At 37.4% G+C, this 71658-nt stretch overlaps 4 protein-coding genes, 1 long non-coding RNA gene and 1 pseudogene across 12 annotated transcripts in view; 4 read left to right on the forward strand and 2 right to left on the reverse strand.

Annotated features, from left to right (window-relative positions):
* Positions 1–6232: 6232 nt before the first annotated feature.
* On the forward strand, positions 6233–7148 carry LOC131015929 (non-specific lipid-transfer protein 8-like). The gene is made up of 2 exons (XM_057944444.1): positions 6233–6788; positions 6889–7148. The coding sequence occupies exons 1-2, from the start codon at positions 6391–6393 to the stop codon at positions 6896–6898; spliced, it is 408 nt and encodes a 135-aa protein (XP_057800427.1). The 5' UTR covers positions 6233–6390; the 3' UTR covers positions 6899–7148.
* Positions 7149–16257: 9109 nt separating this feature from the next.
* LOC131015930 (uncharacterized) lies at positions 16258–17822 on the forward strand. The gene is made up of 3 exons (XR_009098780.1): positions 16258–16669; positions 16947–17093; positions 17492–17822. It is a non-coding gene; the product is annotated as an uncharacterized LOC131015930 (long non-coding RNA).
* A 2454-nt stretch (positions 17823–20276) lies between these two features.
* On the forward strand, positions 20277–42566 carry LOC131018849 (probable bifunctional methylthioribulose-1-phosphate dehydratase/enolase-phosphatase E1 1; annotated as a pseudogene).
* A 2293-nt stretch (positions 42567–44859) lies between these two features.
* LOC131015931 (chromo domain protein LHP1) lies at positions 44860–48737 on the reverse strand. Of its 2 annotated transcripts, XM_057944446.1 has the most exons (6): positions 48334–48737; positions 48194–48219; positions 48024–48110; positions 46996–47826; positions 45269–45329; positions 44860–45131 (listed from the first exon to the last, which is right to left on the reverse strand). In XM_057944446.1, the coding sequence occupies exons 1-6, from the start codon at positions 48637–48639 to the stop codon at positions 45087–45089; spliced, it is 1356 nt and encodes a 451-aa protein (XP_057800429.1). In that variant the 5' UTR covers positions 48640–48737; the 3' UTR covers positions 44860–45086. The 2 variants fall into 2 exon arrangements, with proteins under 2 accessions (XP_057800429.1, XP_057800428.1); XM_057944445.1 differs by having other exon boundaries at positions 44860–45329.
* A 4588-nt stretch (positions 48738–53325) lies between these two features.
* On the forward strand, positions 53326–56422 carry LOC131015932 (uncharacterized). Of its 2 annotated transcripts, none has more exons than XM_057944448.1 (9): positions 53326–53631; positions 53779–53835; positions 53988–54063; positions 54394–54473; positions 54600–54649; positions 54721–54805; positions 54946–55044; positions 55613–55833; positions 55941–56422. In XM_057944448.1, the coding sequence occupies exons 1-9, from the start codon at positions 53434–53436 to the stop codon at positions 55957–55959; spliced, it is 885 nt and encodes a 294-aa protein (XP_057800431.1). In that variant the 5' UTR covers positions 53326–53433; the 3' UTR covers positions 55960–56422. The 2 variants fall into 2 exon arrangements, with proteins under 2 accessions (XP_057800431.1, XP_057800430.1); XM_057944447.1 differs by having other exon boundaries at positions 55968–56422.
* Positions 56423–58251: 1829 nt separating this feature from the next.
* The window catches only part of LOC131015933 (uncharacterized), an 18264-nt gene continuing 4857 nt past the window's right edge, over positions 58252–71658 (reverse strand). For 4 of the 6 annotated variants that reach the window (XM_057944449.1, XM_057944452.1, XM_057944453.1 and 1 more), the window contains 19 exons: positions 71463–71594; positions 71101–71364; positions 70923–71001; positions 69500–69588; positions 69331–69414; positions 68750–68824; positions 68608–68655; positions 67785–67880; positions 67415–67644; positions 62796–66328; positions 62619–62698; positions 62341–62421; positions 61728–61799; positions 61549–61654; positions 61290–61344; positions 60597–60725; positions 60387–60504; positions 59204–59286; positions 58252–58913 (listed from right to left, as the gene is read on the reverse strand). In XM_057944449.1, the coding sequence (XP_057800432.1) occupies positions 58529–58913; positions 59204–59286; positions 60387–60504; positions 60597–60725; positions 61290–61344; positions 61549–61654; positions 61728–61799; positions 62341–62421; positions 62619–62698; positions 62796–66328; positions 67415–67644; positions 67785–67880; positions 68608–68655; positions 68750–68824; positions 69331–69414; positions 69500–69588; positions 70923–71001; positions 71101–71364; positions 71463–71594 (5739 nt within the window). In that variant the 3' untranslated portion in view covers positions 58252–58528. The remainder of the gene's footprint in view (positions 58914–59203; positions 59287–60386; positions 60505–60596; positions 60726–61289; positions 61345–61548; positions 61655–61727; positions 61800–62340; positions 62422–62618; positions 62699–62795; positions 66329–67414; positions 67645–67784; positions 67881–68607; positions 68656–68749; positions 68825–69330; positions 69415–69499; positions 69589–70922; positions 71002–71100; positions 71365–71462; positions 71595–71658) is intronic. The other 2 variants (XM_057944451.1, XM_057944450.1) reach the window with 2 other exon arrangements.

Consider the following 71658-nt stretch of genomic DNA (forward strand, 5'->3'; position numbering starts at 1 on the left):
TCAACGGTCCTGATTAGTTATCAGCTTAGAACTTAAACTGCTACTAAATCCCTCCGCATTTCCAAAATTGCAGATGAGTCCTTCCGCATAAAAGTGCGATTCCCTTTTAAATGCTCAAACACGATTTTTCTTTCCTTTAAACAAAACAAATAACAACAGAATTTGTTGTCATGTGTGGACTAGGAGGTGTGTTATTTTAACTCAAGCAAAAGTCGCATTTTTCAGCATGGTTTTTTTGGTTACGTTTATAACTGAGGATTGATGTGCAAATAGTTTGACACGGAGGGGTTTATTTGTGCAATTAAGTTTCTGTTATATCGCAGCCGTCGGATTGGATCTAACGGTCTTGATCTATGCGGAGATGATTTGGTTAGTTCTAACTAATTTTCACTATTCATCATCTTCCCAAGAAAAGATAGAGCAACTTAGATCAGTTCAGAGATGAGGAGAGTTTAGCTGTTTATTGATTCGTCTTTCAAAGTTTGATTTTGGGCGTTTTTCATTTCTTAGTTAATCTCTGAGGTCTCTTGTAATCAAAGTCAGTTTTGGATTAATAAAGTGATTCTTGTTTTCTGTCCCGTGGATGTAGGCATATTTTGCCGAACCACGTAAATCCTCTCTTGTCGATTGCTTTCTTGTTTTTGTTTGACTTCGTCGATTTACCCAACAAGTGGCGCCGTCTGTGGGAATCGCTTGGCGCGTGCAACAATTTCTTTTTCGAAGATTGGTGTGAGATTGATTGCTCCGATTGCGATGGGATCGACTAAAGTGGAAACTGAGAAATTCACAGGAAAAAATGACTTCGGCTTGTGGAGGATTAAGATGAAGGCCTTGTTAACGCAACAAGGGCTCGCTTCTGCTTTGAAGGAAGGGGGTGACATTGCAGCGGATGATAAGAAAGATACCCTTCAAGTTTGCAGAAATACAGGAGAAGGCGTACAACTTGATAATCTTGTGTCTTGGAGATAAGGTCTTGAGGGAAGTTGCAAAGGAGAAGACAGCTGCTGCTATATGGGCAAAGTTGGAGTCTCTATACATGGCAAAATCCCTTGCAAATCGATTGTATATCAAACAGAAATTGTATTCTTTCAAGATCACAGATGATAAGTCACTGGAAGATCAACTGGAAGCTTTCAATAAGATCATTGATGATCTTGAAAATGTAGATGTCAAGGTGGAAGATGAGGATCGGGCTATAATTCTTTTGAATGCCCTGCCAAAATCCTATGACGATTTAAATGATGCAATGCTCTATGGAAGGGAGAAAGATATATCCGTAGAAGAGGTGCAATCTGCATTGAAGGCTAAAGAGTTGCAGAAAACTTCCACCATCAAACAAGATTCTGTGGGGGAAGGTTTGATGGAAAAGCCGAAGAAGCCATGGCACGTATCAGGAAAAGGAAAGCCCAAGAAGGGAAAGAAGGATTCCAAGAAGCCATGGCAGAAAAAGGAAAATGAACCAGAGAAGGAAGATAACAACAAATGTTATCACTGCAAGAAAGTTGGACACTAGAAAAGGGACTGCCCAACATGGAAAAAGAAGAATCCACAAGGTTCAACGAGACAATCTGGAAAGGATGTAGCTGAGCAGTGCGATGTGGCGGAAGCACTGAATGTAGTTGATCAACACATTGAAAATCAGTGGGTTCTTGACTCGGGGTGCTCTTTTCACATGTGTCCCATCAACTCCTGGTTTTCTGAATTGGAGTTCTTTGATGGAGGAACTGTTCTGTTAGGAAATGATCATGCTTGTGGAGTAAAGGGTATGGGCAGTATCAAATTAAGATTGCATGATGGAACAGTGAGAATACTTCAAGAAGTGAGGTATATGAATAGTTCTGAACAGTGAGAATACTTCAACATGAAAAAAAAAGAATCCACAAGGTTCAACGAGACAATCTGGAAAGGATGTAGCTGAGCAGTGCGATGTGGCGGAAGCACTGAATGTAGTTGATCAACACATTGAAAATCAGTGGGTTCTTGACTCGGGGTGCTCTTTTCACATGTGTCCCATCAACTCCTGGTTTTCTGAATTGGAGTTCTTTGATGGAGGAACTGTTCTGTTAGGAAATGATCATGCTTGTGGAGTAAAGGGTATGGGCAGTATCAAATTAAGATTGCATGATGGAACAGTGAGAATACTTCAAGAAGTGAGGTATATCCCAAGCCTAAAGAGAAATCTGATCTCTTTGGGGCTTCTGAAAAACAAGGGTTATGAATGGAGATCCTCAAATGCTGGCATGGAAATAATGAAGGATTCAAAGGTCATTATGAAAGGAGTCAGAAACAATGACTTGTATTATCTACAAGCTAGCACTGTGACAGGAGAGTCATCTGTCATAAAGGATGCTGGAGTGGATCTGTGGCACAGAAGATTGGGCCACATTGGAGAAAAAGGTTTGATACAACTGTTGAAGAGAAATCTGATACAAAGCTCAGCCTCATTCAAACTGAAGTCTTGTGAGCATTGTATCATGGCAAAATGAAAGAAGCTACCCTACAAAACAGGTATACATAACTCTAAATCACCTCTGGATTATGTATATTGTGATTTGTGGGGGCCCTCTAGAACAGACAGTCTAGGAAAAGGGAAATATTTTCTATCCATTATGGATGATCATTCAAGAAAATTGTGGGTGTTTATCCTGAAAGATAAAAGTAAAGCTTTTGGAAAGTTCAAAAGTTGGTGCAATGAGGTGGAGAATGAAAATGATACTAAATTGAAGTGCCTAAGGACATATAATGGACTAGAGTTCATTTTCAACAGAGTTCAACAACTTCTGTGCAGAAAAGGGGATAAAAAGGCACAGAACAGTGCCCAACAACCCACAACAGAATGGTGTAATAGAGAGGATGAACCGTACTATTCTAGAAAGAGTGAGGTGCATGCTGTTTGATTCTGGAATGCCAAAGAAATTCTGAGCTAAGGCTGCCACCACTGCAAGCCATCTCATAAATTGCTCACCATCATCCGCAATTGATTTCAAAACACCTGCTGAAGTCTGGCATGGTAAAGCTCCAAACTATGAAGCACTAAAGGTCTTTGGATGTAGAGCATACATTCACATAAGACAAGATAAGCTAGAGCCCAGAGCTTTGAGATGTATCATGTTGGGTTATCCAAAGGGTGTTAAAGGTTATAAACTTTGGTGTACTGAGCCAAACATGAACAAAGTGATGATAAGCAGAGATGTTGTTTTTGATGAACAACAGATTCCATATTTGTTAAAAAGGGATTCATCCAAAAACAAATCAGAAGGTGCAGACTCTACAACAGATTTGTTTCAGGTGGAGCAGATGTTTGATCAAGAGCTTGCCACAGATGATGCAGAGACAGAGGAAAATCAAGATACTGAGCAATATCTTGAAGGAAATGAAGAAGAATCTGACATGTTGAGAAATTATAATCTAGCAAGAGACAGGGTCAGAAGAGTTATTACACCACCTATCAGATATGCTCATGCTGATATGGTGTACTATGCATTGAGTGTGGCAGAAAAGTTAGAGTACCAGGAGCCTAGGACTTTCAAAGAAGCAATGAGGGGAAATGAAATGGAACATTGGTTGCTAGCAATGAAGGAAGAGATGGAGTCACTTGAGAGAAATGGAACCTGGGTTTTAGTTACTAAGCCTGTTGGTAAGAAGCTGGTGTCTTGTAAATGGATATTCAAGAAAAAGGTGGAGCATATAGGAAAGGAACAAATAAGATACAAGGCAAGGCTTGTGGCAAGGGGCTTCACTCAAAAGGAAGGCATTGATTACAATGAGGTTTTTTCACATGTTGTAAAGCATACCTCCATAAGAATATTGTTAGCTACTGTTGTTCAATTTGACATGGAGTTAGAACAAATGGATGTAAAGACTGTTTTTCTTCATGGTGATTTGGAAGAAAGTATACATATGGTCCAACCAGAGGGTTTTATACATCCAGGATCTCAAAAGAAGGTATGCCTTTTAAGAAAATCTTTGTATGGGTTAAAGCAAAGTTCTAGGCAGTGGTATAGAAAGTTTGATGAGCATATGTCATTAATTGGTTTCATAAAGTCTGATTTTGATAATTGTGTGTATTTAAAGAAGATTAAAGATACCACAGTTGCATATCTCTTACTCTATGTTGATGACATGCTAATAGCTAGTAAAGATAAAAGTGAGATAAGCAGGATTAAGAAAGACTTGGGAAAATCTTTTGAAATGAAAGATTTGGGAGCAGCAAAAAGGATATTGGGTATGGATATTACCAGGGATAGATCTAAAGGAAGGTTGTGGCTTAGTCAGAAGGACTATATAGCCAAATTACTACAGAAGTTTAGTATGCATGAAGCTAAATCCACATCTACACCTTTAGCTATGCATATTAAGTTGTCTGATAAACAAAAACCAAGTTCTGCTGAGGAAATGAAGGATATGGAAGTAATTCCATATTCTAATTTGGTTGGTAGCTTGATGTACACGATGGTGTGTAAAAGGCCAGATATAGCACATGCTATAAGTGTGTGTAGCAGATACATGGCAGACCCGGGCAAGGATCATTGGGAAGTTTTAAAGAAAGTACTCAGATACTTGAAAGGCAGTGCAGATAGAGCTTTGTTGTTTGAGAGAAATGCTGAATATTCTTGGGATCCTATTGTTGGTTTCACCGACTCAGATTATGCAGCCAATCTAGACAACAGAAGGTCTCAGTCTGGCTATATCTTCACTTTATATGGATCTGCAGTAAGTTGGAAATCTTCATTGCAGCATGTAGTAGCTTTGTCAACAACCGAAGCTGAGTATATGGCTGTTACTGAGGCAGTCAAGGAAGCTTTGTGGCTTAAGGGGATAGTCTCTGATTTTGGGATAAAGCAAAATTCAGTAAGTATCAAGTGTGATTCTCAAAGTGCTTTGTGTCTGGTAAAGCATCAAACCTTTCATGAAAGGTCTAAACACATTGATATTAAGCTGCATTTTGTTCGTGATATTGTTGATAAAGGCTATGTTAGAATGGAGAAGGTGTCTACTGATGATAATGCATCAGATATGTTAACAAAGGCAATACCAGCTGCAAAGTTTGATTATTGCCTGAAGTTAGTAAGTTTGGTTCCACAATGTTGAGCAGGCTGGATGCAGCCTGATCCCTTTGTTGAAAGGGATGTTTGTAAGGTTGCTGCTGGTAAAGTAAGGATGGTGTTTGTCGGAGTTTGATCATGGGAGTCACTGGTTATGCTGATGTTCTGTTTGCTAGAGTTAAAGGTGGAGATTTGTTATTTTAACTCAAGCAAAAGTCGCATTTTTCAGCATGGTTTTTTGGTTACGTTTATAACTGAGGATTGATGTGCAAATAGTTTGACACGGAGGGGTTTATTTGTGCAATTAATTTTCTGTTATATCGCAGCCGTCGGATTGGATCTAACGGTCTTGATCTATGCGGAGATGATTTGGTTAGTTCTAACTAATTTTCACCATTCATCATCTTCCCAAGAAGAGAGAGAGCAGCTTAGATCAGTTCAGAGAGGAGGAGAGTTTAGCTGTTGATTGATTCGTCTTTCAAAGTTTGATTTTGGGCGTTTTTCGTTTCTTAGTTAATCTCTGAGGTCTCTTGTAATCAAAGTCAGTTTTGGATTAATAAAGTGATTCTTGTTTTCTGTCTCGTGGATGTAGGCATATTTTGCCGAACCACGTAAATCCTCTCTTGTCGATTGCTTTCTTGTTTTTGTTTGACTTAGTCGATTTACCCAACAAGGTGAAATTCGAAAAGTTATTCAAAATTTATTGATTACGGATTTTGTTTCTGTTTCGTTGCCCAAAATTCAAATAAGAATATTAGTTTGTAAATATATACCAACTTTAGATCTTTTTTGAAACTGCATATAATTATGTGTTTTAGCTTCAAAATAAACGAGTTTTTTAATACTTGTTCCATTTTACACACAAAATTGAATTCCCTCAAATTAAAATTGACGCGCGAAATAGAATGGGATGGCAATCAAAACGATGTGAACGATGTCGTGTTGATTATATAAAACTTCAAAAAAAAAAATTAAGTTGGTGACTAATATTTGATTTCCAGTATCTTAGCACCATTAACTCTTTAGTTTATTAAAATATATGTGCACACTCCAAGAAAAATGTATAGACGTTAAGTAGTCTAGCAAAATTATGATCAGTATCTCACTCTAATCTCCACACCGACTAATTTGCGCATGTGATTGATGCCAGCATATATACACTGATGATTTTTTGTTGAATGTGGTTTAGGTGTATACTTAGTTGTGCAAGTTAAGTGGCACAGCTGCATTAACTTAAGCTTATGAGTTTCCCTCTTTGTCCTCAACTTGACTTTTGATCATTTGCTCCCACATCAAATCTCTTGCACGCTACCCCTCTTCTTTACATTATTTTATTAAAATTTTCATGCTTATAAATGAAGCAGCAATACACAACATCTCAACTTGCCTAGCAACCATGGCTTCTTTGAGTCAAGCAACTGCGTTTGTGGCTATGGTTATACTCTTAGCAGCAGCGGCTGCACCGTCGTCGGCTGCCATCACATGCAGCGACGTGATAAAGGACTTGAGGCCGTGCCTCAACTATCTCAAGAGTGGGAGCGGGGCGCCGCCGACTCCCTGCTGTGACGGTGCGTCCAGCTTGGCGGCGGCGGCCACCACCACGGCCGACAAGCAGGCCGCCTGCAACTGCCTCAAGAATGCCGCGAAGAGCATCACTCTCAAGCCTGAGCTCGCCAAAGCTCTTCCCGCCAACTGTGGGATCTCCATGCCCTTTCAAATCTCGCCTAACGTTGATTGCTCCAAGTAACTACTCATTCATATTCCTTTTTGGTTGAAACTAGTGTATGCATGTTTTTTGGTGACTAATTCTGGAATTTATTGCGATTTCTGTTTTGTTATGCAGGATCAGTTAAGATCGATGGGAAATGGATTGGTGATGCATGGGCGTATAATAATGTTGAGTTGTTGGAGTTGGAAGTAATTTAATTGATATATGATGTTAGTAGTGTTATATGCGGAATAAGGTGCATTTTTTCTCTTCTCGGAGAGAAATTGCATCTCTTATTTGTATTTCTTATTTGCATATCTTATTGTATTTCTCGTATGTTCTTTTTCGGTTTTTCCAGGGACTTAAGAGTAAACTTGCATAAGTATTTATATTTATATTTGTGTGGTTTTTCTTCAATCCTAAGTTTATAATTAATGTGGATTATTATAGAAATCAGATATGCAAGTATTTACTCTATATTTGTAAGGTTTTTCTTCAATCCAATTAAATTTTATAATTAATGTGGATTATTGTAGAAATTAGATTTATCGTATAAAATAAGTACTCACTTTGTCCCAATTTAATAGACCACATTTCCTAATTAGGACATTTATTTTAATATATAAGTCACTTCCTAAAATAAAAAATCAATACATAACAAACACCCTTACATCACTTATTATTTACAGCAAATGTTATTGTGGCTTACACATAATAATCTCTCATTTCAATTTTAAAAAAGGAGTTATTGCCGTAAAAACATCAAGTTTGTCAATTTTTTGGTTTATATCATCACCTTTTTTTTTGGCAAAAAAATACATAAATTTATACTTTGTTCTCAATTGTATCACCATTTACAATTTCACCTAAATTAACCTGCGGTGGCAGTCGGAATTGCCAGATCACACATACACACACTCCTTACTCTTTCTCTCTCCCTCACTCTCTCTCTCTCTCTCTCATAGACACACACACACACACAAACACACACACAAACACACGCACACACCCACTGCGCACAGCCCCTCCCCCTTCTTCCTTCTCCGGCGACGGCAGCGTCGCCGCCACCCTCTCATTCCTTAACTACCCTCTCTCTCTCTCTCTCCTCTGCACACACATACACCACCTCCCCCTTCCCCCAACCCACCCCACCGCCACCACTTCTCCAGCCTGTTGGAGCCTCCCATTTACCCCAACCCCGCCGCCATCACTTCTCCAACCCGGCGGAGCCTCCCCCTTCTCCCAACCCCGCCACCATCACTTCTGCAGTCCGACGGAGCCTCCCCCTTCTCCCAAAGTCGAGCCCTAGTCCTCTTTCGATCTCTGCAGCGGCGGGTGCTGCTGCCTGCTGGAGTTGAACAGAGGAGAGGAGCTATGTCGTCGCTGGCCTTGTCGACGGAGGTGGCGTCGTGTATGGCAGAGTTTTCACTGGAAATTTTGGGGAAATGGGTGGCTGGAAATAGGGATCCAGGGTTTGGGAGCCTAGGGCTCGGCGGCGGCGGCTCTGCCGTCGTTCCCACCGAAGTAGTGGAGAGATGAGCGAGGAAAAAAGAGATGTGTAGCGACGGTCGTCGCTTCGCCGGCTGTTGCGGTTGTGGTTGTGTATGTGCGTGCAGAGGAGAGAGAGAGAGAAGCGAGGTTGGGGGAAGGGGGAGGCGGCCGGTGTATGTGTGTGCAGAGGAGAGAGAGACAGGGGGTGGTTAAGGGATGAGAGAGCGGCAGTGGCGGCGACGCTATCGTCGCCGGAGAAGGAAGAAGGGAGGGGTTATGCGCAGTGGGTGTGTGCGTGTGTCTATGAGAAAGAGCGAGAGAGAAGTGTGTGTATGTGTGATTTGACAATTTCGGCAGCCACGTTGGCAATTCCGGCTGTCACGTTGGCAATCCGACTGCCACCTCAAATTAATTTGGGGAAAATTGTAAATGGTAGGACAATTGAGAACAAAGTACAAATTCATGTATTTTCTAATTAAAAAAAAAGGTGATGATATAAACTAGAAAATTGACAAACTTGATGTATTTTACGGCAATAACCCCTTTAAAAAATATCTATATCTCCTACTTTTTGGACAAATATACTCTAAAAAATATGCTTTCTCTCTTCTATTTTATTATAAAATATTTATTTCTTAACATTCGTGCTTAGACGATGTGTCCTATTAAATTGGAACGGATTGAGTAATTTGATATCAACACAACACAAAATTGAATTTTTACTGTATAAAATTATGAATTTTAAAAAGTAAAACTTTTGCCACCAATATGATTCAAACCATATAGATCAAAAATTCATTTAGCAAGGTCATGAATCAACAATAGATCTTTACAACTTAAGGTTTAAATCACACGTAATTGATCATATGTAATAATTCATAATTTATATTGTAATCGGTGCTTGTAGGGGTTGATTCTCGTGATAACATGAGAAGTTGAGAATCTAAGTAACTGTATTCATCGTGAAATTAATTGCGTATTGATTTTTTTTTCTTTACAGTTTATAGGACTTGAATACAAGTGATGCATTCATCTTTCAAGATGAATTCTTATGTTCTCGATCACACATCTTCGCTATTGAATGTGTAAAAAAATTCTCACGTTCTCAATTTAAATAAGTGTTCTCATTTTAACCTTATGTGTAATGAGGAGTAAAGTATACGCCAATACTGATAACTTATTTATTTATTTAATCAGCCCTTCATTTATTATAATTTATGAAATATAAAGATGAACGAGGGTCAAAGATGATACGACCCGGGAAAATATATCACACTGTGACAAAGCTAACGAAGCGGAAGAAATCAAGGAGAAGATTAAGTGAAAGCTGTTCAAATAAAGAGTAGGTGAGAAGATACCACATAGACTTAAGGATGAATGTGTTGTATCAAATATGTTTTATTTTAGTCTTAATATGCACAAGTACCCAAAAAAATACTTTATCCATATCCCAACAATTTTCGCTTGTTTTTCTTTTTGAATTGTTCTAGTAATATTGACCTATTTCCATTTTAGGACGTAATTAGTCTCTAATTAAAACGCACTAAATATGTAGGCCACCACCTTTACTAAAAAGTCAAACTACTTTAATAAAGGACCGTTCACTTACAATTACTTTTTCTTAAACATGTAGGTCACCACGTTTACTCCACTAATTTAACTCTCCTTAATACCCGTGCCTAAAAGAAATAGGTCAAGATTAATGGGACGGAGGGAGTGAGAAACAATTCTTATATTGCCCTAGTTATAAAATCATAACAAAAGTAGTGATTTTTAAGTAAAAGGACATAAGTACCATTCTTTAAAGTGACGTAAAGTAATATCAAATAAAAAGAAATGGAAAAACAAAAGACGTATATTTTGCATGTCATTTTCGGCTGACATAAGTAAATAAAACCTTTGTTTTTTGCTTTTGCAAGTCATTTTTGGCATTTTTTTTATAGATCGAAGAAAACATATGTTCTTGAGTATATGAAACTAGACACGATATTATACATGAATACATTTTAATGCTACGAACATAGTATTTTAGTTTACTATATGAGAATGCATAATTTAATATTTCGGGCTAGATATTGAATGTATATATAGTACATTATTTTTATTTATAGTAGGACACAAAAATCTTAAGTACACGGAATTGATGACACGAAATTGTGCACAAAGTGTACATGTTTGAGTTTTCGACCTGAAATATGGTTTTATCGTTGATTTTATGTTTAGGACAACATATATTGTATAAATAATAGATTAGTTAGAAATTAAACTCAGACACAGAACTATCCAAGGCTAAAATTTATACGTACACGAAATTGAACACGACTAGGGTTTATTTGTGCACATAATTGTAAATATTATTATATACGTTCCCGACATTGTTCTTCTGCATGATTAGGGTTTTGGAGACATTATTCTTTAATACACGGATTGGTACACGATCTTGTACACGATTAGGATTATGCTGTCACGGTTTATAATGTCCGTACACTGTTGTGATTTCACTATATATAATTTATTGTGTTATGTATATGTTGTTGCAACAGATGACACATCAACATATCATTATATGTCATGGTGGTCATTAGAATAGAGCCGAGTACATGGGTGAAGACGAGGATCAGTTAAGCACCACACGTTTGGGGTTCGTTTGCAATATTGTTGTGGGCTCGGTGTCTACCAGTTTGATCATCGGTTAAGTCTTTTCGGGCTATCGTGGAGAAATGATTTGACTAATAACAAACCATTGTTGTTACAAGGTCGCATGAGTTGACTAAGAAGGTGTCATCAAATGTGCATGTGTTTGTGGAACAGGGGCATCGCTTAATGATTATAAAACAACCACTCATATATTTATAATCGAAGAATAGAAAACATCCTTCATGGTCGACATTGAAAACCGGACATGCGAGTATTGTGACTTCGAATTGGACGAGATACATTGTCTCGACGCTTGTGCATGTCTTATGCGGGTTGATCTTTGATACACTTTTAAGTGATTTAATTTCACTTGGATGTTTATTTATGATTAAATAGATATGTTCAAAGGTCTGGTGCATGGCTTCATGTCATGTTTCGTGCATAAATTTGTGCATATCTTTTTTCCATATATCTAGCAGCACAAGAAACTAGAAATACTCAACGACTAAGAAGAATCAAGCTTTATACAGTTATCACTTGAAACCCTCTAGTTGCTTCTCGTAATAATCTAGGTTGATCTTCTTGTTCATCCTAAAACCTAGAATCGAGTAATCTGGTCCTCATATATTATTCTTTATTTTAATAGATTACTCATCATTGGAACTCACCTTTAAAAGTTAAAAGTTTGTTGCAACTTTGTTGTTAGAAATAGATACAAATAAGTTGCGAAGTGTTTAACATTCTGAAAGCAAAGTTAGATTCGGTCACAACCATTGAACTCGTGGATCAGTTCGAGGTTACAAACTTGATAAACTAACTTGCAACTATTAAACAAGGAATCATAAATTAAGTGGATTCACCTGTTTTCAAGGATGGACGTAGGAGCGTTTCTATCAAACCACGTCACCGTGTGCATTTACTCTCTACTTTTTAATTAAGTGTTATAGAATTGTCATCACTCAGCATACTTATACACCTTTCGACTACATTAGCTAATCAGTATCTAATCAGCATCTCTCATCAGTTGACCATATCAACTGATCTACCTTAAAGTGATTAATCTACAAGTTGAATACTCCCTCTGTCCCATTGATCTTGTCATATTTTTCTTTTTGGGTTGTCCCATTAATTAATCTTGTCCCGTTTCTATATTTGGTAATAATTTTACACTACAAACAATATGGCCTCACACTTTTACACATTTTTACTACACTAATTTAACTCTCCTTAATAACCGTGCTCAAAAGAAATAGGACAAGCCTAATGGGACAGATGGAGTAATTAGGTAAAGATTTTCAAGTAATGCGAGTAATTTAACCACCATATCTCGCACAATATCAGTTATTTGTTTAACAAATAGGTTTTCAAGCTGTTAGTAGGTTAGTTAACTTATTACACTCTTAACGAAACTTCTCATTTTGACAAAGTCATCTCAGTCACAGTGTGTTGATTGAATCACTTGAAAGCTAATACTTGAGTTAATTAATTATTCTTATCAATGAGCAAAAGACAATGCAACTAAGACTCTTTTCTTAAGAGCTAAAAATAGTACTCCCTCCGTCCCACTTACCTTTGCACACTTTTCTTTTTAATTTGTCCCATTTATAATGGCACTATCTAAAAATAGCATGTGGTTTCTATCTTCTCTACACATATAAAATAAGTGGGTCCTACTCATTTTACACTCTTAACTCTTTATTCTTAATTTTCGTACCTAAAGCAAATGTGCCAAAATAGGTGGGATAGAGGAAATAATTTTTATTAAAAAAAACTATTTATTTATACATAAATGAGATTTTGTTAAATTTAATTATTTTTATATGGACTGACCCGACCTGTGCGCCCGACCCAGCCCGTACACCCCTGCCGCATAGCCAGTTCGGATCCCCTGTCCCCAATACCCTGTCCCACTCCTTGTCCCAAGACAATACTGTGTCGTTTTGCCCAGAGTTTAAGCGCCTCTTTTAATTAAATAAAATAAGCTGATACTCAATTAACAATCCAACTTAAAATCTGTGAATTATCAGCTCGGCTCAAGCTGATAATTTCATATATCTGTGATCTTCATCTTAATTTTTCTTTTATCTCTCCTATACCAGATCGAATTTTTCTCTTTCCTTTAACAGATTGAACTCATATCCGATTTCTTTGGAAATTTTGTATCTCCACCGAAAAATGAGGATTTCATCGGCATCACATGATTTGGCTAAGGATATTCACCATCAATCAATCTCTTCGTCCATCGTTTGTTGTTATTCTTCTTCACAAAATTTCATAATAAATTTTCAGTGCTTTTATTCTGCCATAAGAGTCAATTTACTGTGGGGAATATCACGACGTCCATCTTCGGCACAATCGAACTGTATACTTTGAAGACTAGTTTTTTTGTTTTGCGTTGATGAATTTACAATCAATTTATTATGAGGACAATACTTTCAAATAGCAAGCAATTGGAATTATGTAAGTCTTAATTAAGTTATTAAGGTATCTGTTATTGCAGATGGGAATGCCGTCAAACCAAAGTTTGTCTCTTTCTGTGAATCAATTCTCATGACAGAATCAGTATTGAATGACCTTTACTACCTGCATTCATATGAAATTTTTGATGATTTGAAGCATGTCACTCATATTCTTGTTGTTGATGTCACTTCGAAGAAAGGGATGAAGTTGTTGCATGAAGGAATATATGTTGTCTGCTGGAGTTACTGAAAACTATCTGCCACTTACTGATAAGGTGTTACAGTTATCGGATGCAAATTGGTTGCCAGCAAAGGGCTATAAATCCTCATGCTCAGGATTTTCTACTGATAAGGAGTTTGAATTTTCAGAAGATTTTTGGCAAGAAAGCAATAATAAAAGACAATGAAGAAAAGAGACTGTAATGATTTTCCCATTAAGATTTGTGAATTCACATGTTAAGAACAAAGACAAAAGCATCAAAGAACTAACACCAACATCAAAAGCAAGCTCATGATCCTTTTCTTTATTTTAATAGAATTCCTCCCCATTCACTCATGGTGTAGCAGAGGAAACAACTTGTCTGGATAAATTGAACAAGCGTTTCTCTTCAAATGACGAAGTCCATTCCCAAGCGGCAGAAACAATCGGGGTCATTAGGACTTATCCCATCCGTTGCTGCAGCATTCCCATTGGATATACCGAGCCTCGTAGCGGCAGCTGGTTCCCTGCCTTGTTTTGACTGCGGGTGATCACACGACATTTCTTCTGCCAACTGAAGCCGAGCATCATTGAGTCTGTCCTCAAAGTGTGTTGGTGTTGTAGCTAATTCAAAAAAGAACCCTTTTTCCCCTTCTACAGAAATCACAACAATATTTTTCCAGATGAAATGAATGTTGAATCGCTGATTAGTCATACTTTACAAGAATGATACGATTGAGATACATGAAATGGCAGAGAAGTGAAGGCATATTATCAGTTGGAAATGAATGACATAAATTCTCAACTAAACTCGATCCCATTGAACTATGATTTGACTACAAACACACAACTCAAGTGCCATTGCATAACAACCAAAAGTCTTCCAGCTAGCCAGCAATTTCAAAGGCATCGTAATAGAAATGGGAAACAACAGCTTCACATATGCACATGATCTTAATTAACAATGCTTTATGCTTTATAGGTACTAATCTTTGTGTGTGGCTTGCTCGTAATTAACTATATAAACATAAATAATATACTACTGTCTGTTTGTTAAATTACAATATAGTATCAAAAAGCAGAGGGCTAGACCAGCTGCAGTTCAAAAAAGGGAAAAAAATAAAATAGTCTACGTCCTAATAAAATAAACCTTCAAAGCAAGCAAAGGATTTAGGAAGCATAGAGCGTGTTCATTGTTTCCAGAAATGAGACGGGATCGCCACGTTGGGCTCATGAAGCTCTGATCAGCAGCATCTTGGGCAAGGTTAAGCTACGTGCTCTCAAAGCCAAATATTCGAAAAACACCTTCATCGGTCTGGTATTTGTTATTGTCATCTCCAGCATATGCAATGCGAAAATCAGGGTTAATTTTAGAGATAATATAGCTTCATTCAAATATCACTTCAAGCTAGTTTTTACCAAAAAAAAGTGTTTTCTTAAAGGGAAAAGGTGCAGATTGGCCCCCGAAGTAGTAGCCCCTATAGCGTATAACCCTTCTTACTCATTGTGTGTGCAACTAAACCCCTGAACTCCGAGAAAAGGGTGCAAATTCCCCCCTCTGACCTAACGTCGTTAAGTGTCCGTTAACGTTTGGGTTTAATTGCACTCTCTACTTCAGGGGTGGATCTGCACCTTAATTTTTTATTTTTATTTTTATAATTTCAGCAACCCACCTCCGGCATCAACTTAACCGCCCCCGTACTCATCGATTCTGACTTGCACCTTGTCAGCTCGCACATGCCCAATCTCTTGGTTGTCGACTGCCCACCGCTTACATGCAGCAACGCCACCAGCTTCTTCACCGCCCCGCACAACAGCATCTCCTCCAACACCTTAACCTTTTAGGCTTATCTTATGATATGAATTGTGTATATATTTATCTATATAATATATATTTAAATTTTATTAATTTATTTTTGAATAATTATTAAAACTCTAGATAATAATTATAATTTTATTTTTGGTTAATTTAATATTTGTAAATTTATTTTAAAAGAGAAAAAAGAATATATGGATCCAGGTCAGGACTCGAGACCCTGTGAATCTAATGGATCTGGACATGAATCTCATTTTTTTTGGACCTAATGGATTTGGACCGGATCCTGACCTAAGTAAAAAAATACGGATATGGATTTGGACCAAGCAGGATTCGATCTAGGTCCACATCTGGAGTTGGTGATGCTGCTGCATGTCCGCGGTAAGCAATCGACAATCAAGAGATTGAGCGCGTGCGAGCTGACAAAGTGTAAGTTGGAGCCGATGAGTACGTGGGGCGGTTAAGTTGATGCCGGAGGTGAGTAGCTGAAATTATTAAAAAAAAAAAAAAATTAAGGTGCAGATCCACCCCTGAAGTAGAGGGTGCAATTAAACCCAAATGTTAACGGACACTTAACGGCGTTAGGTCAGAGAGGGGAATTTGCACCCTTTTCTCGGAGTTCAGGGGTTTAGTTGCACACACAGTGAGTAAGAGAGGTTATACGCTATAGGGGCTACTACTTCGGGGGCCAATCTGCACCTTTTCCCTTTCTTAAAAGAAGATAAATACATAGTTAACCCAATCTGCAAAAAGAACCCATTTTCCCTTTTTGTAAAAATTGAAGTAAATCATGTGTGGAAGATGAAATTCTCTCGATTTTGTGGAGATAGAAAAAAATCTATCTATTATACTAAAGGAAAGTAGTCTCTCCAAATTTTCCCGCCTAAACATACTTGGACAAAATTGTCTTTTCCTATTTCTTTCTAAAGTTGATGGTTAAGTCTTTTCATTTGTCCTGATTTTTTTGGTTTTCACGCAAGTTATTCTTCTTTTCTTCCTTCTCCATCTTCTCAGCCGCCTCCTCTACTCAGTCTGCGGTTTCTCCATCTTCCGATTCAACCTCCGTCACCTCCCCTCTTTCTTTTCTTCCGATTCAGTCTGCATAGGGAAATAGCTCCATAGGTGACATGATTTCTCCTTCTTCGATGAAAAATAGAAAATCGCGACTCCTATCAGACATCAAAAAAATTACTCCGGCGAATTTACTAAAGTCGACGTCTTCACCACCCACCTGATGGATGAGAGGAGATGACTTCTCCTTCGCCGAAGAAAAAATAAAAAACGCCAACGGCGACTCCTCTGGGCAAATAAAAGGTCTGAAAAATGGCCAATAATGGCTTCTCTCCTTGCTTTGCTGGTGTTCTTTATTGTAATGTGCAGTTTTTGTTTATTGATAAATGATATTTGAACCGAAGAAATCCACAATTTATCCAACAAAAATAAAAATTTGCAGTAGATGATGTCTTCTTCTCTCCTTTTGCTTTTTATGGTGTTGTTGATTTTGATATAAGTAGACACCCAAACATAGCTTGTGTAGTTCAGGATGTGGTTTTCTTGAAAAAAATTTTATTATATTTGCAAATTCTGAAAGCCCCTTTAGATGAAAGGCGGAGGAGTGACGACGGAAAATAAGACGGAGATCGACACGAGCGCCCCTTTCCGGTCGGTTGAAGAGGCGGTGATGTTGTTCGGAGAGAGAGTTCTTGCTTCTGAGGTTTATGCTAACAAGCTCAAAGAGGTGACCCTCCTTCATTAATTTTGCCAAATTTTTAATTTTAAATTCATATCTCATTTTATATTTCACTGGAATATATGCAATTGCTGAAAGATATTGCAAGGCCAAATCTGAATTTTGTTTTTGCATGTTTTGCATTAAGCATCAGTTAGTCTTGCTCTTAACTTTAACTTAAAAGAAGAAGAAGAAAAAAATGTATGCAATGTTATGAAATGGAAGGTAGAAACACTGTTGAAGAATATTACTTGTAATGAATTTTTTTATAGCTGACTAGGTCTCCCATGACATGTTTGAAAAAAAAAGTTCATGAAAATGGAGAAGATGTTGAAAGATGGGCAGTTTTAAGTGAGTTGTTTGAAGAATATCTCCACTCATCTCTGCTGATTTTTCTCTCTATGCAGTTTCTGATTTTCATGTAGTAAAGCTCATTTATGAGTATCTGAATTAGTCATGGCAAGAAGATCATCAAGAATTCAAGAAGTTGATGAGAAAAATGAACCGAGCTGTATGTGGGGATTGTTGAGCATCCTTGAATCATGTCAAGGTCGTCACAGAAACATCATCGGTATAATGCATTATGTTTCAACACCAGAAGAAGTTATGAGATTGTTGATGGTAGGTTTGGTTATGAGTCAAATTGTTGGTTATATTCGCTTAATTCTTTTAATGTTGTAGAAAATTGTTGCCTTTTAAACTATAATGTAATTGTTCAAAGAGTTATCCAAATTTAAATGTTTAGTGCTAAATAGATTAATTTCACTTTATGAAGATGATATTTGCTCTGGAGTCAGAATAGTTTTAGGAATATTTTTGTCAATTGGCTATTTAGTTGTACGTCTGTTTCATGTTTGTGTTTTGAATTGCATGTTTGATAATTTTCTTTCTTAATCTTGAGTTGCAATATTTAGAATATAGATTTCCTATGAAAAGCCGCACCTATTAGATGGAGTATCTATAATACTTTTTTATTTTATCATATTAGTAAGAATCTACTTAATTAAATTAAATATAACAATTACCCTAATATATTACAAAGATAATTTATTTTTTTTAAACTTATAGTCCTAATCCGACAATAAAAAAAAATTAAGGGAATAAAATTGCAAAAATTGAAAAGATGGTGATTTAATTCGCCACACTTCAAAAGTCACTTTAAAATTGTAAATTCAAAAAAGTTTGTGATTTATTTGCCAAAACCTCAATTATTTAATCAAAGTTTAGTGTATGTTTATATCTGTATTATTTTACTAAGGGAGAAGTAGCAAATAGCCGTCTATCATACAACCCCCTAACACGTTTATCTCCCTATCTTTTGATTTTGGGTTATTAGCTCTGCAATATATCATAAAGAGTGCAAAATACCCCCATGCTCTAAACGGATATTTAACACCGTTAAGTATTTTTCATTTTTTTAAAAAAATTTCTTACTAATATTTCTTACTATAATCATATAAATTACTTTTGAATTTAAATTTAAATGTTTGTAATATTTTTTTAAGTAAAATCATTTTTGAATACGCGCACATACACTTTCATTGCGTTCTTAATTAATACTCCTCCGTCCACCAAAGATATGCCACAATTTCTTTTTTTGTCCATCCACAAAAAATATGTCACATCCATTTTTAGTAGTAGAGTTCACACTATTTCACTCACATTTAAAGTGGGACTCTTACTCCACTACCAACTTTACTCACATTTTATTAAAATCCGTGTCGAAAGTAACGTGGCATATTTTTGGTGGACGGAGGGAGTACAAGGTTATCTTTGTCTATCGAATTATTTCTACTTCCATATATCGTGTATGCTTTTGTGTTTTTAATTAATACAAGGTTATCTTTGTTATGTTTTATTTTTTTATATACTATATATTAATTGGTACGATTTATTTTTTTTGTTGATAATATATATGTATATTAAATCTCATCTAACTTTAATTGTTACAAGAATGCAGTGAGAGTGTGTGTGTGTATTCCAAAATGATTTTATTTAAAAAAATATTACAAACATTTAAATTTAAATTCAAAAAAAATTATATGCTCAAAGTATGAAATATTAGTAAGAAATTTTAAAAAATTGAAAAATACTTATAGGTGTTAAGTGTCCATTAATAGCATGGAGCATTTTGCACTCTTTATGATATGTTGAGGGGCTAAGAGCGCAAAATCAAAAGATAGAGAAGTAAACATGTTAGGGGGTTGTATGATAAGAGGCTATTTGCTACTTCTCCTTTTACTAAATACTTTTAATTATATAAATTTATCTAAACATAAATGTGCTAATCCGTGCGAAGCACGGGGACAACACTAGTTTACATGTAAAGAAATGAATTCGATTTGGTATAGGAGAGAGAAAGGGGGTTTGCGGCTTGAGCGTCTGAGCCGATCTAATTATCTTCGGATTTTGAAGATTAAAAGTGGGCAAAAATATTATATACAAAAACGACACAGTATTGTCTTGGGACAGGGAGTGGGATAGGGACATAGGGTATTGGGGACAGCAGATGGGATCCTCTGTCCCAGAATATTGTGTGTACCATATGTACCACTCTTAATTTCTTTGTTTTATAAATTATTTTTTATAAAAATAAAAATTATTATTATATTATAAACTCTAATTAGTATTTATCATTGAAAATTAAAATTTAAAAAATTATATACTATAACTTTGAATTAATGAACCCAAATAATCTATTATTAATTCAAATAAATATAAAAAAATAATTATAAACCCTAAATGGATGAGTGAACCCTTGTTAATTATCTTTATAATATATAAAAGCATAATAAATTAAAATTAAATAAAAAATAATTTAAAAATATAAAGAAATAAAGAGTGGTACACGTGGTACACACTATACTTTTGGGACAGGGGATCCGAACTGGCCGCTAGATGCAGTCTGTTACATCCAATTGTGACCCTTTATTAAATAAATCCTAAAAAAACATAAAAACCAGCAACATGTGATCAATTTTTTTTATTAATTTATATTTTATTAAACAATAATTCAGATTTCAAAAGAACCAAACATCAAAAAACCATGCAAAAGACACAGCATCAAATAAGAAATATTTATTTTAATCAAGAATCCAACCTTCATCACGCCGGAGCTGACACACATATTAATAATAAAGCATCATTGCCGGTAGCCACTATCCACACACACACACACGCATAGGTACAACCATGGATGCGACTTCAGCAGCCAACAACGGATCTGCAGAAACTGCCACCACATTACAGGCGTATTTAGAGGGCAACAAGGTGAAAGAAACCAAGGCCGCCACTTCTACAACCTCGGCTGGGTCTCCGGCACCGGCGGCAGCATCACCATCAAAGTCCACGATGATGCAGTTCCCAAACCCCAACAGCTTATCGTCATGTCACCATCAGGTGCATACTTGTAGTTTGATATATTTGCAAAGATTCCATTAATTTGTTTGTGGGGTTTTGGATGAATGATGGTTGTTTAATTGATTTGGGTGTTTTGTAGGAGTGCAGAAGGAGAGGATGATGGAGGAAGACATGTATGTGTTGTCTACGGATGGAACTGTGTTATCTAAGCCATTGTCGAAGCCATGGCCGAATAAGCCTCCTAAATGTTCTGACTGTGCTCCCTTGTTCTTGAAGGCATGGGGAAACCTTTTCAGAAACTACATCGATGTCTGAATGTCTCTTTTTTGCTTTGATTCACAATGCTATTATTGCTGGATTAGTCAGTCGTCGTGAATTGTTAGGGGGCGTTTACTTTGGAGGATTAGCCTTGATATATAAATCTCTTGTTTACTTTGATGGATTGTAACTTTGGATATCCCAAGGCCCCTGATTATTTTTATCATTCAAGTTAGTTTTGCTTGATTCTTATCCCATTGAAAAGGTGGGATTGGAACAATCCTACTCTTGAGGATAAAAATACTCAATCATGCAAAGTAAACGCCCCTTAAAGTGTGGAAATGTTAAATCGTGTCTATGATCTGGAGAAACGGCGTTAATGGTGTGAGATGTGGTATATGCTAGCTGAAGATTTAGTTTGTTATCACAAGATATATATATATATATCAACAATGAATGTATTTGGTTTCTGTATCTTTGCTCTTGGAAAAAATAAATTGTTGCATTTTGCAGGCGTATGAAATGCTTAATGCAGGTTGTGTCATCCACAGCCATGGAATGGAATCTTGCCTCGTAACAATGCTGAATCCATCGTCAAAAGAATTTCGAGTGTGGGACTTTGATTTTCCATCCTAAAGAAGAAGATAATTAAACGTTAAATATTTTAATTATAGATGATTGTATTTACAGATCACACATATGGAGATGATCAAAGGAATCCCAGGGCATGGTTACTATGACCAACTTGTTGTTCCAATCATAGAAAATATCGCTCATGAAAGAGAGCTTAGTCTTGCAGAAGCAGTACGGTTTATTCTCTCATTTTAATTTCCTCATATATGTGTTTGGACAAATCTCACCAAATTAAACTCAGTTTTGCATCATTAATTAAGCATAAGTAATTTAATGTCGTCACACTTCTATCTTTTGTCTAAAATGTGCCATTCATACTGTGTTATGGTTGTGATAACTCATTTATGCTACTCATTCTATGCATGGAAACAAATAAATTAAACCAAATGAAACATATTATTGCCTAGCTAATTGCTTCTTCTCTTATGTTGCAGATTAAAGCATACCCGAAAACCACGGCGGTCCTAGTGCGCAACCACGGAATATATGTGTGGGGAGATTCATGGATCAGTGCTAAAACACAAGTGAGTGTGTTAGACATCGTAAAAATGAATTATTTTAATTTATTTTTTTTTGAAGAAAATGAATTATTTTAATAAATAATTGTGATGAGTGTAAATTTATATGTTATTTTATAGTAATATTTATCATTTAAATAATATATTTTCTGAATCCATTAATGGATAATTTTTTTTATAGTATAATGTTTTTAAACTCATAAAGTTGAAAAAAAATCATCTAAATTTAGCATACAAGCATTAATTTTAATTAATTAAACATCACCTAATTTTGTTTCTCATATTTATTTTCTAGGTTTTAATTCTAATTATTCTAGTAAAATTAAACTTCTAATAAAGCTATTATAAATAATCCTTTATATTGTTATTATATATTATTAAATTTACAGAATAAAAAATAGTAACTTATGTGGATAAAGAGTACTAATGGACACTACTACTTAAATAACTATTAAATTATAAAAGATAAATGATAATATATTTTTAGATTTATTATATATATAATATTAAGTTACACAGTTGACCTTAAATTAAGTACACATGAGAGATATAATAGGCAATATTTTTTGTAAAACAAGCCTATTTTATAATAGGTATAAATTAGGGAATGAGATCCAATGTCCCATATTTTTATGTGTGTCACTATATATCACTCTTATATTTATTATTTTAATAATATATTTTTTATAAAAATAAAATTTATTATAATACTATGAATTATACTTAATTTTTAAAAAGTATATACCATAACTTTGAAGTTATCAACCTATTATTAGTTAATAAAAGTGAAATTAAACGATGCAATATAATTATATATATACCCTGATTAGATGGAATAAACTCTAGTTAATAATCACAAAATTAAACTAACGCATACAAAATTGAAATTGAAGAAAAAATATATAAGAAAATAAATAAAATTGAAAGTGAGACAAAGTGGGACATCAAGTCGTGTAATACATTGAATCTCAATCCATAAATTAGATCGTAATCATAAATTATCCAAGTAGAAAAAAGATACTCCCTCTGTCCCTAAAGATGTTGACCTAATGGAGATGACACGGGTTTTATGAAAAGTGTGAGTTATGTTTTGCATGAAGATTGAGCTCCACATTTTTTTTTTGTAAATAGTGAGTAGGAAGAAATTTGCAGGATCATTTCCAAATAAGGAAATATCATAATTTTCAGGGACGTACATGTCACAATTTTCAGGCAAGGAGGGAGTAGTATACAAGAATTTAAATTCTTCCGGGTTTTAGTTGAAAGTTGTGTACCCTGTTTTTCGTTGATCTCATGTGAGCATCAGCATCACAGAACTACTTAATTATAGTATGTTCGGTATAGATTGAGAAGAAGAAACGTACTGTTGTTTTATGATTTCGTAAGCTTATAATCCAGTTTGTATACTCTGGTGTTGTAATGTTTTCTCTGGCGCTGCTGGCAGAGCAGAGGGATCGCGCTGCTGGCAGAGCAGAGAGATCGCGCCGCTGCCTTCACCAGAGGAATCGGTCTTATGCCAGAGCAGAGAGATCGTGCCGTTGCCTTCGCCAGAGGAATCGGTCTTCTGCCAGAGCAAAGAGATCGCGCTACTGGCAGAGCAGAGAGATCGCGCTGCTGGCAGAGCAGAGAGATCACGCTGCTGGCAGAGCAGAGAGATCGCGCTGCTGGCAAAGCAGAGAAATCGCGCTGTTGCCAGAGTCAGAGCCGAGGCATATCAGAGTCAGAGTTGCCAAGGCAGAGTCAACACTCCAGAGCCAGAGTCAAAGTTTCCTTTGCAGAGCTAGAAGTCATAACTGTTTTGCATAACGGTTTCTTTGATGGTTGTTTACAGCTCGTTATTTTCAAAGCTTGCTATATAATGAGCAATTGGGTGTCTAATGTAGTAACACCAGTCAACACACTTGTAACACCTTGTAAAATTCTCAGTTAGCGAATCAATAATAGAAGCTCCCTTTTCTTGGTCCCGTGGATGTAGGGTTTCAGCCCGAACCACGTAAATCTTTTGTGTTCATCGCAATTTCTTCGTCGATTTACTTTACAAGTGGCGCCGTCTGTGGGAATCTTGATCCACAACCGACGCAGGAATGTCGATGCCACGAATTGAGACCGAGAAGTTTACGGGGAAGGATGATTTTGGGTTATGGCGTATCAAGATGCGTGCATTGTTGACCCAACAAGGTTTGGCGGCAGCTCTGAAAGGGGATGATGAATCTTCTTCATCGGCGGTTACAAAGGATTCCGCGGCAGCTGTGGAGGCAGAACTCAAGAAAGCATAAATGCGTGAGAGGGCCCATAGCCTTATCATCCTATGCCTAGGTGATAAGGTTTTGAGGGAGGTAGCCAGGGAGAAATCTGCAGCGGCGGTGTGGGCAAAGTTGGAGGCGATTTACATGACAAAATCGCTTGCGAATCGGTTGTTCTTGAAGCAAAGGCTGTACTCCTACAGAATCTTGGATGGAAAACCGATTGATGATCAATTGGAGGTATTCAATAAGATCATTGATGATCTTGAAAATGTTGATGTGCGAATAGGAGATGAAGATCAGGCAATTATCCTACTCAATGCTCTCCCGAGTTCATATGATCAACTCAAGGATGCTATGTTGTATGGGAGAGAAAGTGACATCTCTGTGGAGGAGGTTCAGTCTGCTCTGAAATCTAAGGAACTGCAGAAGGCATCATCAACATCATCTCACAAGAAAGAGGTTGTTGGTGAGGGCTTGACTGTAAAACAGAAAGGGGATAAATCCAAGAAATCCAAGAAGGAATTCAAGAAGGGTAAACAGGAGAAGGGAAACAAGAACTCTGATGATGATGTTCAAACTTGCTATCACTGCAAGAAGCCGGGCCATTGGAAGAGGGACTGCCATATTTGGAAGAAAAGCCAAAAGCAGTCCAACACTACCAAGAAGCAAGAGCCCAAGGAGCAAGAGCAGTGTGACACTGCAGAGGCTTTGAATGTGATGAAAGGTGATTTGGATGACCAATGGATACTGGATTCAGGGTGCTCCTTCCACATGTGTCCAGTTAAAAGTTGGTTTACTGATTTGCAATTTCAATCGGAAGGAACAGTGGTTCTTGGAAATAACCAGACCTGTGAAATCAAAGGAAAGGGGAGTATAAAGTTCAGACTGCATGATGGCACCATCAGGACTTTGATGGAGGTGAGGTACATCCCTAGTCTGAAAAGGAATCTGATATCCCTTGGATCTCTTGAAACGAAGGGGTATGAATGGAGATCTGTAAAGGGTGGAGTTGTTATCACCAAAGACAACAAGGTCATTTTGAAGGGGATGAGGAGGAATGGTTTGTATTACTTAGAAGCCACAGCCATCACAGGGCAGTCTGACTCCATGAAGAAGGATGATTCAATCTTGTGGCATAAAAGATTGGCTCATGTTCGAGAAAAGGGGCTCAATCAGTTGCTGAAGCAGAACAAGATCAGCAACCCTATTCCATTCAAGGTGGACATGTGTGAGCAGTGCATCTTAAGCAAAAGCAAGAGACTTCCATTTGATACAGGTAAACATACATCTAAAGCTCCTCTGGATTATGTTTACTCTGATTTGTGGGGACCAACACAAACTTAAAGTCTTGTAAAAGGGAGATATTACATGTCTATAATGGATGATTACTCTAGGAAGTTGTGGATTTTCATCTTGAAGGATAAAACTGAGGCACTAGAGAAATTCAAAGTGTGGTGTAATGAGGTGGAGACTGAAAAGACAACCAAGGTGAAGTGCTTGAGGACTGATAATGGTTTGGAATTTGTGTCCAAGGAGTTCAATGATTTCTGCTCTGGAAGGGGAATCCAAAGACACAAGACAGTCCCAGGTACTCCACAGCAGAATGGGGTTGTTGAGAGGATGAATAGGACCATTCTGGAAAGGATAAGGTGTATGTTGTTTGACTCAAGGCTGCCAAAGAAATTCTGGGCAGAGGCTGCTGTCACTGCAGCCTATTTGATAAACAAATCTCCTTCATCCGCTGTTGAATTCAGAATTCCAGATGAGCTCTGGTATGGTTCTACATCCAACTATTCACATTTGAAAACCTTTGGGTGCAGAGCATACATACATGTTAGACAAGAGAAGCTTGAACCAAGGGCCTTAAAATGTGTAATGTTGGGCTACCCCAAGGGTGTGAAGGGGTACAAGTTGTGGTGCACTGAACCAGGAATGGGGAGAGTATACATCAGCAGAGATGTAGTCTTTGATGAAGCTCTCATGCCTTATAAAGTAGGATCTGATCCAGAGAAAGAAAATGCAGATGGTAAAATTCTGTTGAATGAATTGCTTGTTAGAAACCCTACTGATAATGAATCAGGTGGAGCAACTGAAGTCTCTCAACAAGCTGCAGATGATGAAGATGTTGGGAGCAACTCTGACAATCTAAGCTCATATCAACTAGCAAGGGATCGAGCAAGGAGGCAGCCCAAGCCACCTCAGAGATATAACCAAGCTGAGATGGTATACTTTGCTTTGAGCATTGCAGAGGAACTAGAGTATCAGGAGCCCAAATCCTATGCAGAGGCTATGAAGGGACCAGAGAGAGAACAATGGCTCTTAGCCATGAAGGAGAAGATGAACTCTCTTGAAATGAATGGTACCTGGATACTAGTGTCAAAGCCACTGAACAAGAAATTAGTAAGCTGCAAATGGATCTTCAAGAAGAAGATTGAGGTTATTGGGAAGGAGCAGACCAGGTACAAAGCAAGATTGGTGGCAAGAGGTTTCACTCAAAAGGAGGGAATTGATTATAATGAAGTATTCTCACCTGTGGTTAAGCATACTTCCATCAGAGTTATGCTGTCAGTTGTAGCTCAGTTTGATATGGAGCTTGAGCAGATGGATGTTAAAACCGCATTTCTACATGGAGAGTTGGAGGAGAAGATACATATGGCCCAGCCAGAAGGGTTTGTACATCCAGAGACAAGCAACAAGGTGTGTTTACTTCAGAAAAGCTTATATGGTCTCAAACAGAGTTCAAGGCAATGGTACAAAAGGTTTGATGAGCATATGGAGTTGATGGGATTCACAAAATCTGCATATGATAGCTGCGTTTATTTGAAGAAAAGGAATGAAATCACTGTTGCATACTTGCTGCTATATGTAGATGACATGTTAATAGCTAGCAAAGATAAGGCTGAAATCAAGGTAATCAAAGATGGTTTGAATCAAGAATTTGAAATGAAAGATCTTGGTGCAGCTAAAAGGATTCTTGGGATGGATATCGTGAGAGATAGGAAGGCTGGAAAGCTATGGTTATGTCAAAAAGATTACATATTGAAGATGTTAAGGAAATTCAATATGCATGAATCAAAGGCTGTTACAGTGCCCCTAGCTGTTCATCTGCAACTCTCAGATAAACAAAAGCCAAAGAATGATGCAGAGAGACACCAAATGATAAATATACCTTACTCAAATTTAGTGGGAAGCTTGATGTACACAATGGTCTGCACTGGGCCAGATATTGCACAAGCTATAAGTGTTATGAGCAGGCATATGGTGGATCCTGGTAGAGAGCATTGGGAAGCTCTCAAGAAGGTGCTGAGGTATCTAAAGGTGTCACAGCCCACTATCCCAATGACGGGTTAACCGGGGTTATGACTTGGGGTGAACAATGTAAAATAGAATCTAAAGGGGGTTTGTTAAGTAATCAATATTAACAACAACAAACTAGTGATATATATATATATATATATAAGCGCTTGGGTAGTTTACAAACGAGCTTGCCATAACGACTAGACCTCAAATGGAAGTTAAACAAGCTGAAGTAGTAATAAGTTCAAGTAGAACCGATAAATAAGTCAGAGTGTTTGCAGCGGAAAAACGTGTGAGTTATGCATATGGAGATGCATACTCAAGGTTTCATTACATGACCATAAAAAGGAAATCCGCTCAACACCGATCCATTCCATCGCCTGCTCAACCTGCACATTTAGAAATACATGCAGGGCTGAGTATAAAAATACCCAGTGGCATAAGCCAAAAAAAAATATAACATACATACATATATAAATTGAACTGCCAATAGTAACACACAAGGGTTTTTTTTTTTTGAATAGCCTGCGCTTACTAAAATATTTCTTTCATTTTCATAAGGTCGATCGGCCGATCATTTTCCTTCATATGATCCATATCTGTTCATTTCTGTCACGCGCCGGGAAGGAGGCCTCCTTACCACGGACGCCAAGACCGGTCGCAAGCGACTCGCGGTCTCCATGAGTGTACACGTTAACCCTAGCTAGCGACCTTTGTCTAGCATAGGATCCCAATTGGATTTCCTTTAAAGTTGGCGAACCAACACAGATAGGATACATATAAAAACATAAACATTTTTGGCAGTCAATCATTTCATAAACATTTCATTTTCATAAACATTTTCATTTTCATAATGACATTGAACATATAAGCATTTCATAAAAGCTGAATAACGGTTAAAACTTGTCATGCACATATATTCGTATATGAGGCCTACGTCACGCAGGGGATCTCTATATACGTATAGTAAAAGTAATGCCCACCTCAAACGTTCTTAAGCTAGCGTGGAGTCGCTTCTTCTTCGACTTCACTTCTTGTCGCCCGGACCTTTATTGATGAAGAGTCGGTAAGTTCGCGAAGAAAATTGTCACAAGACAAAGTCTAATTCTACGTGTCTAGGGTATATTTTAGTGTTTTAGGGTTCTAGCATCCATAATTTGTTCCATTAAAGATAGTCAAAAACCATCATACCTCGTCTAATCTCATTCAAACACATAGGCAACACTAACACATAAGGCACATAAGAATCACAATCAAACATCATCAAAACATGCTCTGATTTTACACTGGCTCAACTTCAAAATTTAATCTGTTCTGACTCCGATGTCTCCTAGACTCGAGACTCATACCAAAAGAAAGATATTCGTGTCTAGTTTCAGAAAAAGTAGAGTCGAAACTCCAAGTGGTTTGAGAGATATGACGTTTTTACCACGATCTACCATGTTCGGCAGTTTTGAGCAATCGCAAACTTGGATTTTCAAAAAATAGTAAACGTTGTCAGACTGGGCTCAACTTTGGTGGATATCTAGCTAACACAATAAGGTTAAAACCATAAAAGTTTGGAAAGCTAGATCACAGAGGAAGCTACTTAAATGAACGACTCTTTCCCCCGTTCTCTGAAATTCTCGGTAGTAATGTGCAGTTTAAGTTTTGCATTTTAAAGAAATATCAAACGAAGTTGGAATGGCTTGAAATTTTACCAGGGTACTCAAGACTCATGTAAGGACTTGCTATAAAATTTTCAAAGCTATTAGACATCGACAAACCGTCGATCACAGTAGGTCAGTAAGCCTACGAAATTCTCCAATTTGTACTTAAAACTCATATATTTCAAAACATTTCTAACTTGAGTATAACATCATAACTCTCAACAACAAACTCATACCAAAACTCATCACTTCTAGTCATCAATCTAAACCATCACTTAACATCATAGCATGCTCAAGAACTCATATAACCACTCAATCTTCACTTTCTTCATGAACTTCAATTTTTCAACATCACACAACTTAACACCTTAATATTCCATATCTCAAAATCAATTCATGCTTTTCATTCAAAGACAAATAATTAGCATCTTAATAGCATGCATATACTCTCCACTTAAAGTTAGAGGTTGATAAAATTTTAGAAGACTTCCAACCCTAGTAATTTTCGAAAATTACCAGCTTGAATTAGGAGTTGTTTTCATGCTTATGCATCCTTATACAGCTTAATTATGAGTAGATTCATGTGTTTAGAGGCTTACTCTTATGATTTGTGTAGAGAAAAGTATAACTCCACCTTCTTGACTCCTAGCTCGAACCTTCAACCCAGCTTTTGTTCTATGGATCTAAAAGTGTTTTCAGCTTGATTTAATCGGTGGTTATGGCATACAAGTTGCTTGTGAAGCTTTTTACTATCTCATCAATGGTATTGGGTGAAGACAGTCGAGAGAGAAGAGAGAGAAGAAAGAGGAAAAGGACGTCTGTTATGAGGAATGAAAGAGAAGGGTGTTATTTATATAACCCCATTTACTTAGCCATCAAGTATTGGATAAATAACACATGCTTAATTATCCACTTGCATAAAATATCTTATCCGTTAACTATGTTTATCCACTTGCTTTGACTCCTCTCTCTCTCACGTCAGTTCCGCACCAGAGCAGAGAAATCAAAAACTTGCCAGAGCAGAGGAATCAAAACTCGCCAGAGCAGAGGAATCAAAACTCGGCAGAGCAGAGGAATCAAAACTCGGCAGAGCAGAGGAAACGCACTCCGCCAGAGCAGAGGAATCAAAACTCGCCAGAGCAGAGGAATCAAAACTCGGCAGAGCAGAGGAATCAAAACTCGCCAGAGGAATCGCGCTCCGCCAGAGGAATCGCGCTCCGCCAGAGTAATCGCGCTCCGCCAGAGGAATCGCGCTCCGCCAGAGGAATCACACTCCGCCAGAGGAATCGCGCTCCGCCAGAGGAATCGCTCAACCCACTAATTAAACTTTATGCACTATAAAAAATAAAATATTTTTAAATCTCAAACGGATTCAAATATTAATAAGAACTAAGCACATCAAAACACATGTATAACGATTAAAATACATCAGATAAATCAAACCAGTTTTATTATTAATGGATGCCGAACCCTACTTATTAATAATTAAGCCTTTAATCTGTGATTAAAAGCCGGGATATGACATACTATCCCCCTTAAAGAAATTTCGTCCCGAAATTTGTACCTCAGGGAATAATTCTGGATACTTCTCCTTCATGCTAGACTCGAGTTCCCATGTCGCCTCTTCTTGATCATGGTGCTTCCAAAGGACTTTTACTAAGGGTATCGACTTATTCCTTAGTACCTGAACTTTCCGATCTAGAATAGATTCGGGTCTCTCTTCATAGCTCATATCTGGGCTAAGGATAACGTCGTTCCTTTGGATCACGTGCTTTGGATCATAAACATATTTCCTCAACTGCGACACATGAAACACATTATGCACATTGCCAAGGCTTGGCGGCAACGCCAGCCTGTAAGCTACGGGGCCCACCCTTCCTAGGATCTCATAGGGTCCTATAAAACGGGGTCTAAGCTTACCCTTTACGCCAAATCTTGTAATCCCTTTAGAGGGAGAAACCTTCAAAAAGACTTTATCCCCACACTCAAACTGTAAGTTGGTTCATCGTTTGTCGGCATAAGACTTTTGTCTATCCTGGGCCTCTTTAATACGTTGTCGAATCTGACGGACAATTTCGATCATCTCGCCTATTGTATCTGGCCCCAAGATTCTTCTCTCGCCCACTTCATCCCAGTAAAGCGGCGATCTACATTTCTTCCCGTATAACGCCTCATAAGGTGCCATGGCGATAGTTGCTTGATAGCTGTTGTTGTAAGCAAATTCGATTAGTGGCAACACACGCTCCCAATCTTCTCCTCTGTCTAGTACGACAGTCCTTAACATATCTTCTAGCGTTTGAATTGTCCTTTCGGACTGACCGTCGGTCTGCGGGTGGAAAGCTGTGCTGAAATTCAACCTTGTCCCCAATTCCTTTTGCAAGCTTATCCAGAATCTGGAGGTAAACTTAGAGTCTCTGTCGGACGTGATTGTCTTCGGCACCCCATGTAAACGCACGATCTCCTTGATATAGAGTTGGGCTAACTTATCTGATCCATACGTGATAGGGATAGGCAGAAAGTGTGCACTCTTCGTGAGTCTGTCAATAATGACCCATATCGCCGTGTTACCCCGTCTTGTTTTTGGCAATCCTGTAACAAAGTCCATTGCAATATCGTCCCACTTCCATTCTGGAATCTCCAAAGGTTGTAGCTCACCGTAAGGTCGTTGGTGTAAAGCCTTTACTTGTTGGCAGATTAGGCACTTTTCAACGAATAAAGCCACGTCTCGTTTCATTCCTTTCCACCAGAAATTCTCTTTTAGATCTTGATACATCTTAGTGCTTCCTGGGTGGGCAACATAAGGAGTGTCATGGGCTTCGCTCATGATCTTGTTCTTGAGTTCTTCATCATGAGGGATGCATATTCTCTTCTCAAAGAAAATAGCATTATCGACTTCTTCGTGATAGTTCTTGAGATTTCCTTCTCTTATCTTTACTCGTAAATTCTCCAACTTTTCATCTTTCCTCTGAGCTTCTACCACCATTTTCCTCAAATTCGGTATAATCGCGACCACCCCCGCTATTGTAGCAGGTGGTTTTATCACCTCTAATCTCATCCTATTAAAATCTCGTATGAGCTCTTCTTCCTTTGTAAGGATGTATCCCAGTTTCGATGGGACCTTGCGGCTCAACGCGTCGGCTACTACATTTGCCTTCCCTGGGTGATAATTTATACCACAATCATAGTCTTTCACTAATTCGAGCCACCTTCGCTGTCTCATGTTGAGATCCTTCTGCTCGAAAAAGTATTTTAGACTTTTGTGATCGGTGTAAATCTCACACCTGACACCATATAGATGATGTCTCCAGATTTTTAGTGCGTGCACTACCGCCGCTAGCTCCAGATCATGGGTCGGATAATTCAATTCGTGTGGCCTAAGTTGCCGCGATGCATATGCAATCACTTTGCCTTCCTGCATCAAAACGCATCCTAATCCATTCTTTGATGCATCCGTGTAGACCACATACTCCTTGTCTGGTTTCGGAATTGTTAGCACTGGCGCCGTAGTTAGCTTCTCCTTGAGCAGTTGAAAACTCTCTTCGCACTCGTTAGTCCAATTGTACTTAATTCCTTTCCTGAGCAACTGCGTCATCGGCCTTGTTATCTTGGAAAATCCCTCAATGAATCTTCGATAATAGCCAGCCAATCCTAAGAAACTTCTGATCTCGTTTGGGGTAGTTGGCGACCTCCACCCTTGTACTGCTTCCACTTTGGCGGGGTCCACCTTGATACCTTCTGAAGACACAATGTGTCCCAGAAATGTAACTTCTTTGAGCCAAAACTCACATTTGCTGAATTTGGCATAAAGGCATTCATCCCTTAGCGTTTGCAACGCAGTTCTCCGATGTTCCCTGTGTTCTTCTTCATTCCTGGAGTAGACGAGAATATCATCGATAAACACCACGACGAACTTATCCAAATAAGGATGAAATACTCTGTTCATGAGGTCCATGAATACAGCTGGCGCGTTTGTTAGTCCGAACGGCACAACTACGAACTCGTAGTGACCATATCTTGTTCGGAACGCCGTTTTGGGTATATCTTCATGTCTAACCTTTAACTGATGATACCCAGACTTCAAATCGATTTTGGAGAAAACACTCGCGCCCTTGAGTTGGTCGAATAAATCATCGATTCTGGGTAATGGATACTTGTTCTTAAGCGTTAGTTTGTTCAGCTCTCGATAATCGATGCACAACCTCAAGGTGCCATCTTTCTTCTTGACAAACAGCACCGGCGCTCCCCATGGGGACACACTAGGCCTGATGAAGCCTAGGTCCAGCAACTCTTGTAATTGGATCTTCAACTCCTCCAATTCCTTCGGAGCCATTCTGTACAGTGCTTTTGATACTGGCGCCGCTCCTGGCTCTAGATCGATGGTGAATTCTACTTGTCTATCAGGTGGTAAACCTGGCAAATTTTCTGGGAAAACATCTTGAAAATCCCGCACGATATCTACATCTTCCATTGTTTTTTCGGTCTCAACTTCCCCGTTCAGGTATACGAGGAAGGCTTGGCAATCTTTCTTGTTCATCATCTTTCTTGCCTGTAAAGCTGAAATAATCGGCACTCTGTTCCTCCTGCATATTCCGTGGAAACTTAAAGCGTCCCTTCCTGGAAAGTGGAAAGCGATTCTCCGTTCTTGACACAATATCGTGGCATAGTTCTCCGCTAGCCAGTCCATCCCCAGGATTATATCAACGTCCTCCATCAATATGACGTGTAAGTTATTCGCTATAACCTTAAACAATCCTATGGTTAGCTCTAGGTTCGAGCAAGCATGTGTTACTACTGCCATCCCTCCTATTGGTGAAGAAATTCTCAAGTCCTGATTAGTCTTTTCAGGTTGGAGCTTTAAAGTTTTTACACATGCACTTGCAATAAAAGAATGCGAGGCACCCGTGTCGAACAGAAGTATAACAGGTGTGTCGAGTAATGTGCCCATACCTGCTAAATTCCCTTGGTTGTTTTCTTGCTTATTCTTGTGCAGGTCATAGGCTCTTGCTTGTGAAATTTGCGGTGGACGTGCCACAGGTCGATGCTGTTGTTGTGGTGGTGGATAAAGTAGTTGTTGACCTTGAATAGCCCTGAGTGGTTGTACTTGGCCTGGCTGATTCGGCCCTCTCATTCCTCCTTGTGGTTTTCCTTGGCAGTCTCTGGCAAAATGGCCCTTCTGGCCACACTTAAAGCAGGTATTGCTACCAGCCAAGCATATGCCGTGATGTGACTTGGAGCATTTGGGACACAAGGGTGCCCTGAGCTGGCCCTGATTGTTTCCAGCTGATCCTGGATTGACTGGTCGTCCTTGCCACTGCCCTTGTGGCATCATATTTCCTTGCCATGGCCTCTTGTTATCTTGGTTGTTGTAGTAACCCCTATTATTGTTGTTGTTGCCTTCCCATTTTCTCTTCCCACGATCGTTGTTTCCCGGAGCTTGAGTCTGGGTTGAGCGGTCTTCAGGCATAGCTGCCTCAACATCCAGAGCTCTGCTAAGTGCCTCAGAGTGGGTGAGATTACCATGACTAGCAAGTGCCATCTTGATCTCGTGCCTAAGGCCTGAACGAAACTTCTCGGCCATCTTTTCATCAGTGTCAATCAGATGAGGGGCATAGCGAGACATGTCGCAGAATGCGCGATCGTATTCCGTCACGGACATCTTGTTTTGCTTTAGATTGAAAAACTCTATCTCCTTCTTCTTTCTGTAGCTCTTGGGGATGTATTTATCATAAATCTCCATCTTGAAGTCTTCCCAAGTCAGGTTTTCCAGTTGTTCGGGGGTCATTGTCCTCTTCTTGGTTTCCCACCAAAAATCTGCCGACCCAGTGAGTTGGAATGCAACACAAGAGAGTCTCTCTTGATCAGTGCAATGAAGAAAGTCGAAAATCCTTTCCATCGCCCTAATCCAGATTTCGGCATCAGTCGGGTTGCCGGTCCCGTTGAATGTTGGCGGGCTCTGTTTAAGAAAAAGTTCTTCAACCCTTCGTGGGGGTTCATTTCCTGCACCCATGTTGTTTCTTGGGGCTCTTCTGGGAGGCATTGTGTGCTTCAAAGACCAAGACGATCATCAATAACTTCTGATGCGTAGTACAACGGTAACGATAATAATCTATAAGGGTCATACTATCATACTAATCAATTAGCAAAGTTATGGTTTGGGTGATATACTAGGTCAGTATACTAATACTTCTTAGTCTTATCCATTAAGGAAACATACTATAACAACTCAAAAGTTGAAAGGCTCAAAATCATTACATCAACAAGCAAGGTGTTGTAGAAACTGTTGAAACACATGGGTTTTCAACCCAAAAGACGTCTACTGAGATTTGGATCATGTGGACTGGCCAGGTCTAACATCATCACCTCTCAGTCACACGGGAAACATCGTCCCAAACTTAGAAAGCCGTGGACAACTATTCATAATATCTATCGTGTAGTAAAAGTTAATTTGATGTTCCGTCACATGTAAACATTCGAACGTAGAGGCTATGCTCAAACCCTTGATGCAGTGTTTGCCTTGAATTCGTCTTGTATTATCATTCTGTGCTTTTCCTTCAACGCGTACATGTCTTTTCATTCCTCTTTCATTCTTCTAAATCATTACCTTAAGAATCTAGATTGTAGAGATATCCTACTAATCTAGTAGTCTATGTTCTTTTAGATAGTGATCATGCCACTTATAGCAATCTATGTTTTCTGGGAAAGCATGTGTCAATTTTCTATCATTCTTCATATCATAACATCATAACTGCAATGATATGCTATGAAAGGCAAAACATTCAACATTTCATCACAGCATGCTCTTTACATAAACATATTCATAAAACATCTTAGAACAATAACATCTTTAAAACGTTGAACTACAGTTACCTTCTTTCCTTGATTGAGCACGATGCAATGGAGTGTTGAGCGGTGTCTTATGAACCCACATATGTCTAGTGAATTAAACTAGACTTGGCTTTTAGAGTAAGGTTTCTAGGGCCAGAGCGAACGAACTGCTCTGATACCATTATGTCACAGCCCACTATCCCAATGACGGGTTAACCGGGGTTATGACTTGGGGTGAACAATGTAAAATAGAATCTAAAGGGGGTTTGTTAAGTAATCAATATTAACAACAACAAACTAGTGATATATATATATATATAACCGCTTGGGTAGTTTACAAACGAGCTTGCCATAACGACTAGACCTCAAATGGAAGTTAAACAAGCTGAAGTAGTAATAAGTTCAAGTAGAACCGATAAATAAGTCAGAGTGTTTGCAGCGGAAAAACGTGTGAGTTATGCATATGGAGATGCATACTCAAGGTTTCATTACATGACCATAAAAAGGAAATCCGCTCAACACCGATCCATTCCATCGCCTGCTCAACCTGCACATTTAGAAATACATGCAGGGCTGAGTATAAAAATACCCAGTGGCATAAGCCAAAAAAAAAATATAACATACATACATATATAAATTGAACTGCCAATAGTAACACACAGGGGTTTTTTTTTTTTTTAATAGCCTGCGCTTACTAAAATATTTCTTTCATTTTCATAAGGTCGATCGGCCGATCATTTTCCTTCATATGATCCATATCTGTTCCTTTCTGTCACGCGCCGGGAAGGAGGCCTCCTTACCACGGACGCCAAGACCGGTCGCAAGCGACTCGCGGTCTCCATGAGTGTACACGTTAACCCTAGCTAGCGACCTTTGTCTAGCATAGGATCCCAATTGGATTTCCTTTAAAGTTGGCGAACCAACACAGATAGGATACATATAAAAACATAAACATTTTTGGCAGTCAATCATTTCATAAACATTTCATTTTCATAAACATTTTCATTTTCATAATGACATTGAACATATAAGCATTTCATAAAAGCTGAATAACGGTTAAAACTTGTCATGCACATATATTCGTATATGAGGCCTACGTCACGCAGGGGATCTCTATATACGTATAGTAAAAGTAATGCCCACCTCAAACGTTCTTAAGCTAGCGTGGAGTCGCTTCTTCTTCGACTTCACTTCCTGTCGCCCGGACCTTTATTGATGAAGAGTCGGTAAGTTCGCGAAGAAAATTGTCACAAGACAAAGTCTAATTCTACGTGTCTAGGGTATATTTTAGTGTTTTAGGGTTCTAGCATCCATAATTTGTTCCATTAAAGATAGTCAAAAACCATCATACCTCGTCTAATCTCATTCAAACACATAGGCAACACTAACACATAAGGCACATAAGAATCACAATCAAACATCATCAAAACATGCTCTGATTTTACACTGGCTCAACTTCAAAATTTAATCTGTTCTGACTCCGATGTCTCCTAGACTCGAGACTCATACCAAAAGAAATATATTCGTGTCTAGTTTCAGAAAAAGTAGAGTCGAAACTCCAAGTGGTTTGAGAGATATGACGTTTTTACCACGATCTACCATGTTCGGCAGTTTTGAGCAATCGCAAACTTGGATTTTTGAAAAATAGTAAACGTTGTCAGACTGGGCTCAACTTTGGTGGATATCTAGCTAACACAATAAGGTTAAAACCATAAAAGTTTGGAAAGCTATATCACAGAGGAAGCTACTGAAATGAACGACTCTTTCCCCCGTTCTCTGAAATTCTCGGTAGTAATGTGCAGTTTAAGTTTTGCATTTTAAAGAAATATCAAACGAAGTTGGAATGGCTTGAAATTTTACCAGGGTACTCAAGACTCATGTAAGGACTTGTTATAAAATTTTCAAAGCTATTAGACATCGACAAACCGTCGATCACAGTAGGTCAGTAAGCCTACGAAATTCTCCAATTTGTACTTAAAACTCATATATTTCAAAACATTTCTAACTTGAGTATAACATCATAACTCTCAACAACAAACTCATACCAAAACTCATCACTTCTAGTCATCAATCTAAACCATCACTTACCATCATAGCATGCTCAAGAACTCATATAACCACTCAATCTTCACTTTCTTCATGAACTTCAATTTTTCAACATCACACAACTTAACACCTTAATATTCCATATCTCAAAATCAATTCATGCTTTTCATTCAAAGACAAATAATTAGCATCTTAATAGCATGCATATACTCTCCACTTAAAGTTAGAGGATGATAAAATTTTAGAAGACTTCCAACCCTAGTAATTTTTGAAAATTACCAGCTTGAATTAGGAGTTGTTTTCATGCTTATGCATCCTTATACAGCTTAATTATGAGTAGATTCATGTGTTTAGAGGCTTACTCTTATGATTTGTGTAGAGAAAAGTATAACTCCACCTTCTTGACTCCTAGCTCGAACCTTCAACCCAGCTTTTGTTCTATGGATCTAAAAGTGTTTTCAGCTTGATTTAATCGGTGGTTATGGCATACAAGTTGCTTGTGAAGCTTTTTACTATCTCATCAATGGTATTGGGTGAAGACAGTCGAGAGAGAAGAGAGAGAAGAAAGAGGAAAAGGACGTCTGTTATGAGGAATGAAAGAGAAGGGTGTTATTTATATAACCCCATTTACTTAGCCATCAAGTATTGGATAAATAACACATGCTTAATTATCCACTTGCATAAAATATCTTATCCGTTAACTATGTTTATCCACTTGCTTTGACTCCTCTCTCTCTCACGTCAGTTCCGCACCAGAGCAGAGAAATCAAAAACTTGCCAGAGCAGAGGAATCAAAACTCGGCAGAGCAGAGGAATCAAAACTCGGCAGAGCAGAGGAAACGCACTCCGCCAGAGCAGAGGAATCAAAACTCGCCAGAGCAGAGGAATCAAAACTCGCCAGAGCAGAGGAATCAAAACTCGCCAGAGGAATCGCGCTCCGCCAGAGGAATCACACTCCGCCAGAGGAATCGCGCTCCGCCAGAGGAATCGCGCTCCGCCAGAGGAATCGCACTCCGCCAGAGGAATCGCGCTCCGCCAGAGGAATCACACTCCGCCAGAGGAATCGCGCTCCGCCAGAGGAATCACACTCCACCAGAGGAATCGCGCTCCGCCAGAGGAATCGCTCAACCCACTAATTAAACTTTATGCACTATAAAAAATAAAATATTTTTAAATCTCAAACGGATTCAAATATTAATAAGAACTAAGCACATCAAAACACATGTATAACGATTAAAATACATCAGATAAATCAAACCAGTTTTATTATTAATGGATGCCGAACCCTACTTATTAATAATTAAGCCTTTAATCTGTGATTAAAAGCCGGGATATGACAAAAGGGCAGTGCGGACAGAGCTATTTTGTTCCAGAGGAAGGGAGACATCAGCAAGCCTTTCCTGGTGGGATACACTGACTCTGACTATGCTGCCAACTTAGACAACAGGAGATCTCAGTCAGGTTACATTTTCACACTTTTTGGATCAGCTGTTAGTTGGAAATCCTCACTACAATCTGTAGTTGCATTATCAACCACTGAAGCAGAGTACATGGCTGCAACAGAAGCTGTCAAGGAAGCTGTGTGGCTCAAAGGATTAGTGCACGATTTTGGTATTGAGGAAAGTTCTGTAATTTTGAAGTGTGACAGTCAGAGTGCTTTGTATCTTATGAAACATCAAACTTTTCATGAGAGATCTAAGCATATAGATGTCAGAATGCATTTCATAAGAGATATAGTTGATCAAGGATTGGTGAAGATGGAGAAAGTTGGGACAGAGGAGAATGCATCTGATGCGCTGACTAAGGCTTTGCCTACTGCTAAGTTTGAGCATTATCTTAAGTTGGTAAATCTGCTGATTTGAAGTTTGATACAGAATTAAAATGTTTCGGAGAAAGAACTGGAGCTTTTGTTATTGTTGTCGATTATTAGCTTAGAAATCAGGTGGAGATTTGTTGTTTTATGATTTCGTAAGCTTATAATCCAGTTTGTATACTCTGGTGTTGTAATGTTTTCTCTGGCGCTGCTGGCAGAGTAGAGGGATCGCGCTGCTGGCAGAGCAGAGAGATCGCGCCGCTGCCTTCACCAGAGGAATCGGTCTTCTGCCAGAGTAGAGAGATCGCACCGTTGCCTTCGCCAGAGGAATCGGTCTTCTGCCAGAGTAGAGAGATCGCGCTGCTGGCAGAGCAGAGAGATCGCGCTGCTGGCAGAGCAGAGAAATCGCGCTGTTGCCAGAGTCAGAGCCGAGGCATATCAGAGTCAGAGTTGCCAAGGCAGAGTCAACACTCCAGAGCCAGAGTCAAAGTTTCCTTTGCAGAGCTAGAAGTCATAACTGTTTTGCATAACGGTTTCTTTGATGGTTGTTTACAGCTCGTTATTTTCAAAGCTTGCTATATAATGAGCAATTGGGTGTCTAATGTAGTAACACCAGTCAACACACTTGTAACACCTTGTAAAATTCTCAGTTCGCGAATCAATAATAGAAGCTCCCTTTTCTTGGTCCCGTGGATGTAGGGTTTCAGCCCGAACCACGTAAATCTTTTGTGTTCATCGCAATTTATTCGTCGATTTACTTTACACGTACTTTTCCAGGCTGAATGCTATCACTATCTCTTTGCTGCTGCTATCAAACTTCATGAGTTAGGGTTGGACTGGTCAACCCCACGTCGCGGTCCCATTCATCATCAATGCAGCCTCAGAAATGCTTCAAATGGAGAATCAAGGGTACAATTTCAGGGAGTCTTTGTGATGATATGACACATTAATTGAATTTGAGCTGATATATATATTATGCATTTTCATTATAATTACATGATGCATATATATATATATATAGGAATGAGATCATGTAGTATCCAATGTTTATAATAGATCCGTAGATCTAAATATAGACCACACATTTATGACATGTGGCGCATCAAGATGCATAAAGGCATTTCAAGGCAAAATATGGAGAGGGGTAAAATTGGAATGTAATTTTTGGATTTAATAATTTAAAAAAATATATATTTTTTTTAGATTTTCTCAAAATAGATATATTTTAGATGCATATAGTTTCACACGAAGATGCATAAAGTTTTCACATGAAATGCATAACCTTGAACAGAAAAATGCATTTGATGTTTACAATTTTGGTATTTTCACCACCCCACCCCGCACCACCCCCCAACCCACCCCACACCACCCCCCAACCCTCCCCATTACCACCCCCAAAATAGTCATGTTTCACATGCATATAAAATCAAACAAAAGTGCATAAAGATTTTACATAAAAATGCATTAAATTATACAAAAAATACATTTCATTTTAATAAATCTGGTATTTTCGCCACCCCACCCCTGCCCCACCCCCCACCCAAAAAAGTTTTTTTTTTTAAAAAAAAAAACTGATTTTCTGCCATAGCCGCGAATGTGAGGGCCATGATAAAAGCGGACAGGAAAATTACTGCCTTGAAACAATTACAAGTATGGAAGGAAAAAGCCTACATATTTTTCCCGCAATTAAAATTACATATCCATCATCAATTCTTCTACTTAATTTTCACCAATGGCGAACTGGATTTCTGAATCACGACTTAGAGGGAGTTGTATTTGATGACGTCCCTCAAGCTCTCGAGAAGTGGCATTCTCTTGGAATAAAGGTTATTAATTACTTTTATCCTGCATTACCTTGTGCAAATCTATCTCTATGAATTTGTAGATAGCATTCTTGAATAACAATTTGATGTAGAAATATCATTCGAAATAATGGTTGTAGGTGTATATATATTCGAGTGGGAGCAGAGTTGCACAGAAGCTCTTGTTTGGCAACACCAAGTATGGGGACCTGAGGAAGTAGTTGTGCGACTGCAGCATCATAGGGTAAGGCTCATTGACTTCAATTCAAATTCCTGCAGAATTTGGTGTGATATGCATTTCTCTTCAAGGAACAAGAAAGAAACGCGATCCTATGTAAACATCACCCAAACTCTAGGAGTGGACAATCCATGGGAGATTTTGTTTGTGTACGAAGAAGCTACAGCTGCAAAAGCAGCAGGTTTGGAGGTGGTATTCCTCTTCCGGAGACTCATGCCTTTCCCACAATCAACTCCTTTTCGGAGATCTGATTATATTGTGTCAATTCTGTTCAAGAAAAGAGTTTTGGAATATGTAGAGATGCTCTGTTTCTATTAACGTTATTTAATCGTGTTTGGCCTCGTAATTTCCTTTTCTCAAATGGCCTCCACAAGCAACAATGAATTAGCATTCTTATATTCTTAACAAGGAGTTTCAATCTTTGTTGGACAAGACTACAAGCAGTGGATCAAGTGTTGTAATGCAAAGGCCTTGTCCTTTATGCACCAAGGGGTAAGTCGATCCATTCTTCCCCACATTACAAGTGCTAAAACATCAAAAGATGCATGCCAGATTTTGAAGAATCAATTCAGAGGCTAGGAAAAAGTTGTTTCTATCAAATTACAAAATCTACAGCGTGATTTTGATAGTTTAATTATGAAACATAATGAGAATGTGCAAGATTTTTTTTTTCTAGAGTCTCTGTAGTCATCAATCAAATTAGAGGCTATGGTGACACTCTAGAAGAAAGGAAGATTGTCGAAAAAGTCATCATCAAACATATTGTTGCTGCCATCGAGGAATCAAAAGATCTGTAACTTATGGGATCACTCGAAGCGCACGAAAAGAGGATGAGCAAGTTCTCAAATCAAAGTCTGGAGCAAGCATGCCAAGGAAAAGTCAATGTTTCACATCCGAAAAATACAAGGGAAGAGAAATCAGAAAGAAACAACTTCTCGAACCAACGATCAACAAGAGGAAGAGGTCGTAGTAAACCGCAGAATTTCCAAAATAAAGATCGAGGAAGGAAAGGTACACCTAATCCATGTTCTTCAAATCAAAACATGGATTTATATTGCCGAATCTGCGGAAGAAACAACCACGACACAAATAATTATCGATACAAGTGCAAAAGCTGCAGAAACGCAACTCACTCCCAGAGAGTTGCTGGTATCAAAATGATGGAGGCCAAATTTGCTGAGAAAGATGAGCCCGATCAGGTATTCTACTCAAGCTTTAATTCTCAACAAATTGATGAGAATATTTGGTATGTGGACAGTGGTTGTAGCAATCACATGTCCGGAAACAAGGAGATGTTTGTGGATTTTGACGAGACCTACACATCCGAAGTTAAGCTTGGTGATGGAAAATCGCTCAAGATTGACAGAAAATGAGCGATAGCAAGAAGAGGTACATCTCATATTATCAAAGATGTGTTTTATGTAGACATGGCCGCGGTTCGGTCCCGGTTCGAACCGGAATTGGAACCACCGGTTCTTGGTTCTAAAAATTGGAACCGGAACCGAACCAGAAATTAACCCTCACGGTTTCGGTATCAATTTTGTATCAATCATACTTTTTATCTATTTTTTAACTCCTAAAAATTAATGTGACTCACTCGATGCCACAATGTATTTAGATTTTTTTCTAAATTTACATGGCACAAAATGATATCAGTTTGTGCATTTTCTAATTGAAAAAATAAAATCCATTTTGGATTTTACGGGAATTTTTTTTTTGAAAAAGTAATATAGCATAAAACAACTTTGTTTTGTGGCATGTAAGTTAAAAAAGAATTATTTCGTATACAATGTGGCATCCAGCAAAAGACGTTGACGAGACCAAAAACCAGATGAAGGGTAAAATTTATACAAAATTGATAGTTTATTATATAAAAATATTTGCGATAGTCCCGAATATAATTGAAATGACAAAATAGTTTGGTATTTAAAGTGATATTTTATCCTACAATATTACTCAAAGTTTATTTTAATATTTAACTTTTATGTAATTTATTTTAGGGCGAATGTGCAGATTAGCCCCTGAACTACATTCCCCTAGACGTGGTTGAAAACAACGTTTAGGCGCCGTTTAACGGAGAGACTTATTTACACCCTTCTTTCGGGAGTTCAGGGAGGTCAACGCGCTTTGACCGAGTATGGGGGACTAAAGGCTTTAGAGGGTGTAGTTCAGGGGCTAATCTGCATCTTCGCCCTTTGTTTTATTGTTTTAATTGACACAATAAATTTGTAAATCAAACATCACAATAAAATTTCAAAAAATAGAAAATTAAAAAAAAAAAGTGAATAAACAAAACTTATAAATTCAACAATTAAAAGGGTCGAAAATGTAGAAAATCAAAATAAATAAAAAGTAGGCTACTCTTGGTGTGGGACTATCGTTATGATCTGAGTGCTCCCACATAGCTGAGCATGGGCTGAGCAATGTGGTTTATAATTCTTTGGGCATCCTCTCTCTACAAATGGGATTTTGGTATTGGAGATGAGTTCTATCCGAGGGTTATGACATTTGGTTGATAGTTACACTGCACAAATATTCAAAAAGTCGCATGAGACTTTTATTGATTTGCTAAATACACCTCCACTTGTACGTGCTTTTGTGGCCTACAAATCTTCAATTTCGAAATTCAAATATTGTCCGTAATTTACGTTCTCAGTCGATGTTGAAAGTTCATATCCAATCAAGATAAACTTTATCCTCGTGTATATATATGGTCATTCCTTTTCTAAATTAGCTTTTAAAAAAAAAAAAAAAGGCTACACCATATCTACCTATAATGATAACTTACTTCATATATCCATAAAAAAAGGATACTTCATAATGTTGGTCATGATTTAATTACATCATTACTGTATCACAGCCTACAGGCAGAACAAAAGGAGACAAAATAACAAACGAAATAAAGAATCGCAGGAACAGCAAACAACTAACAAGGGATTCCTAGAAATACATCAATTGTTCGAATTAAGCTAAAAATGACACCAACCGAGTTAATGGGCTGGATTTACAGCATTCTATAAAACAAGCAAGCAATTATGAATGAATAAAAATGAAGCTTCATCGCTCCGACGATACCTGCTCGAGGAGAAGTTGAGAAGTCAATCATATAAAGGTAAATTGATAAACCGAACCCGCAATAAGAACCGGTCTGCTGTTATACAAATCCAGCTCGATCGACACTATTTACCACCCTTCCTATAGGTACTCTGCTACATGGCCTACAACTGGCCTTCTGCTACAACAAACTACAACACTATACAACGAGGAACGTGAAACAACGCTGCTTCTGATCGCGTGCACTCGGTTTAATCAGTTTGTCATGTTGGACTATAACGTAAATGTTTCTCATAAAAGTCTATCAGCTGCATTATAATTGGAGAAAGAAAAACAGAGTGGTTATGCCTTCATAGATTATAGATATGAGTTCACACATGATCAAGTAACAGGAAGGTTCATGGTTTCTGAAAGAAAATATACAGGAAAAGAACGGAAAACTTACCAAAAGTGGATTGTTAGCTTTCAAAAATTTGTTATCCACTATAACTTTGGTTCCATCAGACCTGCACCAGAATGAAATCATTGTAACAGAAGCAACATTTATGAAGTTTGCTAACAAATGTGAAAGAACAAAAGGTACAAAAATTAATCCAAAACATGGCAAACTAACTTTGCGCCTGCACCCCCAATTATCATCATCTGCACCATATTTTAAGTTATTGAAAGGCTCAAGAATAATTGTGAATGTAAGGGAGCCTATAGCAATCTCTCCCCTAAGATAAAAATTTGATAAAATTTATATGAACATACAAGTCCATGTAAGCCAAAATATGGGTGTCTTGATCATTTTGTGCCTCTCAGACTGAAATTATTTTAGATGACATAACAGTCACATTTTATTTTTAGGGTATTGGTACTTTTAGAATATGGGGAGGAGCACATAGAATTTTATAGTCAAGAGAATAACAAAGGCACACTACAATCATAAAAAAGCATGCTTTGTCAGAAGTGAATTATAGAGCTCTATATTTTCTGGAAATTGATAATTAGAATCATTTCAGAAAATATGTCTCTTGGCCCTGCTAGTGTCTAGGCATTGTTGATGAAACACTAGTAATCAGCAATGAGCAGCTATATACTAAGCATGTATATTAAGAGACCATGAAAGCTCGAATAATCATGTATAAATTAGTACATGATAAACAATGATATATAATTGCATCTAGAGCTTCTTATATGATATTCTTATCCCAAATACAGGAAAAAACCTGGTGGATGTATAAATTAATTGTTTCAAAAGAAGTCTCAGCAAAATCTTATATGATCCCTCTACCTATTATCTTTGTTCCAAAATCACTAAATATGTTAATTCTCTCCCTACATAGCTCTACCATTAAAATTAGAAAGAAGAATAGAAACAACAAATTTTGGGGTTTTGTGTCTCATTAAGACAAGTGACTGTAAAAGGAATATAGAGCAAGTTATGCTATCTCTTGAGCTTAGAAACCTACCATGGATTAGCTCAGCAAGCCAAAGTTCATATTTTTTGTGTTTTTGGACAAACAACAATATATAGAGAGTGAGAAATGAAACCACAACCTCTACAACAACGGAAATTTGATAACATTTAAAGAGTAAAAAGGGGTGTAGTGGAACATGGCTAGAAACGGAAAATAATACTCCCCCCGTCTCTTAAAATCATGCACTTTTTGTCATTTTAGGCCGTCTCACAAAAACATGCACTTTCCATTTTTGAACACTACCCCACCACAATCCCTACTTTTCATAAAGTGGAACCCTTTTTCCACTCACAATACACTTTTATCTAACATTTCCTAAAACCCGTGCCACCCACACCGCTGCATATTTTTAAGAGACAGAGAGAGTATAAAACAGAAGCATGGTGAATAAGGTGATCAAATTTTACTCAAAAGAAGATATAAGTGATACTGAGAATTGTGAGGGGCCAACAGAATTCACCTTAGTTAGAGATATGATCCTTGACTGGAATTGCAAGATCATGAAATGTTCGTGACTTAATTTGCTAATATTCAAGAGTCATGTTAAATTTGTGAAAATGTGGTAAAGGTCATGACATTATAGCTATTTCCCTTTTAAATTATATCACCTCTAGTATATGAGCTAATTGAATAGAACAAAAAACAATACGGAGTATTATATGATTCATCAAAAGAAAATGAAGTGAACAATCGATATTGGATCACGAACCTTGTGGCTTCAAAAGCTACTAGGACTTCTTGGATATTGTTAGATATGGAAGCCTTATAGCTTATGGGCTTGACAATTTCAGTGATGGTGCACATGCTTTTGGAATCCTCAAATTTACTCTTGCAATTCATATTGTTTCCAAGAAACTCTGGTTGTTGAATGCTTATTGGTACAAGTGAAGCACATGCCGGGACTCCATTTGATGCATCATCCACAGAGCAGGATTCTGGATCTTTCTTGAATCTCTTTACAAAACCAGATTTCCTCTTTTTAGCTCCAGTACAACGACCTAAATGGACTGCATCTGCTACATCTGTCTTCCTCAATCCAATCGCCAAGGTATCTCCTCCTGTTAGATGGACTTCTTGGGATGTTTTAGCGACTCTGTCAGTGTCTTCCGAACTGATCACCATCGCTCCTTTCAGTTCACACAGTTTCAAATCCAACTCATTTTGCTCATTATCTTCTTCTCTCATAACAGAACCCATTCTCGCGCCATTCTCATTTACTTTCTTGGAAGTTTCTACACTCTTTGTGACACTGACACTATTCTCCCCATTCCCGTTCGTACAACTCAAGTCATTTAGCCTGGGAAAGGAAATGGGCTCCTCCGCAATCCTGATCACATGAGAGGGCACATTATAAGTGGCAGCTGCAGGAGACCTCTGCTGTGGCGGCTGCTGTTGCGGCTGCTGCTGCTGCGGCTGTTGCTGCTGCTGTTGTTGCTGCTGATGATGGTGGTGGTGATGCAATTTTTTCTTGGTTTGAACGTAAGTTACGCCAGCCTTGCGCTTTCTCTTGCGTGTCGACCTACTTTTCCCAGTTTTCAGACTACAGATCCAACAGATATCACAGCAATTTAAAACCAGAAAGAAGAAAGGGGAAATTTAAACACTAGTCAGGACTCGCAAATTTCTAAATCTTCACTCTATCATCGGATTCACAAACATACTAGCACTAAAAGGATAAAACATACTGCGATAGAACAGGGAAATAAAATAAAATAGTAATAAATATAAAAATCAAACCTTTCTTCAAATGCATCAATAATATCCGAACACTGCAACAGATTCTCCACCGGCTCCCACGTATTCGCCGCCTCCGACCAGCCTCGCCTTTTCAAAAATACCCAATTAACCAACACAAAAGCCATTTTATATGAAACTGAATGCCATTTTTCAAGTTCCAAACCACTCACCATTTAATCAGATACTGCACTTGACCCTGCAATTTGGCCGCATTCCAATTAATCCCCAACACAAATTAAGCTTCAGTTAATCACTCAAATCCACTTGAAAATGGATTCTAAATTAACAATAGACGAGAGTAATAATTCACCTTCCGAACGCGTTTCCTGCGTACGGCCTCAATCTCGTAGTATCCATCGGCAAGCTTGGTCCGCTCTCCTTGAACCTCAATTTGAGCGTTATCGTCCTGTTCGTAGTCCCTCTCAGCTTCGGAATCCTCCTCGTCTCCGTCGTCCTCTTCAACAGCGTCCTCCGCATCTTCGCGCTTCTCGCTGTCCACAGAAGTTTTTCGGCGGTCCTCATCGGCGGCTCCGTCGACGGAGGTAGGGAGGTCGGAAGATGGAGGTGACGATTGAAGGGGGTCAGAGTTGGAATTTCTCTTTTTCCCTCCTTTCATTTTTTCTGTCTCACTACAAACCCAATTTCTGTCTCTCTCTCTCTAGAGTCCACCTCGGTGCTTGCTGCCGAGGGCTTCCGGCTTTTTCAATTTTGCAAGGTTATTTTCGAGATTTGAGCCCTTTATTACTTATTCACTTTATCCTAATCGGGAAATTTATTTGTTTTTGCTTAATTCACAGATGTTTTCCATTTCCAGATTTACTAATAGAGCTGCCAAAATCAGCTCCGAATTTGGGGCTGGACTTAGCATTGCGTTAGAGCATCCGCAGCGCGGGATGTTTGGAGCCAGCTCGAGCTGACATGTCGGCACGGCTCGTGCTGAGCTCGTCGCTTGGTGTCGGACACAGAGGCCGAATATGTGGAGCGTGTGCGTGTGACGCATTGGATTAAGAAAAGAAGAATTAATTTTAAATTTTCGACTGTCTTCTGTTTTTTCAAAAAAAATAAAAAATTGACCGTTTGACAGCTAACGGTTGTTTTTTTATTCTTTTTTTTAACTTTATTTTCTCTATATATATACTACATGAATTCCACAATTTTTTTCACATGCAACACAACCCTCTCTCAATTCTTAATTTATTCTCTTATTTTTTCTTTTAATTTGTTCTCTGTAAATTATTTCAAGCAATAGAGAGGTTTCGACGAATTTTTTTCAAGAATTATTCTTAAGATTCGAGTTTGCCTACTACCAACCCGATCATGGAGTTCACCCCTTTTTTTTAAGCGTCCAACGTTTTTTAGGCGGACAATCTTCCACCCCCGGCGAATCCACCGCCTGTTGTCGACGAAGTGAAGCCAAAGCCTTCAAAGGGCCGCAGTGGGTACACCTTCGCCGAGTCGGAGCTCATATGCATGTTTTGGGCGAAGGCTACCCACAACTCTATATTGGGAGATGGTACCGAATATTGGAGTGGCATCACAGAAAAATTCAACGCGAGAAGGCCACCAGGAACTATTGCTCATGAGCTCAGGCATATAAAATGACACTTTCAACGCGTTCAAAAAAACGTTAAAGCTTGGGAAACGATATACGATAAATGCAAAGTCAATTGGAATAGCAGCATGAGCGACGAGCAAATCACGAAAGTCGCTCAATAAATCTACGAGTCCAACCATGGAGGGAGATTCAAGCAAATCAAAGCTTGGATGATCTTGCGTGAATGTCAAAAATTCACATCTCAGGGCGAGGATGTACATTCGTCAAAGAAGTCCAAGGGGTCGGAAGGAGCAACCACTACAATATCATCGAAGCCAAGTATCACGACGAGGCCCCAAGGCCAGAAAGCGGCGAAGCACGATAAAGGAAATGAGAAGAAGGTGAAATCCTCGTTGAAAAAGTCGGCATGCTTCGAGGCACTTGAGCGCGTTGCCTTCAACATCCAGGAACATGCCACTCAAACTGGTTCAATCACCCAGGTAAAATCTAAACAAGCCAAAGCAAAAGTCAAAGAAGCCGTTGCACAAGCTAGAGCCGCCGAAGCAAAGCTCAAAGAAGCCGAGGTGCGATAAATAAGCCGAGGTAGGAAGGGAGGAGCTCTATTACAAAATCCTCTTCGCGGATACTTCGAGTATGTCGGAGGCTCAACTAGCATTGCACAATAGCATGCTCTAAGAAGTGATGAGGCGTAGAGGATTGATGTAAGTTATATTTATATAATTGTTTTTTATTAGTGTTGAATTTTTAATTTTAATTATTTAAATTAATGTAATTTTTATTTTATTTTAATTAATGCAATGTTGATTTTTTAATTTTAATGAAATGTTGAATTTTAAAATAAAAGAGTAAAAATTGGATTAAATGGAAATGGAGATTATAGCACCAGTTATAGAGTCAATGCACTCGAGAGGGGTGACGCTAAGATGGGGACCACCAATTAGCGTCACTCCTTGCCTCTGCACTGGAGATGCTCTTAGACTACAATTAACGGCGCCCACAACTCCTCAGGGTCGACCGCCAAATAGACAATTAACAATTGAAAAAAAAGAAAAAAAAAATTGCTTAATTTTTGGAACATACTGACCTTGGTTTGCAACCGATGGAGATGAGACCTCGTGGTCTCTCTACTTTTCTGTATGAATGAAGCCACATGTCACCATTTTATTGGTGATAAATTTAATTTAAATATTATGATATTTATATACATATATATATATATATAGGGAGATGTTCAAATAAGAACTACTAAATAAAATAACAACGGAGAATCATTTTGAGTCATTCGATCATCAAGATTTACGGGGGATGCATCATCTTGTTGGATGAATGTAGAACTTGGGTTTGAATACTGAAGGGAGCAAAAATTTTATTTTTTTCAAATGCAGTAAATTTAATAACGGATGCATTAATTTGTATAGCAGATGCAGTAATTTTAATGGTTCTCATGTTCTCACGAAAATTGTGGTTCTCACTAGAACCGCACCCTATATATATATATATATATATATATATATATAGGGGGTTATTCAATAAACCACCCTTATTTTAAGAATTACGAACCAGCAAAAATGCATGAATTTTATGTATAACACGCATGAATAAACTGTATAAAGGCATGAATTGCGAAAAATGATTTTTTGCTACCTTTGGGATTCGAACTCAGGACCATGAATTTATCCAACAAGGTGATGAATCAACCGTAAATCTTGATGATCTAAGGGCTGAAAATGGTTCCTAATTTATATTTTAAGAAGCGTTCTTATTTTAGTCTTCCCCTATATATATATATATATATATATATATATATATATATATATATATATATATATATATAACTTTTCTTTCTCTATAAATAGACTAGACATTTGCAATATTATTGTAATTTATATTTTTAATTTAGTTTATGTAATTTTTGTATTGCTTTTTAATTTCATAGTTATTGCTCGATTTTTAATTTTAAATTTTTTACAATTTTTTGTTATTTTTTAATGGTTAAAAATTAGTATAATAAAAAATAATTATATATAATATTGTGGTTGGATGGTCATGGATAAGTCATTCAAAACAGATGTGGTTGGGTTGGATGAAAATTGATGATGTGGAAGAGAAAGAAATTAATTAAATATTGAGAAAGTTGGATAGTTGGAATGATTACTGTTATTTATGGTCTTAGGTATTTAAGTATAATTGGGAGTTGAAAAGGTTTTCATATGAATTGTACTCCACCCTCTGTCCACAAAAAATATGCATTTTTTGTCATATTAAAATGTCCAAAAAAATTAATTTCTTTCTATTTTTAAAAATTATCTATTAAATGATGGGTCATATTTTTCACTCACAATACAATTAATTATCATTATTAACACTACTTTTAAGTGGAACATTTTTTCCACACACAATAAAGAAAATCATTTTCATTAAAACATGTGTCATCCCCTTCTAGGACTATTTTTTGTGGACGAGAAGAGAAATACGAATTACGAAACACACGGTCCTTTATAAATCAAAAGTCCGAAATATTATACTGATTTGAGGGATACTGTAATACCACCTACAGAGGGGGTAATATAATCTTCATACGTCATATTATATTTTACAGATAGTTTAATGCATTCTACCAAACATGATATTAATATAACATTTCAGTCAAACTTATCACACTTTATTCCATGTCGTGTACCAAATAAAGCTTTTCGAACCATTCTTGCATGATCATCCGGATCCAAGAGATAAATTGTGCATAACTAGGATATGTGGTATGTGAGAATTTCATTTCAGAGAATTCAATTTACAGTAATTTTAAAATAATACTCTCTCCGCCCATCAAAAATAGTCCTAAAAGGGGACGACACAGATTTTAATAAAAATGATTTAGTTTATTGTAAGTGGAGAAATTATCCCACTTAAAATATAGTGTTAATAATAACAATTAATTGTATTGTGAATGGAGAAATATGCCCACCATGTGATAGAACGTTTTTAAAAGTAAAAAGAGACTAATGTTTGTGGACATCCCAAAATGTCAAAAAACGACTATTTTTTGTGATGGAGGGAGTATATATATATATATATATATATATATATATATATAATAAAATTACAATATTATTTTAGTATAATAGAATATCATTAAAAAAATAAAATTATAAAAGTATTAAAAGAAAAATTTATTGATTATTATTAAGGGTTAATTAACAAATACACCACTTACATTAAAAGCAAAAAACAAATAAGTCTCTAACATAGTATTTAATTATTATTATTATTATACAATACTTATTAAATTTAATATCATACTCACTAAATTAATAATAATACTATTTTACATTAATATTTAAACTAATATTAATTTTTTTATTATCAATTAATCTAATTAATAAATAAAGCTATTGTGACTGGTGCATCGCACACGAGGCATACTAGTTCTACTTAAAATTAAACGACGTCGTTTTATTCATCATTCGGGAATTTCACGTCATATTCCGACAACTAAAAAAGTGTTATGCCAGCTTGTATTTTGAGGATTTTTAAAAAGTGTGGAAAAATTGAACAAGTGTTTAAATTCAGAGAATTGAAGGTAAAAAATGAAGTTCATGGAAAAGCTTGAAATCGGTCCAAAGTTCATGGGTTTTGGTGTAATTAACCCAATCTAATATCATACTCACTAAATTAATAATAATACTATTTTACATTAATATTTAAATTAATATTAAATTTTTTTATTATCAATTAGTAATTAAAGCTATTGTGATCGGAACATCACACATGAGGCATACTAGTTCTACTTAAAACTTTGGGTGCTTGTGTTGCAGCTCCGGAGACATTGTTAGTGTTCATAGACAACTCCGAGCTCCGATGTGGTGCGCCGTACCCAGATTTATCCGCCCCATCACCGCCATATCACCTCCGCCGAATTCATCATTTCCTACTTTATGCCACCGTGGAGTTTCAACGGCGGTGTATCCTGCTATATCCTCACCGGAAAAACTAGAACATAGCAACGAACTCGTCGCACGGGAATACGCTGACCTCAATCTCTCCAGCAATTGCCAGGTTACTCAACTGAACTTTAGGGTTCTACCTATATGAAAAATAGTCGATTGGAAAGCTAATTTTTTATTGAAATGTTAAAAATCTTAATATTTCCATGACTATTTAGTTTCTTCTTCTTGCTTACTAATTTTTTATTGGGTGTTTCAGGAGGTTGGCCATGTTAGAATCCGGCAGCATGTTAATCCTCTCAGTTCTTCAAAAATGGTAAATTCTGTTGGTGCATTTTTCGCCCACGCCCTTTTGAAATTATACACTCTGTGAGTATGTGTGTGTGTGTGAGAGAGAGAGTAAAAGATTTAGCTCCATAATTGTGTTGCTCGGTTCCAAAGAAATGGCCTTTATATTCTTCTGTATAGGTTCCGAGGGAACTGCCAGATTGGAATGGTGTTTATAAGGATGCTAAGCTGCCATTGATGGTGGATATTGGTAGCGGTAAGAGCTTATTTATTTCATGACATCTAAATTTTTATTTTGTTTGTCTTGTGCCTAGTGATGGAAGACTTGCAATTTGATGCTGCAGTTCATTGGTAGTGTTAACAACTAAGTAATTTTAACTATTCCTCTATTTATTTACACTTTATTGAGATTTTCTTGTTTAACTTTTTTGTGTTTCTGTTTCAAGAAAATTGGATATTATGATATAGGATGTACAGATGAAATTATGTGAAATTTACATTTCTCAACTCTTAATTAGTATTATCTTGTCACTAGGAACCTAATCTCAGCAGTTATTCTTTTCACCGAGAACGTTGCTAATTTCAGGTAGTGGGAGATTTCTCCTAATGCTTGCCAAAAGAAACTGTGGATTGAGAAATTATCTAGGATTGGAAATACGTCCAAAAGTAAGCTATACATTCCTTTGAACATAGATGTAACTGCACTTCTTTTTTTATGTCTTTCTCAAGCCTCGAACAACTTTGGAAGTCTATTCCTTACCTGACCTTTTTTTTACCATTTCTTTTCTGCAGTTGGCCATACGTGCTGAATCTTGGGTACATGAACTAGGCTTGAATAATATGTAAGGATAACTTTAGTTTATCTTGCTTTGGGAAGTCCGTTGAATAGTGGTTGATATGTTTGTAATTGCAGCCACTTTATATATGCCAATGCAACGGTCTCCTTCAAACAATTTGTATCTACATATCCAGGTCCCTTGGTTTTAGTATCTATACTGGTGAGTGCTTTTCATATCAAGAAATTGTGTGAATAGTATGTTTTAGCAGAATAAGGACTACATGGAAGATATTAGCCCATTTTATGATTATAGCTAGCTATATTTTCTTATGATAGAAAGTTATTTACTCATGTATGCAGTGTCCAGATCCTCATTTTAAGAAAAAGCATCATAAAAGAAGGGTTGTGCAGAAACCTCTAGTCGATTCCATCGTAGAAGGCTTAGTTCCTGGAGGACAGGTATGGGATTACTCAGTGTTATTTTCTGACCTGATCTGATCTGATTATCTATTCTTCAATATAGGCCATACCTTGATACCAGTTCCTATTCTTTTCTTTTCCTCAATACAACCCCAATCGTAAGATAACCGTGAGTGTACAATTCGCAATCTTGGGGCCATGCGGGAGGGTCACCACAGAGAGTACCAACAATACTTGATAGTGCGTCCATATTTTTGCATGTATATAATCCGTTTCCAATTGGACAGGCTTTCCACAACCCATTTTTGAAATGTCTTCAATAATACTTGCATTTAACTGTCCTAGATGGAACCCAACATTTATCTACAGTTTCAATTTTAATTGGCTATTATTTTTCTGTGCAACAAAAAGAATTAAGATGCATTCTAAAAAACAACCATTTTCATGTGAAAAAAAAGGAAAATGAAGAAAGAGTGAATAGTTAGGCAAGACTCGGTACGGTACTTTTTGATTTTGTAATTTACGGTCAAGGCATTTAGAACCTGGGGAGTTCCCCTGGGTGTAGGCTAACTATTAAGTGTTGTCTTCCTTTTTTGTTATTGAGCAGATATTCATTCAATCAGACGTCCAGGAAGTAGCAGTTGACATGAGGAAATATTTTGATGCTGAATCGGATAAACTTGTGCATATTAACCATGTTGATCCTAATATGCTTTGCGACAATGAGGGATGGTTGTTGAGTAATCCAATGGGAATAAGGACGGAGAGAGAGATCCATGCAGAACTCGAAGGTGCTAGTATTTATAGAAGAATGTATCAGAAACAATGGTAAGAATTAAGATCAGTTATGAGGCAGCTGTATTACAAAATACAAAACAACTGCCACTGTAGAGAAATATTAGTATCTGAATATGCTGGTCCCTTTGTATTTACAGTAAGCCTTCTACCTGCTGATTGACTAGGCGCCCCCCTTATTCTTGGACCCGGAGGTGGCCCGAGAAGTAAGCTGTTCTCAGCTGAGAAATCTTTGGGCAAACCAGACCTAGAGCACGAGATTGGAGCTCATTTCTGCTTGGTATCATTTTTTCAAGAAATGGGAACATCATCTGGTGCAGTTGTCTCTCCTTGTTGCTTGTGGAAGGGCACCATGGTTCTGTACTCGACTGTCGATTGAGTTTGAACGATGGGCTTCTCGACTAGGGATGACCTCTTCTTCTGTGATCAAAATTCAGCCAATCTTTCTTCCAAAAGTTTTCTAGTAGCTTAAACCTCAGGTGTTTGAGAATCCATGCATCTTTGTGAGATATTTCTTCATCATGAATACATCGAGTACTACCCATGTCTGTAGTAGGTTTAGGAAGCATTTGGTTGAGAATAATCAGGAAAGGGAAATAGAATTGAATTTTTTTATTGATTATCGCTGCTCATTTTATTTTTAAGAATTTCCCAAATTGAGGATTTTGTCATTCCTCACCACCGTCACCTCCTCCCCCGCTACCCTTGGTGCAAATCACCCTCCAATGTCCAATCAAATATATAGAAATTGTGTGCGTGTGTTGGCCAAGCGTAAAGTGATTAATACCTAAGGTGAAAGGTCTTGGATTTGAGTTCACTGTGACACGATTTATAAATTTTTTTAATTAATATTGTTAATCTATCAAATATATATATAGAAATTCATGCAGAATATTATCATTAGAAGGGTTATTGGCATATAAATATTGACTTTGGATGAATTTCCCCTCCTCGAAACCCTAATCATTAGAAGGGTTATTGGCATATAAAACTTTGGCCGAAGTCGAGCAAGTAGGCTGGTGGAGGGAGGATAAATTAGGGTTTGGGTGGAGGGGAAACACGATAGAGGGGGGGGGGGATTTATTTTATTTTTTATTATTTTTAAAAATATATTTTTTAGTTCAAGTAACATTTTTTTTGTTCAAGTGTCATTTCCGGCGGCCATAGTGTCATTTTTCAATTGCTATAGTGTCATTTTCAGTTGCTACGTCGGTGAAAACCGATGACCTGGCATAATATAGAAAAAAACAAAAGGTTATGAATCATGGGGAAATTTTTAAAGAATATGTGCAATTTCAAAATTTGTGAATTTTTTTTTTATTTTACAGGCAATTACCCCCACAAATATATCTTTATTCCAGTTACACCTACTTGAACAATTTTATTAAAACTCATGTCCACCCTCAAACGGAACTCTTTTTCGTGGGCGGAGAGAGTAACATATATCGGTAAGACAAACACTCCAATGTAATCGCCCTTACAATATGTTGGATAGATACGATTCCAATCCCTGACCGTGTAAGTCATCCCGACTCAAACTTGAATCAAACTCTGACCAAAACCATTATCCATCATAAACCATTGTATAAAAATGATTGTTGTTATAAATAAAAGTGATAGTTCTTTTATTTATCCCAAATAAAAATGAGTCAAATGACACTCATTATACTTAAAATAACAATTGTAAAAGTGATAGTTCTTGTGAATAAAAGTAACAATGTTTCAAATAAAAGTGACAATTTTTATGATAAAAAGTGACAAAAAACGACATTATTAAAGAATAAAAGTAATAGTTCGTACATAAAAAATTTAAATAGGTCAAATTCAAGTAGAGTTGCAAATTGTATCCGACCCGATTCGACCTGCAGGCACCAATGCAGCAGAGCACACATGATCACGCCTCTATTGGTAATATTGAAATAAAAAATGAAATATAATTTGAAATGAAGATTCGTGACGTATAAGAGAAAATAAATAATGTACCAATCATGAATTATTTATTCATATTGGTTCGTCTGGTACGCGGTATGAACAGAGGTGGGCTAAGAGAAGATAAGCCATGGTGTACTTGGGAATTCATGGTTAATCAAGAAAATTAGATGGTGTTACTGTAGGGTAATAATATCTGTTATGCCTGACAATTTATTTTGTGTTTAGTGATTCATCAAAGCCTGCAGATGATACTTATGTAAAGATAAGTTTTCATCATTGCTTGACAATGACATTAAGAAACCTTCATCTAGTTTATAGATATATAGCTGGATTTGATGAGTTATCCTAGTTTTCATATAACAAATATAAGCATGTAGGGCAATTCCCATCTTTCTTAAATAAGAGCAAACAATTTGTGTTTTGCTAGAACATTGTAATTTTATCCGAGTTAGAATTCTATCAAGTGTTAAGCTTAGCTGAAAACAAAATGTGAGAGAAAATGCTGTCAACACAACTTAGTGCATCAAAATCTGGTACTAAAGCATTGTGAAGAAACTAAAGAATGCTGTTAATTCGGACCTTCATACGGCGAAGGATAGTAAAGATGGATTGTAAGTTGACAGCAACTCAACTTTCTCCAGACTATACAACTAATCCCCATCAAAGCCATCAAACTAATACAAAAACTTGCAAAAATATACAAGCCAAAGAGCCTCGGTTTGAAAATTCCATCACCCTAATGTTACAACATACAGCTTACACACAATACACCCAACTTGTACACTTTATACATTCACTAGTGTTTTCGCTCCCATTTTCCTTCACGTCTACCATCACGTTCTCTCCTCTCAATGATCTGCCGCGATTTGCTACCCCTTGATCCATGCCTCTGACCAGATCCAAAACTAATGGGCTGCCCCTCCATGTCTGGATCCCCAACACTACCTGTATCACCCGAATCCTTGCTTCCATCCATATTTTCTTCATAACTGCTCCCACATTCGTCTGTTCTCTCACGCGATTGCAGAATTGTGGGAAGTTGCCCTGAGAATGAACCCCTCCCAGGTAGAGCTGCTGCGGTGGTCGAAGCAACACCATCAGCACCACGACTACTTGTTCTTATGCTACCTTCGCTCCCTTCCCTGCTTGTTTCTCTTTCACGATACCTATCCCGTGCTCTACTGGTAAAAGAAATAAAGGTCACTTCACAGAGAAAAACTACAACGGTTGAGCTTAAGCTCATCATGAGTCTTACATGGCTACAAATGCTCGATAGAATTTTTATCTTTACTATCTATCTTTATGTTCCCAACCATAATTACTTTTTAGGGATAACAATATGGAAGACACCATTGCAGTAGCTGCATGAGCATTAATTTCTCATTTTCAGAAAAGGCATAATAAATTGTAGCAAAATAAATTTGCTGCAATGAACCAGACTCAAAAATCTTTTCAAATAGAAGAGACTCACCCAGTATGGCCGGAGGATGAAAATTCTCGTCTTGATGGTCGGACTCCAGATTCTACTTGCTCAAGTTCCCGCTGTAGGTCCCTCTACATACAAATTCATCACTGTTAGTCAAAGAGGCACGAGATTAAATAAATGAAATTTGAGAAACACAGATATCAATTACAGAAAGGAGTTCAAGTTGAACTCTCCAGTTTATCAAGCATATAAACTCAGTTGATTCAAACTCATTATTGAATTGTAAAACTGAGAAAAACTCAAGAGAGAGAGAGAAAGAAACATTAAGTTAGATAACATAGAAAAGCATAATACATCTAGGTCAGGATTGAAAGGACTTCCAGGTAGGTGACAAAATTTCATCACAATTAGTGAAATGATCGTACTTCACTCATGACCACATATATACCAACATTTTGTGTTGTGATTTTTCTCAAGGATGCCACTGTGGCTTGAAATCAGGCAGTTCTAATCAGGCAGAAGGCCCCAACAATCAGATGTGTGCCTAGCAATGCACGAAAGATGGTTTATAAGCTAGCAGTTCTAATGAATTTTTTAAAATATACGAATTAGCTTTAGAGTATATACTCTAGTAATAATCAGGTGCAGTATGACAAGCAATTCTATTAAGTTATCATTAACTCCCTCCGTCCACGAAACATCTTCCTAATTTTCCATTTTCATCCCTCCACAAAACATTTTCCGAGTCTATTTTTGGAAATAACCCCACTAATTATCACCTTACAATTCCACCATACTTACACATATTTTCACTAATGGACCACCACTTTTATTTTAATTGAGCCATTAGTCACTAAATTAAAGCACCTAATCCCTAATCCCACTAATCTTTAATAATCCATCATTACTTTTTCTAATTTGTGGGACCCCTTCTCCACTCACCAAATACACAACCAGCTTTTCTTAAACCCCGTGTCCACTCCCCTTAGGAAGATGTTTTGTGGGCGGAGGGAGTATTATATTTTCCATGGGGAAATTTCCAAATGACCCAGAGGTCAACGACTCATGCTCCAAGGATGATTTGCAGAAAAGTTGGCAATTGAAATGATACATGTCAATATGGCTCCTCAATCAACTCCATATTCATTACTATATCCAGAAAGAAGCAATGTAAAATCAAAATAAAAGCACGATCATTTCGGCAACTGGTTACTATAGTGATCCTTGCCTGAGCCTGCTTTTCTTTCTCCATTTCAAGATTGTTCCGCAATTCTCTAGTTTTTGCTCGCTCAAGCTCGAGCAACTTCTGTCTCTCGAGCTCCTTTTCTACCTCATCCGCTCTCTCTCTGATAAACCATAATGCAGATTTGTCACAAGAAATAATTTTCACATACTATACTATATGTATATATAATAATAGACCAGAAAAAGATGAAACCTATCAATTTTCTGAATGAGTTCTGCTTCTCGTAAAGCTGCCTCTTCCAAAAATTGTTGACGGGCACGCCTCAAAAGAAGCTTCTGTTGCCTCCGAGCGACTATTTCTTCCCTGAGTTTTGCCTTTTCTCTGGTGAAAGAGTCCAGAAAAGGCAGTAATTATAAGAATTACAGAGGCACACTTGATTTTTCAAAACCATTGATGTATATGACTAGTTTTGCAAGTTATATATGACTAGTTAAATTCTATTCCATAACCAACCAAAAATTTCAATCAAAATCTATATTCATTAGAATTCCTACAACCAGTATGATTTAGAATCAGGAAACACCATTGTCATTGGAATGCTTACCCCCAAAGGACAAGACATCTAATATATGATATTTTTAGATCAGATTAAGTTTTATAATATTGTCTTGTCAAAGTAAACAAATAATTTCATGATTACATTATTCATATTATTATTTTTATTTAATTTCATATTTTGCTTGATTCTCTGAAAAAATAATATATTTATGCATTTGATATAATTTAACATATTCAAATGAAAATTTAGAACCATAAACCATGTTTTTATAAAATAAAAAGAATGATAAAGGTATGCGAATTATTAAATACTATATTTCATTTAACACTAATGTTTTAGAAGAATGGATATGAGTCACATATGACACAAGCATTAACAGCACGTACATGGATTTAATTCCTTCTTTAATCTGTTGCAGTCGAAGGTCATCCTTCGAATAGGCTGCATGGAATATAAATGAGGGTCAAAATTAAATGAACTTAACATTACGCAAATAACATATAACAGAATTACTTGGTAGCACACTATCAAGTGGACAAACTACTCTTGATCTTATAGATTAATGAAAAAAATAATCATTTTCCCCTCCTACTTGTAGTCATTTTTACAGTAAGAGAAAACTAAATCAGGGGCAGCTAGTATTACCTGACATAAACGGTAACTGGCGCCAATCTTTGAATTTGGTGGACGAATCAGGTAGTGGATGCTCTTTTTGCAGAAATTCCATTTCTATTTCAGTTTCTTCCAGTTCCTAAAAGAATTATAAGAAATTATTACGTGGTATAATTTACTGAAATACGCAATCGTTAGGGTTCAAAGGTAACCATGAGCTTCTGTTCAGCTTCCTCTGAGAAGAAGTCCAAGTATGATTTGGCAGAGGTTAAATTGCCAATAACCTGCAATCAATGAAAGATAAGTGGAGACCGAACAATAGTGAAGAAGTATGAATGTAAATTACAATTCAACTTAAGTTTCATTTGAAAATTTAAATATTCATTCATTGTTTGTTTCTTGTGTACATGTTTGTAATAAGAGATTGAGATTGAAATTGAATTTGAGGGAAGAAAATAAGAAGCTCTGTACTTATCGTTAAAGAACAGATGACGAAAGACAGTTGGCAAAAGAAAAGCATTCCTCAGAATGAAATTGCAAGATAATATTGCCTTTTTCATATATGTTGATTGGAGTACAGAGAACATTTGGCCTCAAACTCAACCACTAAATTGACAGATCCCAGATCTTTTAGCAAATTATGATATATGAAGTTGCGCATAATGTAGACTTCCATATATTTGCCTTTCATATTGGCAAGTTCATTTTACAGAAACAAATTAGCACAAAGATTAATTTTAAAATAATGCAGTCAAATGCAGAGACAACAGTAAGCAATAAGGATAAGACAATAAGCTAAACAGCAGGATAAATACTTAATCATACCGTAAGAATGGATTCGCGGATAGTTAAAAAATCAGGGAGATGTTGCTTTGGAGGACTTGAAGAAAGCACTTCCCTTAAGACCTACATCCAAGTAAAAGAAATATGAAGGAAAAAATATAATAGGAACATTGGTTTGTAAAAACTGATTTACAAATGAAGAAAAAAAAATATACTGGAGATTCAGATACTTATAAATTGAAGGCTATTGCATTTGCAAGCCAGATACCATCTTGAACCCTGTTGGATATTATCTTATAATGCGTATCAGACTGCAATACCTGTTTAGCCTGTTCCCCGTCGCTTTTAAGTCTACATAGTGCCTCACAAGCCTTTTTCTCTAGGCTGGTGCAATACCTATCTACAATTAACAACAAGAAGGAAAATGCAGTACTTTAAGATATTATGTCTGACAACTTTAAATAATTATTTTGTTAACAGAAATCTGTGAGGATTACCAATTTTAGACATTCCAAGAGTTTCAATACTTCTCCAAATACTTTCCGGAATCAGCGAAATATCTTCAGATGGACAATAAAGAAAAACACTGGCCATGAGCGCCAAAGAGAATTGTGTAAGTGGGCCATAACGCGTCGGTTGTGAAAGAGACGTCAAACATTGAAGAATGTTGTCAGCAGATGCAAGAAACGATTGCAGTTTAGACCTCTCAGCAAATGGTAAGAAGTTGACAAGAAGTGATGTTGCATTTGTTCTTAGGAGCAGTGATGTATCAGATGACGCCATCAAGGCTACATTGTCCCATGTCGCTGTAACTAAAGCACATAAAATCTGCTCATTAGCAGAAGTCGGCAAATCTGATGTAGCTATAATAGACTCAGTTGTTGAGGATAAAATTAATCTTCCACCATCAACATCCTGGCCCACAAGTCTGCCCAAGTGCTTTAGTGCAATATATCTTTGTTCAGGCTCAGGATGCACTAGCATGGCACAGAAAAGATCAACCAGAGGGCCTTCATTCTGACAGATCTTATGGATGCCTCTTGCCAACAACAACTGAATCAGCTTGTCAGTTAATATTCTACAAGAGATATTTGGAGCGCTGTTAGCGAAGTTCTTAATTGCAAAGCATATGTCACTAATCACATTATCCAAACAAAAGTGCTGGGGCACCCCCAGGAGTGAGTCAATTAATAGAGATGCGACCTCCCAACAATGCTTATCCTGAAGCAGTAAGATCATTTTAGATAGTCCTTCAAGACTTGTTCTCCAAATATCTTGCACATCATCGGAAAGTTTGCTAGGATGGATATCCTCTACGCCTGAAGAGGCAGAAACTCTATCAGTAATAAACCATAAGCACCTTGAGTATAACAAACATTCAGCACATGTGAGTGTCAGTTTCTTGGACAGTTTATGATGTAGTCTCCAGCACTGTTCCAAGGTCGGACTGAGTTTTGAAATGATGGCTTCTAGTTCTTCCAGTAACGTCTTTACTTCTTCCAAAGTCAATTGACAAACATTTTGATTGACATCAGCAACTGATTTACTGTCATCTTGATGGTTTCCGGATACCTCTGCAGGCGAGGGGGAATTGCATATATCATTGAGAAACCAGGAGGAGAACTCAGAAAAACCATCAACGGAGCTAATGCTAGTATCGGAATCTGGAGAAACGTTAAGTGGAATAATACCCCAGACTTTAGAAGTAGCAATTAGTAGGTCTCTGCAGTTCTCCATGAGAGCTTGGTATGCACAAATATAATCAGGCAAGGAGTTTGTTCCATCAGAAGAAGCAAAATCAGCCCATAACAGGGCAGACTGTAAGAATTCTGTTTTCCTCTGGAAGGACAAATTACCAAAAACGGAAGCTAGAACATATATTGTTAGTGCCTGGCATTTTCCTTTTTCCACAGGAGTATCTAGATTCGTGTCAGCAGACTTTATATTTCTAAAGAGCTCACTGAAGCATAAAGATTCAAAATTCTCACATGAATCATCTACTAATGAGTCTTCCTCAGCAGGCACCTTACTAAGGGAATATGCTATAATGGGCTTTAACAAATGCAATATCGAATCAAGAAATGATACATCGCAGTATGATGTCCGACAAAGGGATACAAACACTTGCACCACTCTTGGTATTTCTGGAACCATTGCTTCCATGTGCTCAACTACAATAGCTTCAAGGATGTAAAGGATGACGGCTTTTGCATTCTTGGCAACAAAACCTTTGTAATGGTCAGGCTTGTCTTGGGATAAGGCAAGGGTATTCTTACTCTGAACAAAGGGACTTAAGCATAAATCAGAAAACCAACACATTAGATCTGGCACCATATAGGTAGAAAGAAATTTCATTTGCAGGCCAACTGCCTCCAAAATAGTTTCACCAAAACCTATAAAGTCTTCCTTAAAACTAGGAAAGAATTTGCTGATTACAGGATATAGAACATGAAAAGATTGCCATCTATCTTCACAGCCTAGATTTTTGCTTCCATCCTCACATTTTATATCTGGGTGAATACTCAATTGCTCAATCCTTTTATCCACATTTTTCTGATCAACAATGTTATCAACTACTGAGAGGTCATCTGAGAATATAGATAAAAGATATGTTAACTCTGGCAAATCAGAAACAAGGAAGAGACGCTCATCCAGAAATTGCTTGGCGTTGCGTGCAATTGCCATCCATCCAAAATACCTAACAATTGGAAAAGGAGAAGAAGAAAAGGCAGGTACTTTCTGCAGCCAGACCAAATTAGGAATCAGATTCGAGAACCGAAAACCATTTCTGACATTGACTGGTAGTACAGATCTTTCATCATTGCCACTTGAAGCAATGACCAAGTTTTGAAGGAGAATCCAGCAGCGTTGCACCTCATGCAGCTTAAAATGGTTTAACTGTGGATTTCCTTCCTTCGATTGGCAACAAAAGGATTTCAAATGCATGTTGAAGGATTCAGCAAACTTTAATATCACATCAACCACATGCTCGGGGGCACAGAATAATTTAGTCGCTGAATGCAACAGAAAAAGCAGACACCACATTAGAATCTCATGCCTTGGATGCTGCTCCTGATGAGAGTCCCTCTGCAAATGATGTATCAAGAAATTGCACAGCAGTGCTTGATTCTGCCGAACCAAGGTAATCGCATCTGCAGAAAGATTATCCTGCTGGAACAAATTAACATCATCACCCCCTTCAACAGGCAATCCCAAGATTTCCCCCTCCGATGCCACTTCGCGATATTTTCTGTCTAAGCCAGCTGCCTCAATCAGGATTTCAAGAACAACTCTGTCCCTTCTCCTTTCAATATCTGCCACAAGCTTTAAGTCGTTATCTTTTCGTCCGAAAATTCTCTCCATATCTGTAGGTCCATGATTATTAGAATTTTTGGGGTAGATTTTGCTCACATAAGATGAATTGTCCTTGAGATAGATCATAAAGTAGGGATTTATATAACATTCTGCTGCAAGAAGCAAAGCATCTATGGCAACATCATGACTCTCCTGTGTAAGCTTATTCTGGGAGATCAAGTTCAGAGCTAAACGCCTAAACTCAGAGGCCCTCAGCTCACAATCTCTATAATTTGTGAGTTGCGAATAATCAGCCAACAAATTATTGAATTCAATACCCTGGTCAGCATCAAGTGCAGCATCAGTTGGAAACTGGTTGACTGAATTTTTACTACTGGCATTCTTGACCTCTAAACTTACATTCAAGTGGTTTGAATCTGAAATCTTTTTGTCTGTGCTGGATGGAACATGAACAAGGGACATTCTATTCAGGTCTGGTGGAGCAAAGAGAAGATTGGCATCCTCCAATACATCCACTCTACCGATGGTGTCAGTAATATCAACCTTCGCATCGGTAGTCTCTTGGCTATTTGACCTAGAAGAGATTACCCCATGACGAGAAGAAAGAGGCAGAGAAGCTAATGATTGTGGCTCCACCCTTCCAGGAGAAGGGAACTTGCGATTGTCAATATCAGGAGGTAACTGCATCTGAGGATCCAAAACTGAAAGAAGTACACTGCACACAGAGCACTTCGAGGTGTTATCAATGTTAACTGTAAAAAGTGTTAAGAAGACTTGATTGTCGTAACTTGCATCAGGTAGAAACAAACTTCAACAACTAATATCTAGTCTTAATAAATTAGAAAACAGAAATTAGAACGAGGAATCTTGTGGGACCAAGTATGAAGCCAATATTTCTTCTAGAGAATATCCAAATTGTTTACCAAATAGAAAGGGAATCTTGTGTTCCAGTAGAAGCAGAAGTGATGTGCATTCCCCATACTTAGTTTCTCACAAATGGCTGTGTGAAAAGAGTGCTCTAAATAATTTCGATCGCAAATATATCAAAAATCAATGAAATCCCAAATTTAGTAGCAGAACTTCACAATGAAGTAACTGTAGTTTGAATAGTTGTACACAAATTACGGCTCAGAACACCTCAACCCCCCCCCCCCCAAAAAAAAAAGGGAGAAAGTAAATTGATACCTTCCAAACAAGAGATATGGAAGAGCAAAAAGGACGCACACAGAAGAGATCAGAAGAAGTATGGCAGAGCACAGGGAATAGCATAAAACCACCCAGTTTCCAAACAAAGGATCAGAAAAGACTATGGAATTAATAAACTACAGCAATAAAACAGAAGAAAATTGCTAAATATTTCCTTATGTGAATTATAAGCAACACTAATGAACTGATTTCAGTAAACAGCACAAACAAAGATTAGTCCCTTCACATTAAAAAGGTACAAAATCTTTATTCTTCTTATATATTACTCTTATTCATACCTACTTCCTGCTGAACATACAGCATTTTTAAATATAGGGTGCATATCAAATTAGTATACAGGGACAATCCTTAAACGAGGGAGTTCCTTCTATAACCAGAAACAATTGGGAATATTTATGATTGCTCGAGATGTGTCGACAAGAAACAGTCAACTAACTCACAAAATGGTGCAACCTCTAAAATGAAAGCAAATAGAGGAAGAGATCATTAAGCAAAAACTTGTAATTATTAAACAATAAAGGCGCCAATTTTTCACAAAAAGAAAGCTCTGCATACCAGAGAATTGTATAATAAATTAATTCTTATATGCTATTACCTAGGAGCAACAGACCCACGCCTCCATTCAGCCTCCAATGACGGAAGCACAGCAGACTTCCTTACTGCTGTGCGAATCACATTTATTGCTGTAGCACAATTCTTTTCCTGATTTTCAGTAAAAATGGAAGATACGTTTCCAAAGGCTATCATGCCCTTCAAGGGGGTTAAGGAAGGCTCCAGGTAAGGTTCAAGCATCTCCACCAAGAACAGTAACTGGAACTTAGCTTCCTGAAACACACCATCAACAAGATAACCAGTGAAAGAAACATTTAGAAAAAGATTCTTTTGTTTGGGAACAGAATCCAAAACAGACAACTTAGAGCAATTTCAACACTTTGTACTTTTAACTATATTGCTGATAAAATTACCTTATATTTTGCCATTAAATCATCCATGTTTCCAGATAGCATCAGGACAATATACTTGAGGGCGGCACGTGCACGGGAGAATGAAACATGAGCACCCTATAAATGATAACAGAGAGGCTTAAATTAGCCCAAAGAATCACAGATCCACATCTCAAGGAGTGGTCATATTAAAAGGACCATCCAAATGGGCACAGACAGGTTACACCAACTCACAGTTTGAACTGCTCTAATGGCCAGGTCTAGTACTTATCTCTAGCAATATGGAATAGGCCAAGTAAAAGGTATCCGAAAGACACCAAAAAAACAACTTATAATAGATGTCTGCTACTTCATTTCAAGAAACCAGAGAACAGAAGATATATTTCTATATCCCAATTCATGTTTCTTTCCCTGGTCAGAGTAAGCAATCAGAAATAGAAAGGAGAAACAAAAGTCTATCTTTAGCATGAAACCTCTTTGATAGCTCCAATTTCCAATAAAACCAAGATATTAATTAAATATTACTCCCTCCGTCCCACTTATCTTGGCACACTTTCCTTTTTAGTTTGTCTCATTTATAATGGCACTTTCCAAAAATAGTATGTGGTCCCTACCATCTCTACACACATAAAATAAGTGGTCCCTACCCACTTTACACTCTTAACCCTTTATTCTTAATCTCCGTGCCCAAAGTAAATTTGCCAAGATAAGTGGGACGGAGGGAGTAAAATCTTTAAAGGAAAAAAGTCAATATCATATGCAACCTTGATAGCATAATAAATCATGTTCTAAGCCACAAAGACAATAAAACCAATATATAATCATCCAAGAACATTGGGCATACCTGGATCGCACCCAAAAGGTCCTCCAAGAGCTCAATGGTCAAGTCCACCTTCAATCAAGAACATTACAAAGTACAACAAATTAAAAAAAGGGTAACGCAGACAAAACCATATAGCACATTCAATCATGATAATTCACATAACCTTTGCAATCACTTGAGCAGTCCATGGTGCCAACACACCACAGCACAGATCAATAAGAACACACGCTGCTTTAGCCTGCAAGTTATGACGAAAGAAATTCATCTGTTAATTCAGTTGATTTAATATTATGAACTCAATGCAGAAGCAAATACAGTTGCTATGGAGTAATGAAATTTTTCTTCCTCCTCCAATCCTCTTCGCTATATAAAGTCAACATATAATGTTATACTAATCGATGTGTTTAGTTTACCAACCTATCACACATATGAAACTAAACCTAGGGCTTTGGAATAAAGACTTATTAAACGTGATCTTATCAACAGACTAGAGAAAGTGCATCTGATTGTTGTTAAAGTGTAAAGTTTCAAAAATTAACGTACTCCAGAACAGTCAGCAAGTACAATTCCTATGCTTGGTACCTAGCCTAAAAGATGAAGGTCTTAAAGAGTGCTCAAGCTATGGAAAAACGAGTACGGTGGGGAAGAAGGTGGTCACAGCAATGAATGTACTTAGTGCCTATGCATTTTAAACAGAAAATATCATCAATTTTGCCCAAGTCACAAGAAGCAGCAATAACCAACATGTGATGGTGAGAAAGATGCTAAATAGCCAGCACAAGCCCGAAGCAGAGGACAGTAGATCGCTGAAGATGAAGTTGCCACAATCTGCCATTACAATTTTATAAAGATTAAATTGATTACAGTTTGAAAAATGATTCAGCTGAACATTGCACATAGAAAGCATTGATACCTGAGAAAGTGCATTTTGTACGAATGGTTGTTTCCAAAGAGAGAACTTGTCATCAATCTGGTAAGGACTGCTTGAATTAGGTCGAAGTGCTGTAGCAATTCAGAAAGGACAGAAGTGTTGAGAAATGCCGTTGAGTTTAAAACACACTTCCAAATGATAATTTATTTAAGTTTTAAGCCATTATAATTTAATACTATACACTCAATAATAATATTCATTTAAGTGTACTTCTGAAACCTGAGTTGGAAGTTGGAACAAGTCAAAAACATACCATCAGTATGTATCTCATAATGACTTAGTGTCTTAGATAAGTTGTCTCAAAAAGTGAATATGAATATGTCAGTAATATGTTGGTTTTATTTGCAAATGGTGCAAAGGTACCAATTTAGAGGAGAATAGATTCAAGAAAGAGACTGTGATTTCAAGTCTTCTTTGGGTTACTTTCATGGGGTTGTATAAAAATTGAGTGAAACTGGTATTATATTTGAATTTGACATAAAATCAGAACCACAGAGCTAAATATCTTTTTTCAACTGACTCATAATAATGTCTGATACAAGCACCCAAGTTATACTTTAACAATAGAGTTTTAACTAATGCAATGCTGCTTTTTCAATTCAACCACAACTATATTTATATAGATGGATACATTTACAAAAGCATCAGCCAATAGCCTTTATTTCTGTTTACATCATGTTACAATTCTTTCAAACTCAAATCAAGCATTCAGAAGTTCACAGTGCAAGAAAGATTCATATTACATGTTATAGGAGGAAATACTATGGTTAAATAACAAGAGGTACCTGTGCAAAACAACTAAAAGAACTAATTACGCATTGATGCAAAGAGATAAGGACACTTGAAAAAGTAGTCATACCCTTCTCCCCAACCAACTCTATAGAACCTACTAGAAAACTTTAAGTGAAAGATAATCTTATCCTATTTGGAAAAACAGAATATAGTAACAGGATAACAATATTTTTTAGTTTGATCAAAACTGTATAGGAGTTTAGCATTCTAGGAAATTTTGAGGGCTGTGTTAATTCAAGGGTTATTGACTCTAGGGGTGCGTTCACTTTGGTTGTAAATTTATCACAACAAAAGGAGAGATAAACAAAATTTCTCCCTTTAAATCTCTCATTTCTTTTCCCTCATTTTCTATCAAAATGTATTTCACCCTTTCTTATTCCTTCTTCTCACTCCAAGGAGGGATAATATTATCACACCAATACCTCATGATAATATTATCCCTCATTGAAGTGAGAAGGAGGAATAAGAAAGGGTAAAATTCTTTTTTATAGGAAATAAAGGGAAAGAAAGGAGGGATTAAAAGGGAAAATATTTTTGTATCCCTCCTTTTCTTGTTATAATTTACAACCAAAGTGAATGCACCCTAGGTAGAAAAGTGGTAGTAGCAGAGGACCTGGAAGCAAGGCTTGAATTAGTGGTAATGCCAGCCAAAGATCTGATGTATTTTCAGCCAGCTTGCTACAATGTAATGGCTGAAAGAAGAACAACAAAGTATTTGTTAATTACACATTGATAGAATATATCACTACTTCAGGTTCAATGCAAGACAGACAAAGCTTCATGTAACAAACCTGGGAAGCAGAAGCATAAAGAACATGCACTAGTCCTTCTTCAACAGCTGCAGAATCTAACACATTTAGGTACGTGAGGTCCCAAGAATCACATGGAATCTGAAATTCCTCCCCCAACAAATTTGAGTAATCAGGTAATGAAATAGGATCACGATGATCAGATTTAGAAGTCTCATCAGGTACAGAAGATGTAATCTCTGAAGCTAGACCAGATACTTCATGCATTAGCACAGGCTCCATAAACTTCAAAAGAATTCTTGATGCCTGTTAACATCGTGGGTCTCAGAAGAAGAAACCAGGAGAGAGAAACAAAACTGTACGAAAACCAGAATATACATAAGGAAACAACAAGCATTTCTCACCGTCCTGCAAACACTCCCCAGGTTGGGATCTTTATAAGCCTTTCTGAGTAGTAAAAGGACTGCATCAGGACGGAAAACCAAGTGCATGGATATAGGTAAGGAGACGGAGGATGTAGTCCGCGACCTCCTTGGCTGAGCAAGGAAGAAGAGAAAAACTGTAATTAGCCATTAATCACATGAAGAATAAACATTGAAT

This window comes from Salvia miltiorrhiza, chromosome 3 (assembly GCF_028751815.1).
Source record: "Salvia miltiorrhiza cultivar Shanhuang (shh) chromosome 3, IMPLAD_Smil_shh, whole genome shotgun sequence".
Lineage (NCBI taxonomy): Eukaryota > Viridiplantae > Streptophyta > Magnoliopsida > Lamiales > Lamiaceae > Salvia > Salvia miltiorrhiza.

Coding starts and splice junctions, on each gene's coding strand:
- LOC131015931 (XM_057944445.1), bottom strand. CDS start 48,639: ATGAAAGGAGGGAAAAAGAGAAATTCCAACTCTGACCCCCTTCAATCG. Junction 47,827..48,023: donor ATTGATGCATTTGAAGAAAG/GTTTGATTTTTA, acceptor TTGGATCTGTAG/TCTGAAAACTGGGAAAAGTA. Junction 45,330..46,995: donor GTAGCTTTTGAAGCCACAAG/GTTCGTGATCCA, acceptor ATTCTGGTGCAG/GTCTGATGGAACCAAAGTTA.
- LOC131015932 (XM_057944447.1), top strand. CDS start 53,434: ATGTGGTGCGCCGTACCCAGATTTATCCGCCCCATCACCGCCATATCA. Junction 53,836..53,987: donor CTCTCAGTTCTTCAAAAATG/GTAAATTCTGTT, acceptor TCTTCTGTATAG/GTTCCGAGGGAACTGCCAGA. Junction 55,045..55,612: donor GCTTAGTTCCTGGAGGACAG/GTATGGGATTAC, acceptor GTTATTGAGCAG/ATATTCATTCAATCAGACGT.
- LOC131015929 (XM_057944444.1), top strand. CDS start 6,391: ATGCTTATAAATGAAGCAGCAATACACAACATCTCAACTTGCCTAGCA.